The sequence below is a fragment of the Centropristis striata genome, chromosome 22 (genome assembly GCF_030273125.1).
Source record: "Centropristis striata isolate RG_2023a ecotype Rhode Island chromosome 22, C.striata_1.0, whole genome shotgun sequence".
Lineage (NCBI taxonomy): Eukaryota > Metazoa > Chordata > Actinopteri > Perciformes > Serranidae > Centropristis > Centropristis striata.
Genome location: NC_081538.1, coordinates 15,022,568 through 15,094,656, shown reverse-complemented (window position 1 = coordinate 15,094,656; position 72,089 = coordinate 15,022,568). Strand labels below are relative to the sequence as shown.

Below are 72,089 nucleotides of genomic sequence, written 5' to 3'. Positions count from 1 at the left end.
TCTCTTCCTTTGAAGCCAGCCTCTATAAATAACATCCCTGTGGTATTACATGGTGGGACTGCAGAGAAAACCGAGCTAAGAGTGCCCTCTACGTGCAGGCTGGAGCTCTGTGCTTGCAAATGTGGTACACAGTCATGCAAAACTGCTCGAGATACGCACTAAATGTACAGAAGCAGGCACAGTTATTGAGCTGCAGCTGCACAGGATGAGCAGATCGGTAAAACATTTTCCCTTTTACCTGCCTCTTAAGCATTTATTTTTCCTATATGGGCTCAATATTAGGAGCATCTAAGGTGAAAGACTGAGGGAAAGCTTCACGTTCATGGTGCCCTTTCTAAGTGCAGTGTCATCAGAAGTTAAGTGGGAAGGCAGGCCAGATCAAAGCAGCAAAGCAGATCTTCACTGTCTGACTTCATCTCGGCTAAAGCTCGAGAAACCCTGTCACAACCTCAGATGCTCAAAAAAAAAACCAGATTTTCCTTCCAGACTCATTATTCCCTCCAGTGCCGGATGATGCTACACACAGCAGTCACGCTTGTGTAACCCAAATCAAAGCGCTCCGTTTGAAGACTTGTTTGGTTAATAAGTCTATTACAGAGCTATAAAAAGTGCAATTAGATGGAAAATCTGGAGTCACTGTCAAAATCCCAGCTGATTTTCTCCAGTCAGATTAGCAAAGATGGGGTTCGTCACCTGCAGTGACTCATTCATACACTGAGTTAATTAATAGTCATAACATGCTACATTAAAGGGGTAGTTTGATTTATTGAAGTGGGGTTGTATGAGGTACTTACTACAAAGTTTTTGTGTTACCAACAGTAGATTAGTGACAACTTCATTCCAGTTTGGAGAAGCAGACAAGAGTACCAGCACAGAAGCTAAGCAATGTATTGCTGTGGATGGGGGCAGCAACATATTTTTCTAAAAAATAGGGCCGGGACTTTAATACGTTAATTAAGATTAATTAATTTCACAAAAATTAACGCATTAAAAAAATTGATGCATTTTAATATTTTAAAAGTATTATAGTTTTCAGAAGGTCTACCTAACTATAGGCTACCTGAATTTCTGAAATGTACTATATTTCTAAAAAATTGCACTGGTCTGTTGGAGTTGAACAAAAATAAACAATATTTTTGTTGCTTAAGCTTATGTATTCAGTCATTATTCAATGGTAGACTAAAAATCCATGTGAAAAAAATTACTTCTCACTGTTCTCAGGTCAAATATTTATATGCGATTAAAATGCGATTAATTTTGATTAATTAATTACAAAGCCTCAAATTAATTAGATACATTGTTTTTAATTGAGTCCCGGCCCAACTAAAAAAAAAAAAAAAGTTTGGTGGCTTTGACAAGAACTTTTAGGAAATATTTACAATATACAGTCATGGAAACATTTTTTGCTGCTGCTTTGCGTCGAAAGGAGCTAGCTGAGGGGGTTTGGGCATCTGGTAAGGATCCTCCCGGGTGCCTCCCGTTAGAGATGTTCCGGGCACGTCCAACTGGTAGGAGGCACCGGGGAAGACCCAGAACACGGTGGAGGGATTATATCTCTCTCCTGGCCTGGGAACGCCTCGGGGTCCCCCAGGAGGAGCTGGACGTTGTGGCTGGGGAGAGGGACGTCTGGAATGCCCTGCTTAGCCTGCTGCCCCCACGACCCGGCCCGGATAAGCGGACGAGAATGGATGGCTGGATGGAAAAATTTTTTGGACCACCCTTGTTTTCTTCAATTTTGTGTTCATTTTCATCCCTGGTACAACTAAAATGTAAATTTTTTTGACAAATATAATGATAACAACAAAAAAAGCTCATAAGATTTTAATTTAAGAGCCGATATCTAGACATCAGACATTAGACACTAGACATAGACAATCAAGAAAACCATGGAAAATGTCTAGATATCTGCTGTTAAATTAAACTCTTATCAAGCTTATAATAGTTTGGAATTTTTCATTTGTTTTAGTTTTACTATTGTGATTTTTTGGGTTTTCAAATTCACTTAGTTCTAATTCGTTTTGGGAGTGAGTTTGCTTGGGGGGGGGGGGGGGGGGGGGGGGGGCTTAGTTTTAGTTTAGTTTTTATTAGTTTTAGTGTTAGTTTTATTTTTTTTGTAGTGGGGTATTTGTTGGGTGCCAGATTAAAAAAGTCACAATAAATGTTGCCTTTATTTCCTTTGTCTGATCCATCTCAGCCCCAATAAGTTTATTAAATCATAAAACCAGATAGATTTCATATCAACCAAAAAGGTTTACATATGAAAAAAGTTGACAAAGACGAAAACGAAGGACATTTTCACTTTAATTTTAGTTAGTTTTGTAACCACAAAATACAGTTTTCAGTTAGTTATTAACTCTTGTTTTTATTTTTATTTCAGTTACCGGAAAAAAAAATGTAATTCTAGTTTTCGTTAAGTATAATAACCTTGACTCTTATGAGCTATTTTTGTTATCATTATATTTGTCCAAACAAATGTACCTTTAGTTTTAACAGGCATTAAAAGAACAAGAAATTGAAGAAAACAATGGTCTAATATTTTTTCCATGACTGTAGATTACACTTGAAGTGATATTTTAGTGCTGCTCCTCATTGCTTAGCTTCTGTGCTGGTACTCCTGCCTGATTCTTCCAACTGGGGGCGCGGCGACCTCCATCTGCTGTAGATAATCCATTCACTAAAGATAAGTACCTCATAACCACAACCCCACATCAAAAAATCCAAACTATCCCTTTAACATACACAGATGCATTAAAACTATTTGGTTCTGACAAAAGAGACACCCAGAAGTGCAGCACCTACAAAAGAGTGTGGAGAAGAAAAAAAAACACTTTAAGAATCTTTTAATAACATGGTGGAGCAAAGGAAGGACAAATGCTTTCAAAGCCATAAAAGAGGAATTATTCTGTCAAGATTTTTGGAAGGCCAGTGTGAATAGAAGTTGTAAGGGCATATCTAAAATTATCAATTTATGTGGCATGTGACTTTTTCTCAACCTGTCGTGTATATGGTGGCCTGTAGCTGGTGTAATTGTAGAAGTCATGCAGAAAAGTAAAAAAAAAACCCCAATGCCAGAATATATGTTAAAAAAAAAAAGTATTGTATATTTCCGGAAACCACATTTTTTAAACCAAAAACATGTTTAATATGGATGTTTGAAGCGCTGTAACCTGTTGTCACAGCTCATGGTTTTTCAGCCTTTCCTGCTTTGATTTAGTTTGGCTGATGCCAGAAAGCTTGAATTAACTCACAGTACTCTTACTGTCTAGCATTAAACAGCAGTACTACAAACGCGCCCGAAGCGGGATGTCTGATCAAGTGATTGTAGGAAATGGGACCACTATGAACGGGCCATCCTGGCAAACCGGGATATTTGACGTCTAACACACACCTCCCACTCAGTCCAACAGTCATCCAATCGCTGTTCACTGCGGCTGCCGTCACTAACTGTGCACAGCGTCCACAGCTTATTGTAAACAAACCAGCATGCTAAATGTACACGCAGTGTCTGCCGCTAATTGTAAACAAACCAGCATGCTAAATGTACATGTGGTGTCCGCCGCTTATTGTAAACAAACTAGCATGCTAAATATACACATCGTGTCCGCCGTTTATTGTAAACAAACCAGCATGCTATATTTACATAGTGTCAGCATCTTAATGTAAACAAACCAGCATGCTAAATATACACGTGGTGTCCGCCGCTTATTGTAAACAAACCAGCATGCTAAATTTACACGTAGTGTCCACCGCTGATTGTAAACAAACCAGCATGCTAAATTTACATGTAGTGTCCACCGCTTATTGTAAACAAACCAGCATGTTTAATATACACGTGGTGTCCGCCGCTTATTGTAAACAAACCAGCATGCTAAATGTACACGTGGTGTCTGCCGCTTATTGTAAACAAACCAGCATGCTAAATATACACGTGGTGTCCGCCGCTTATTGTAAACAAACCAGCATGCTAAATTAACATGTAGTGTCCACCGCTTATCGTAAACAAACCAGCATGTTAAATGTACACGTGGTGTCCGCCGCTTATTGTAAACAAACCACCATGCTAACTGTGCAGAGTGTCCGGTGCCTGTTTTAAAAAAATGAATATCACTTTGTGAACACATTGTGCTTCAGCACACACACACTGTACTGCTACAGAGCTAAAGCAAAAAGCATTTGCGGGACGGCACTAACCTGGGTATACCCATGCTGCCTTGCGAGCTCGATTTCGCTTCGAACTGCAAGGTGGCATGGTGTCCATGGCCGATTCTTAGCCCTGCTGTTGGTATCAAATCACAGAATGGGGAGGGACGGCAAGCTGGTATCACGTACTATTGGACAGACTGAAGCTTGTAGTTTGCTTACGGATCCAACATGGCTGCAGCAGATGCGAAGCTCTCTTTGGATTTAGCAGTAGACAGAGTTCTAGATAGTTTAGAGCCAAAGTTTATTTTAAAAGAAGAACAACATTTGGTTTTACACTCCTTTATCAACACCAAAAAGGATGTTTTAACCTTGCTTCCAACAGGATTTGGCAAAAGCCTAATCTAACAACTAGACCCATTAGTTAACCCCAGTCGTTGATACAATTGGCTAAGAGCTACGTACAGATGCTTATGATAGACATTCGTAGCGCTCAGTAAATGGCTCTGGACGACTCTAAACCACGCCTCCTCTACGGAAAAATGAATAGGTGGTCCCCAAGACGATATCTCATTTGTGATATAGTCTGGCGTTAGCCAGGCTAGGACAGCACTATTAAAGGGGCTAAAGTTATCTACTATTTGGTAAAAACTAGCAGAGAAATTTGTAGTCTGAGGAGACCAAAAAAGAGCAAAAAATAGAATGAATGTTGGATTTGGGTTCTCCAAATGGTTAGAAACATGACGTCATATGTACAGTATGTAGGGTTGCCAACCGTCCCTTGAAAAACGGAATCGTCCCGTATTTAGAAATAAAAGCACCCGTCCCGTATTGAGGTGAAAAGGGACGCACTTTGTCCCGTATTATTGTGACAGTCAAAAAATAGTCAGTAAATGCCAATGAAAATTTAATAACAGGGCGCTTTATATGTAAACTTACGGTAAACTTGTTCCAAGGCCCCGTCCTGCGCTGTGACCAATGAGCTGACAGCATATTCACACACGAGTATGACAATACAGAATACGCTCATCCCATTGGTCGAGGAGAAGATAGCAGAAGACAACAAAGCAGCATGCGTAGGTGACAGTGACACAGACGCCGACACTGCTTTACTGGGCGCTACACCTTCGAGCAGCGATGTGTCTAGTACCCCTCCGAGAAAAAAACAGAAAAGGATGCAAAAATACTGAAGAATGGGTAAAAGGAAGCACCTGGGTGGAAATAGTGCGTGATAACATCTATAAAGCACACTGCACGTTGTGCCGGCACTCTTTTTCCTTAGTCCATGGTGGACTGACTGATCTGAAACAACATGCTTCCAGTACTGCGGTCACGCCATCTGCACTTTAAATTTTAGTGCGCAATTACGTTGCACTTTACGGCCCGTTTGTCAGCTGCATGACTCCAAAATAGCCATTCAATTGTATTCATGCTGCTCCAATAAAATAAATACATCAATTTGTTATCAGCAAACTCCAGTGCATTCTTGAAGACCAGGTCCCCATGTGTTCATGACATGAATTTAATGCCTTTTTACTGAACCAATTTGGAACTATGGAATGCTATAATCTTCCAAAATGACCATTCAATTGCATACATGCTGCATTTTAAAAGCCAACAAAAGGAGTGAATCAAATTGTTATCAGCAAACTCCACTACATCTTTGAAGAACAGGGCCTAATTGTTATTTTGTGTTAAAGTGAATTGCTGGATAATCATTTGTTTTCCATGTATTCATGTCACACAAAAATATGCATCTAATTCAATTCAGGTTCGACCCAAATTGTTAAAAAAAATCATTTTACTTTCAAAAAAGGGGCTAAAAATTTCCCCACGCCAGGATCGGTGAAGGCAATCGGGTCGGCCAGCCCTGCCAATGAAGTGTCCCTTATTTATTTTTCGGGGAGTTGGCAACCCTAACAGTATGTTGCTCCCGAATGTGCAAATAGGCCACAAAAAACAATTAATTCAGTTTAAATTAAAAACCAACAACTTTAAAATGTGTCCATTTTGGTATAAAAATAAGAGGGAATGTCTACTATGGCTCATATTTTTTCCAAATTTTAACATTTTGTTGGGCTGCTGTTGGTATGTGAATACTTTCTAGTAAAAATCAGACATCTGGTCCTTCAAGATCAGGATAATGTTTTTTAAAGTGTCTTCCTGACACTGAGCTACAGCGAGATCCAGTGAGTAAGTGGCAGAACACTTGCAGTAGAACGAACAGCCAGTTCTTCACTCTACAACCTGGCTCCGGAGCAGACAGATGTGCTGATATGCCATCTATAGCCGCAGGCCTTTTCTGACTTCTAAAGGCTTCCGCTGTCAAAGTGGGGCGCCTGGGAGCGCATGACACAAAAGTTAAATGAAGGTTAAATGGAAGAACTTCAAAGTGGGAGATCTCCACAGAAAAATAACGCAGGAAAGGTTAATGTGTGTCTTGTTGAGACACCAGAGCAGCTTGTAGCTTTTGGGCATGACGGTTTGAGGTCCAGTTCGGGTCAGAACGCCTTGGGGCCGCCGTTTATTGGTTTCATTCACATAGTCGATGTGTGCAGCGCGATAAAAAGGTTTTAAACTGATTCTTGGCGAGCTGTTTTCTTCCAGGTCAGATTTTCCTCTGTTATAATTTCACTACATATTCTGTGATACTAGAGGCAGATATTATTGACTATGTAGCTGTTAGTTATCAGCAATTTGAAATCATCCAACATCTTCAATATGACGTAGTATATGACGCAATAAGTGATTGCTCATGCATGCTCATGCTGCAGCTTAATGTCTAAAATCTTTCATTGTTACACAAATCAAGTGCCAAAACCTTCCCTTTGCAACCAATTTAAGGCCAGGAAATGTTTGAAACTAGTTTGTTATGCGAAAAGTTGTCTGACTGGATAAAAGTGTATACTTCACAGACAGTCTCTCTCTGAAGGTGCTCATGGTGTTGCACTCATTGATAGATAAAAAAAAAAGTGAAAAGGTTAAAGAAGTTCTGATCCTGCTGATTTTATCACCTCCACACACCTGGCCAACTTGAGTGAATCGAGCATGCTTGTCAGATTGCACCTTGACAACTTACAGAACTGGACACAGCTCATCCACTTCCAAAACTGGAACGGTGGAAATAAAATAGACAGATAAATAGCATTCAGTGTATGCCAAGTATCTGTCATTTGCATACCACCATTTAAATAAAGAATACATAAAAATATGGCACAATTTCTAAAATCACCCCAATCATTGTTTTCTGCATTAAATGGTCTTTTCAAAAAAAATTTACATCAACGCATATTAGAAAAGGTCTAGGGAGATACCAATAAGGGCTGTTTCCACTACCGACCAATACCTGGAATGAGGCGGGTCTCACTCGCTGAAACGCCCCTAATTTGAATACGAGCAGTCCGGAGCTGACTTTTGTCTGGAGTTTTTTCGTCCCTGTGGAAGAGCAGGGCCTTTTTTCTCCCCTGAAAGAACCCTGGTTACTGATTGGATAGTTCGTTAAGCGGGATGCGAGTAGTACTCTACGCGACAACAACATGCGACTTTTCAGACCCCCTTAGCGACTATTTTTCAAGAAAGCGACTGGCGACAAATACAGCGACTTTTTCTAGTGTTACTGGAGACTCTTACTCTTGTTAACGAGCGGCGGAGGTCAGTAAGAACGAGTCGAAGTAGCACGGTCCTCCTGCAGCAGTCTCTCCCAGCTGCAGAGCTGGAGGGGATGTTAACCCCTTAGCGTCCAGTCTGCAAATTGCTAATAGGCTAACAGTTAGCTCTGTAGCAGTACAGTTTGTATGTGCTGTTGCTGTAGAAGGTGTTCACTTAGCGCCTTAAGTCTGTTTGTTTATAACAAGCACCGGACACTCTGTGCACAGTTAGCGATGCCATTAATTCACGATCACTATGTTTATGATCAGCAGAGACGCTGTGCATAATTAGCCATGCTGCTTTGTTTATGTTGTTTATGGCTACTTTGTGACTGACAATTGTTACCACAGTAACCTGACTATCAGGACATAGGCATAGTCATGTGTATCCATGGCACTGTGAAGACAGTATGTTGTACATGTTTTTTCTTCTTAGAACTTTGACCCTTTCAGTGTGTTTTCAGTTCATCAAACTTTATTTAACCAGGAAGTCCCATTGAGATTTAGAATCTCTTTTTCAAGAGAGACCTGGTCAAAATAGCAGCCAAAACTCAACACAAGTGTCAAAAAAATAACATTTACAATAAAACAAGTGCAATATATCACAATATTAAAACATAATGAGCCTTATTAAGAAAAACAAGCACATACCTCTATCACCACAGTCTTGATGGTAGCTTTAAATTCATTGATTTATATCAGACTTGCTAGTTTAAGCTTTTTCTGTAGATTGTTCCATTTCCAGGGTGCTGAGTAAGAGAATGCAGTTTTTCCCAGTTCAGTTGAAACATGGGGGACATTTAAGAGTAACCACTTAGAGGAGTGAAGCTGATAGGTCCCAGAGCTAACAGAGAGGAGGTTACAGAGGTACACAGGAAGTTTTCCAAGTAGATAGATAGATTACTTTATTCATCCCCGAAGGATGAAGGATCCCCCGAAGGGAAATTCGGTACAGTATTGCTTTGTAGATAAAGATAAACCAGTGCTGTTGTCTAGGGATTTGGAGTGATGTCCAACCAACTAGATCATAAAGAATGCAGTGATGAGTGAGGGACTTAGAATTTGTCATGAACCGTGGTGACGCATGGTTCACTGAGTCAACGCGGCGCAAGATGGAAGATGCCGCATGCATGTACAAAGTATCACCATAATCAATTACAGATTAAAAAGTGGCTTCAACAAGTTTCATTTTAGCACTGTAAGTAAAGCAAGATTTGTTTTGGAAATAAAACCCAAGCTTTAGTTTAAGCTTCTTGACTAAATCAGTGATGTGGACATTAAAGGAGAGCTTGTCATCTATCCACATCCCCAGGTATTTGTATGAGGACACTCTCTCAATGGATTTACCATCTGAAGATAAAATGCCACAGTTGACTGCTAGTAGCTGTGATCAAGAAACGTAACTCTAAATCTTTGGTCGCCTAAAAATGGCTTGCTCAGCGTTTACTTGCACTAAAAGACACTCTAAAGAGTCGGCTGTTCATTTTTTTCCATTAAGTAAATCTTGTTTTAAACCTATTTAAAAGGTTTAAAAAGGTCTATTTATCTTCAAGGCCATTACCAGAAAAGTACCTTCCTACTTAACAAGACTACTTGATTGGGATCATGGACGCCATTTGACAGGATCAAATAATTGGTTTACTCTCACAGTTCCCCATGTGCTGACTGAACTTGGGAAGTCAGCCTTTTGTTTTAATGTCCCGCCACCAGAATTTTTTTGCAACTGTCTGCAACTGTTTTAGCTTTGGTCATTCTAAATAGCATTTTTACTTATTTATTTATCTTGTCTGTTATCTGTATTTTGAATTTGTATTTCTATACTGTACTCATCGTCACTGTAAATGAGGGAAACCTCAGTGCCTTACAAGCTCAAATAAAGTGTTAACAATAATAACAATAAAACCTGTTGTTAACTAGCCAAACTAAGCATCACAATAAATTTCACAGTTAACATGGATGGAAGCACATTGCTAACCAAGCAAGCTAGCTAGCACTACCATTAGTTGGCAACATAGCACTTGCTATGCTAACAGTAACTGGCTCCACTGGGCTCATCACCTGTGTTACATCTCCAACTCCACCCTTTAGTTCAAATATGACCATTTCTGGTTAAAAAACCCCAATATGGAACTGTCCAAAATACAAAACTTGAGGCTTCAAAATGGTAGTGTCACACCGCGGTGAGGTGATGTTTTATTTTGTGTTCTGGTCTTGTTATTTCCTGTTTTATTTTGAAATAGTAACTCTCCTCTCGTTTCAGGTCACTTGCCCTTCCCCATGTGTCATCTGTCTGATTGTTTCCCCTAATTACGATTGTGTTCACCTGGTGCTCCCTTCCCTCCATGTGTTCCAATAGTCTGTGTTCACCTGGTGCTCCCTTCCCTCCATATGTTCCAATAGTCTGTGTTTTCCCTCGTCTTGGTCCAGTGTGTTTGACCCCGTCACCATACCAGCCACTTATGTCCTTCTTACCACAGCCACAGCTTGTCTTCTTTCTCAACCTTTTGGATTCCTCGCAAAAGTGATTTTTCTTTGTAATTTATTAGTTAAGCGCCGTTCTTAGTTTCATAGTTTTTTGAGTCAGTCGTTTTGTTTTTCCTCCTTTTGGAGTAATTTTGTGTTCCCTATTATTTTCCCCCCTTTAATCCTGATCCAGTTTTTCATAGTGTTTTAGTAGAATCTTTTATTTTTCCTATCAGGTTTTGTTCCTCCCTTTTGGAGCGCTTTTAGTTAAGTTAGTTTTTCCCCCTTATCTTAGATTAGGATTTTTATATTTAGTTTTTAGTGTGGATAGATTCAGTGCTTTTTCCTCCTTTGGAGCGACTTTTCTTTGTTTACTTTTTACTCAGAGTCAGGTGTTTCATAGCCCTTTTCTTTCACTCTGTGAGGATTTACCCTGCTGCATTATTTGAATAAAGAACCTTTTAAGTTCACCTGCTCTTCATCAGAGTCCTGACTTGAGCTGAGCTAGACAGGTAGTCCACCAACCAATGGGCGACGCCATGTTGGCCACACACACCATCCATCTTTTATATAGCATATGGTGCACACACATTACACATAATTATACCTTAGTATGGCTGCTGCTTACATCCAGATAGACTTAAAAGTCAGTGCAGAAGGGAAAAATCTCCAATGGCGAGACCTCCGATATTTACAGTTCTGTTTCATGTTAATGCAGCCCATGCACAGTAGAAAATCAGAGGAATAGGAGCTATTAGAGGCAGGTAGATGTAAGGTGATCAGCTCAACACCACATCAAACGAATGGTAACATCTCCACTGTGCCGCCTGCGTCCCTTCAGTATTTAACCTATTATCCCAACATTGTTAGTGCAGTGCAGTTGGTCTGGATGCCAATGTGACAGCTAATTGCAAACCGCCAGGACTCAAAGGCATCCAACCTGAGCATTACACAGAACAGAGTTTAACACTGTTTTGAAGGTCAACTTCTCCTGCATTCAAGCCCCAACAGGGGTGCCCAGTCCTGCTGAAACGCCTATCACAGGAAACTAGAGAGGCTCATTGTTCTCTCCTCTCCTGTTGACCCTTACCGCCCCATTAAAATCTAGCCTGAAACTCTGCCTGAGGGTCTCCAGCCATCATCGGCACGCGCAGCCTCACCAAAGCATTGCATACTAATGAGACAAATGGAGGGGGTTCAGAGTGGTGGTGAGGTCCGGGGTTGCATCTTTAAAGTGTGGGTTGGGATTGGTTACCAGGCAGAATTAATGACAGGCTCGTGTTTGGTTATTAGTAGGCTGGAAGCAAGGGAGAGCAGGAGGAGATTCACTTTGATTTGAATGAGAGCTGCTGATCCCATCCAGGTGTTTGTGTGTGCTGACTCTTAATGAAAAAACACACACAGATATTATTAGTAATAGTGCTGACATTCTGAATGATTATTACCTCTGCTGGGGAGGTTCTGTTATCACCCTGTGGTTTATTTGTTTGTCTCTCTGTCAGCAGGAATCTGAAAAATGTGTTGAAGCTTGGTGGGAAGCCACTTTTGTGCTCATGAAATTAACCTGGACACAGACTGTATCTTGACAAATATAGACTTCATTGTCTATTGTTGTATATACTAAATTAATTAGTATAATTATGTGCTTGAATTAAGATGTATCTATTATGATTTAGTTCTCTGGCTTTCTGTCCATAGGCATGTTTCGACTGAGTACTTTCTGAGTACTTTTTGGAAAGCGTTTTTTTGTTCCGCCCACTATTTAGTTCCCTTTAGCCTCTGTTTCCATACAGGTACTTTTGTAGCGGCTAACCAACGGAGTCCAAATGTGACGACACACCGACGCGGCAAGCAGTGTTGCCAACTTAGCGACATGGTCGATATATTTAGCGACTATTCAGACCCTTCTAGAAGAAGAAGATTACTTTATTAATCCCACAATAGGGAAATTCAACCTCTGCATTTAACCCATCCAAGTGAACACACCATGCAAGGAGCAGTGGGCAGCACATTACTGCACCCAGGGAGCTGTGCAGGGGGGGTTAGGTGCCTTGCTCAAGGGACTTCAGTCCTAGACCTGTCAGTACCGGGATTCGAACTGGCGACTCTCCAGTTACAAGCCCGATTACTAACCTTCAGGCCACAGACTGCTAGCGACTCTTAAAAAAAAACAAAAAAAAAACGACTAGCGACAAATCTAGCGACTTTTTCTGGTGTTATTTGAGACTCATTCCTACTCTTCTTAATGAGTAGTGTCGTCCCAAAGCACTCACAAGCGGCCCAGTCCTCCCAGCTGCAGTCAGTAGGGCAGGAGATGTTAAACCCTCAGCGTCCAATTTGCACCAGTATGCAAATGATATGTCAGTAGCGGCTCAGAAACTACCTACCTGAGGCAGGTACTTTCTGAGCTTCCTGAGCCGCTAACCGGTGAAGTTGGGCGGATCTTGGGCGTATCCTCTCTCCCAAGCAACACCCATAGCGTCTCATTAGAGGGAAAAGTACCTAATGGAAACGCGCCTTATGTGGCCATTCATTTCATTACTGGGATTTAAAGATCTTAACTTTTATCTTAATTAAAGTGTAGAATTTGAAAATGCCCATATCAGATACATTTTGACCTCAGGACTTGACTTTTGTTGCGATATTCATCAATGGAAAATTTATGTTATGTCTCTCTTACAAATATTAGTTGTACTACTTGTGGTTGACATTGGCAACAATGTCATGACTCACTCAAAAGGACAGGAAAATCTACTCACCCTGATGATTTCAAACGTAAACATTGAACAAAAAAGTGGAGAAGTTGGACACCAGCTACAATTCCGACCACATGGACAGGCAGGACCATCTCTGGTCCTGGATGGATAATGCATGTTAAGTTAAAGGAGCTGATGGAGTAGATCCTTCTCATGGCAGACATTTTGCAGGAAAAGCCCAGGTGCAGTAACAATGTATGTCATTATGCTCTATCACTGACTGGGACACTTCATGGAATGGAGCCATTGTTAATGTTATTATTTACACCTGTGCTTTTCCTGCTTTGACAAGTCAGAATATCTGGTCTATTGTATCACTGGAGCAGTACCTTGTACGACTTATGCTACCTATACATCAGAAGACTTTGAAAAGATTTGGAAAGACTCCTGGAAGAGGGTTAGGGTTAGGGTAAGGGTTAGGTCACAAACACATTAAGAAAGGCAAAAATTCCACAAATGAAGTCTTGACAAGGCACACCTGTTAACTGAAAAAAAATCTAAAATATACAACATATTCTGGTTTGTTTCACACTTTTTTAAACAACAATTTCCTTGTTCCTTCATAGCTCATTGGTACTATATATATATATACCAGATACAGTGTAGCTGATATGTAGAACCATGCCCATGTTATCCTTTACTTAAAAATAATGTATCGAACAAACATTTAGTCAATCTAACAGCTGTAATCCATAAACAAAAAATAAAGTAGAAAACAATCTATTTTCCTTGGGCATTTCCTTCTCCATTTATTTGTCATCTTGCCAATATCAGGCTGTTTGAATAATAGCAGCTTTCCCTTCTAACAGCTTGTTTGATAAAACACCAAACCATAAAAACATGACTCATGTGGCGAAGGCTTATTTGGATAGATACTTTATTTATTCAGCTACAGTGATTGGTGATCTATTAGAATTACAAAAACAGAAATCAGTTTTCATTACCCGTGTGGTTCTTTTCCTCACTCTGACATGACGGCTGCAGAGGTAGTGGAAAGACTGACACAATCTCAGAAACGCTTTAATGCCATACGTTATGATTGCCCTGATGAGAAAGCACACAGTACTCTGCTACTGGAAGGACGTCATGGACTGAGTTCACTGCTGAGACTAACTACAGCACTGAGGTCCAAACATGTGAACACAGCTGTCCTCTAATGTGTTCATACATAGAAATACTTGCATCCCAAAAACACAATATATAGCAAATATTGTCAAAGAAAGGTTTTAAAATATTTAGACTATATCTGGTGTTACAGCTTATTTGATTGTGTGTTAATATGATGTAAACACAAAAAGGAGTGTGTTTTGGGTGAGTGGCTTACACATGATTATGTATATAAAATGAATGACAGTAAACAATCAGTAGGAAGGACAGACTGAGACCTAAATGTCACAGTTCTAGCGACACAACACATTTTACTGTATTCACAAAAAGCTGTATATAATGGCCAGTATAGCACAATAAGGCACAGAGATGTTATCAGCAGTCCTTCAGCCTCCCAGTAGCAAACCACCTTGTATACAATCAACACCAACACATGCTGATCTTCTTACCACATTACCACAAATATATGCAAGTTTGTTCAAGACGTTGCAAGGTTTACTTCTGCAGATTGGAATTTTGTTAAGTTATAAAACACTTAGGAGGCAGAAATGATCCCATTGGTTTCGGGGGCAGAGATTTGCTTCTTTAAAAATTAAGGGTTTTCCAAATGGAGTTTTGAATGTGAAAATCCCAAATGAGAAAAATACATTCAGGTTCAGAAGACATAATACAGAGTCAAAACAACATAGACATTCAGAACACATAGTGAAAAGACACCACACATATTCCAATGGTTACAGAAACAAGTCGTCCAACTCATACAGCCACACAGGTCATTTGATCTAACCCGCATATATGGCCATATGCCCTTTTCTAGATTTTCCAAATGTTATCGGACCGAACTGATCAAATTTTAAGAGTGAAACAAGTCATTTTGCAGGGCTGTGACACTGAAATGAACCTACTGATTTATAGATATCTTTTCACAATGAAAGTCAATGTGAAAAAGTATTTTTGGGCCCCATGGCACAACATATTGTATGTGTGTTTTAAGTATACGTTTGGAGGGGTTGATGGCTAATTTCATTGTCCTAGTACTTGTTACTCGTGCAATGACAATAAAGGAAAATCTGACTGACTCTAATAATGGACCTGCAAGTTAGCCACTATGACAAATTGGGGGTTTGGTCCTGGTGTCCTCGTACCTAAAAGTAACATTTTGACACACATGGTTGAAGTTGTGAAACAGCTGCAGTGTGGTTAGGTTTAGGAACACATCATAGTTAGTATATTTGTTACATTACTCAACTTCCATACACAAGTACAGGTACATCTCAAAAAACTAGAATATCATGAAAAAGTTCAATATTTTTTGTCATTAATTTCAGAAAGTGAAACTCATACAGTATATGGATTCATTACGCGTAGAGAGAAATATTTCAAGCCTTGTTTTCCTTTTGTCGGGACTTTTTTAGTCCCTTTCCAAGAGGAAGGCCTTTTTTTTGGTTACTGATTGGATAGATCGCAAAGCAGGATGTGAGGTAGTACTCAACGCCACAACAACACACACCATTTGTAAAAGCCGGCAAAGCACTGTTGCCATCTTAGCGACCATTTTTCAAGAAAGCGACTGGCGACAAATCCAGCGACTTTTTCTAGTGTTACTGGAGACTCACTCTTATTCTTACCGACCTCCGCCGCTCGTTAAGAAGAGTGAGTCGAAGTAGCATGGTCCTCCTACAGCAGTCTCTCCCAGCTGCAGAGCCGGAGGGGATGTTAACCCCTTAGCGCCCAGTCTGCAAATTGCTAATAGGTTAACAGTTAGCTCTGTAGCAGTACAGTGTGTATGTGCTGCTGCTGCAGGAGGTGTTCACTTAGCGATCTGTTTGTTTAAAACAAGCACAGTTAGCAATGCCGGTTAATTCACGATCACTATGTTTATGATCAGTGGAGACACTGAGCATAATTAGCCATGCTGGTTTGTTTATGATCAGTTGCTGACGTTGTGCACAGTTAGCGATGGCGACGACAGTTGCATCTCCCGTGTTTAATCCGTGGCGTATGTGACGTCACGGTCGAAACGGTCGCTAAGCAACTACACAACGGTCGTAAACCATACGTCACCTCCAGAATCTCTAAATCCCTCTGGGGGCCTTTTTGTAATGGAGACCCACAGAGTGAGCGGACTTTTGAGAGGGCGTGGCCTGAGACTTTCCTGGTGGCCACTCTTCCCCCTAAAGGAAACACGGCTTAAGGGCTGTTGTCAAGAGGAAGGTGAGAGACACCAGACACAGATGACCTGAAGGACGATATCACAGCAACATGGTGCTGTAGGCTGATCACCTCCATGCCACGCCGTATTAATGCAGTAATTCATGCAAAAGGAGCCCACCCAAGAATTGAGTGTATAGAAATGAACATACTTTTCAGGAGCATGACATTTGTGTTTAAAATATCCCTATTCTTTATTGATCTTATGTAATATTCTAATTTTCTGAGACACTGAGTTTTGTGTTTTCATTATCTGTAAGCCAGAATCATCAAAATTACAAGAAATACAGGCTTGAAATATTTCACTCTATGTGTAAAGAATCTATATGACATACAAGTTTCACTTTCTGAAATAGACAAAAAATATTTAACTTTTTCACAATATTCTAATTTTTTTAGATGTACCTGTAAGTTATGTACTTACTTTAAATTCACGTTACACCAATAGGTCCCTATTTAACACCGTTTGTTTCACATGTCCATCTACCCAAACCTTCTCCCAACTTGGACTTTGTTGCTCTTTATACCACGTCACCTGAGTTCCTGCTTTGCTTGTGTCTTGCTACAGACACTAGAGGTTGTAATAATCCGCTTGTACAAATGACCTGTGTGAATGCTTTTGAGTGGAGGACAGATGTTTCTTTGAGGCTGCCCTGGAATTATAACATTTCTGCCTCATGATTGAAGCCACATGAATGTTCAAACTCCAATCTGCTGTCATTTCTATCAGATAAACAGACAACTTCATATAATCCAACAGGAAGTGAGATCTCTTCTAGTCTATACAATCTTTAAAGCCTTTACATTCTGCATATTGCTTCCACACATCAGGAGAAAAAAAAAACCCTATACAGTCATTAATAAAACAGTTTTCAGCCAGAGCATTTCCTAAAGTGAACACTTAAAGTTTCCTTTGTTAAACAACACTTATGTGTGCGTACAGAAATAATCTGGAGTGAAAGTATTTCACATCGATTTCTATTTAACCTCTTTACTAAATTTGGTCTTAAGCAAACCTCAAAATAAACCTCTGTTTCTACATATACATAAAAATATAGGAACACAAAATATACAAGATGCTATGCAATATAATTAATAAGGCTATTGGTGCATGTCAAATTCAATCAATCATCTCTATTTAAATTAAATCATAACTTATTTCCTTTTGTTCTTATAATAAACATGAACAAAAAAAAAAAAAACACCGAAATGTATTGCTTACATTTGAATAAAAAAGTACAGTAAAGAGAATACCATAAAACTTCAAGAATGCTGTTAAGAAAAAGCAATGTTAGACACTTTTCCCTTCACTTTTGGCTCATATATTCCTAAAATTAAACATAATCTTGTGAGCACTTTTTACTTGATTTTTCTTTTCTTTGATTTCATTTTTTTTAAATATACATTTTAAAGGTCTCAAGGGATTCAACTACTGTTACAAATATGTCACAAGAAAACAGCTGTTAAAGAAAAGTTTGAAAAAATGTAAAAAAAAAAATAATTGTATTGCGGATCATGATTCATGTTAAGGTAAGATATTACTGATTCAAGAGAAAAAAAATGGAAATATAATTCATAAACTCTAAATAGATAGGGAAAAAAATATTTAATTGAAATTTAATGGCATTCTCCTTAGTTCCATCAAGCCATAATTACACCGAGGTTGTGTTTTGTTCCATTTAGACACATTTTAACTCTGAAAGTATATTCACACATCAAATACCCCCACCAAAAAAGAAAATTAAAAAAAGTACAGATGCACTTCCATTATCCATGAAACTGAATCCTTGTTTGGACATTACAAAAATAAGTGTATGGAAATGTGTAAGGTGTTGTGTTAAAGGGAAGCTTGGCTTGCTTTACCTTTTGGTCTAGGTGGTTTGAAACCAGCAGGGGGCAGTGTTTTTTGCTAGAAAGTGATTGTACAGCAGTCTGTCTCCCTCATCGAGAGTCATCATGTACAATGAGCATAGTGACGTCTGATTTCAGTTAATGAATCCCTCTTTCCACTAATTAAGTGCAAGCAGGATAGGTTAACATTCAGAAGGGATTCATGTTATTCATTAACTAAAGCTAGAAGGAAGGTACAGATACAGAACTACAAAAATACTGTCTAACATCGGCATGAAATGCTGGTGAACTAAGTGGATTATGGGAGTCTGCTAGCTAAGCTAATAAACAAACTCTTCACGAATAAGGTGTGTGTTAAAGGGACAGTTCACCCCAAAATAAGATACATATTTTGTATCTATACTAGGAAAAAAAAAAGATTGAAGTGATTTTATTATATTTGAAAGAAGGCTCTCCAACTCATCCCAAAATAATTTAAATAAATAAATAGTGCTACAAGTGAGAGGAAAAATATGCTTTTTTAATTTGGGATTGAACTGTTCCTTTAAGAAATGACAAACTGGGTTTGTCCACATGTTGCTGGCGCTGCAGTCAAAACCAGGAGTATCTCATTTAAAAATAAATGGAAATATAAGTGAGACCACATCTGGCTACAAAAGCAAGCTCAAAGAAGTCAAGTGTTCTGTTAAACTGAGAACAGAAGTGTGCAAAATTATCTTATTTACAGTAAATATCATGGCAGATTTTCCCAACAACGTTCCTCTTATACCCTCAGAATTCACCCAACCAAACACAACAACAGCTGATTCCTCTAATTTCACCATAAACCGGAGAAATTCACATTAACGTAGCGTTTGGTTTTAAGGAGTCTCAGGTGAAGATGGTTGCCACACAGATGGACATCCATTTTCATGATCCTGAATACACATTCAACTATTCAAAGCATGAAAAAAACAACCTACAAGGACGTTGCTTCTTTGTTCATGATTGCTTTGAAAAATAACATTTGTTATTAAAATGTGTTTGGCTTTGTTAGGACATCTGAGACAGGACACCATTTGGTCGGCCATTGAGACCAAAGCTTTGATGATCGACAGCACAGCAGGATGACATTTACGAAACACATGGAATGGATAGAATATTGAACAATATTGACATTCATAGCAACAGTTAAAATGTTACATGATATGTTCATCAGTTTGCGCACAATACGATTGAAAATACTGCAATACTTCATTCATGAATTAGTAGCATCAGTAGTTTTCCTTCAAATGTTTTAACATACTGCTGTGGATGTTAGTGTATTAGTTATTATTATTATTTTCTTAACATTTATACAGACATGTTAGGAGACAAATGGAGCAGACGACACTTTTGTGTTAAAGTTAATAACAGCTAAAAAAAAGTGGGTCACATTTAAAACAAAGGTTTATCAGCTTTGTATAATACTTCCAAGTGTTCTCTGTACAACTCCCTGGCTTTCTTTACATTACATGTAAGGCAATGTATCACAGAATGGACTGTCACCCTGACCACAAGAAATACATTTCCCTGTATATCTGCATTTCAAAATGAGAAATTATATTGCTCATGGGCTCTATGTGTAGAAAAAACACTATTACGCGGATGGTTTTTGGTCATTAATACCGTGTTAAGGCCCACAGAGGAAATTACATTCAACCATAATTAAATTAATTGAATTGCAGCAGTTTTATAAAGATGTTTGGAGTGAAGTATGGCCATTTCTCTTTCAGTGCAGCATACTGTATATGAGTGCAATAAGGAACACTGGGCGACTCACAGGAAGCTTTTTATGACTTGATCGAAAGTATTAAAGTGGGACATTTGTGCAGGTTTTACTGCACGGCGTTACAGTGCTCACACGGGCGGCGTAATACACGGGCACCAGCGTCACCAGCTGTGAACACATCTGTTCTTTATTTATGGGAGTTGGAATGTTATGGCACCTGATTGCCATTTTAAACACAGTGCAATTAGGATTTGGAGTTTTGCTTGACACATTTGACGATGCTGATCAACCAATGGCATTGCTAGCGCTGCATTCACACTGCAAGGAACACAATCAACATTGTTGTCATTGGGAGGTGTTTTTTTCTGCCTACAGAGCTGACCAAACAAGGAAAATTAAACATTTTTTAGACTCAACAGCTGCCACCATAAAACCAGATTTCAGCTCGTCTTTTATTACCTACCGATATTAGCTTAAAATAGTACCGATATTAGCTTAAAATAGTAGTGTATTCTAGCCTTTCAAAGCAGTTGTCCACATTTGATGTGAACACTACTAGAAGAGGCAAGACTGATGCTTGAAATATATATAAATATATATATATATATATATAATTGTTATATTATATGTTATATATTTACTTTTCTATTCTAGCTCATTAGCGCTTTAGCCTGAAGCACATCTGATCTGACTGTACAGTTGGTACATTCAGAACCTCTAATCCTCCACAATTTGTCAAAATTGCACATAAACTGAGTTACTTGCGGCGTGAAGGCACCGTTAGGGAGCAGTGTTGCTCAAAACTTCATCACGAAGGGACACTGGGTGTTGTTAGCAATGGCCTCTAAGACCATTCAGTCCTTGAAACCACCAAGACATTTGTTTACTCCTTCCTCTTGTTGAGTTACCTTTTCCTTGTTTACCAAGACTTAAGTGTGTTATGAAGAAGACATTTCATTTTGAACATGAATTCAGTTTGCTGGTGCTTTTGGAACAGTGGCGACACGCTGATGCTGCATTCACATCATATCGGAAGACACAGTAAGGAAAGACTGACCCCTGGATTCCACTGGATGCGTAACGGCTGCAGATCCGTCGTCGGAGCCGTTACGCACCCATTATAATCAATGTGTGAGATTCCACCGACTGCAGATCCGCTGCGTAATGAGTCCGACGACGCATGGCCATCCGACAGCCCTCGCCAAACTTGCGCAGAGCTTCTATTTTTGTCGGACGAAGGAGCACGGCGCATAAATTCAGCACAGAACAGATCGTTCGGGACAGGAAGTCGTGCACAGACACAAAATAAAACATCCGGTATATTTTCAAAATAAAATACCTCGGGTTCACGGAGGATCGTACTTCATAACTTGAAGACCTGAAATCAACAGGTTAGGAGGTTTTCACTCGTCTTTTCACTCCGGTGCTTGTTGTAAACAAACAGAGATCGCTAAGGCTTGTTAACAAGAGGCTCTTGTTAACAAGCCGGCCGACCTCGTTAATGCTTGTTAAGACGGAGTCGCTGGATTTATCTCCAGTCATTACGGAGGAGATGTTGATTATCTTCCAGTTATATCAATTGAATAGGCGTGAATTCGCGAGATCTCGTGCGTCCATGGGACTATGCTGTCCGCAACAGCTCCGACACAGACGGATCCGGTGTGTGTTGACGGACTGCGGAGATACGCAGCCGTTGCGGACGGACCCCTTTCGGAGTCGTTACGCATCCAGTGGAATCCCGGGGTTAATGATGCTTGTTGCTACAGCTAGTAATATTTGAACTTCTTGGGACAAATAACTGAAATCATCCATTAAACTGTAGCGGATAATACTTTTCTCAAGCAGAGTTGATTGTCTGACTGTTACTGTAACTATTTTGTCCAATTATCTACCAACATCTGTGTTTTTTCAACATGTGTGTTTTGTTAGCTCTCAGTTTACCCAACTTTAGAGTTCTTACGGACACTGCAATTCTACATCATGATTGTAACTGCCACTAGGTGTCTCCTATGACTGTGTACTGTGACTGTGAATGTACTTTCCCCCCTGGTTGCAGTCTTGTATTAACAGTAAATCCGATATGAGGTGAACGTTGCACAAAAAGAAAATACATTTAGTACGACACTGTTTTCCACTCCATTTTCTGACTTTTAGTCACCTCACATGCATATTAGTATCTTTTCTTTTTGACACTTTTCTCTGTGGTTAATATTTCTGTTATAGTCACAGCTGATGCTCTTTGACAAACAGATATTACACCTCATAGCCTCCTACAACACAGCTGTTGCTTTGGCAGTTAGTTTTAAACAAGTGTAGAGGACCCCAAATACAGCCTTGTGGACCGGGAGGCACCTCTTGGATTGACGGTCTGTTTGATCGTGGTGGAGGGTGAGTTGTTGACAGAACATAAGGTTCTATATGTTGGTTTCCCGCTGCATAGCCTCTTCACCCTTTTCACCTTTTTCACCCTTGTCACCCTGCTCCTCTGATGCCCGAGCTTCACCATCAGCCTCCTTCTGATTCTGAACTTGGTCTGGATCTTCTGTCTCAGTCCGTTTGTACATCTCTGCCTTCTTGCGCTCACGCTCCAAGAGTCGGTAGTTGATGAAGTTTCCAATGAAGAGCCAAATACTGGCCAAAATCACAACAGCTCCACAGCAAAAATACATGTACTTGTAGCTTTTTGTGACATCGACCAGTTTACCTGCAAAAAAGCAGAAGGTTTTCAAATGTTCAAGTATCTGCACTGGTAAAGTATGAAGTATTCCCAATTAAAATTGAGATGCAATTTACAGAACACATTTCTAAATATAACCCATTAGTATTGTACCCATTTAAGTAAAGGCCTGGCCATATCCATATACCAGTGGAGTCGACCCCTGCTGGCAGTTACAAAGAATGCATGTTTAAGGCACTTCTGCATTGGCTTCACTTTTCAGTCCCAAAGGCTGCAGCTGGGTTAGAGTAGTTTGCCAACTAGATACTGTGAATAGTCACTACCAAGCCTCTTAAATCAATGTCCGCTTCTGGTGTGACCAGGCCTAAATAATATTGTGAACTGACTTTAAAAACTGGAAAAGGTAAAACATGTAAAATGGCATGTGAAGGAATGGCAGTAACGGCAATGAATGAAATATGCTGTCGGACAGATAGATCGTACCTGCTAGGGGTGGACCAATGAGAACTGGGCAGCACTCCACAATGGTGGTGAGTCCAACAGCACTGGAGAACCTTTGCGGCCCAACCAGGTCCATCAGTGTTTCAAAGAGCACTGAGCTGACCATGCCAAAGGCAAAGCCGAAGAACATGGCATACACGACCAAACCGGTGTAGTCTTCCACCAGTGGGCAGAGGATGTGGCAGACCCCATTGTAGAGGACTGCAAAACTGAAGAAATATTGTATCCTGGGCCGGACCCAGCGCGAGTTGGCCAGCAGCCCCATGGAGGGCCTGGCAAACATGTCAACAAAAGCCAGAATTGAGAGCAGGAAGGCAGCTGAATACTCATCCACACCCATGTCCTTAGCGTAGGCCGCAAGGAAGACAATCGGCGCAAAGAAGCCAAGGAACATGATGACGTTGCCCGACAGGTAAATGAGGAAGCCACGATGCTTGAATAGGGACAGGTCCAGGTACTTATTGAATGTTTGCCAGCAAGTGAGCTTCTCCTTTGTTGTGGTAGCAATGGCAGCTAATTCTTCGTCCTTCTTGATCTTGCCAGGTGGCGGCCCCAGAGGCCTCATGAGGGAACCGGCCACACAGCAGTTCAGTAGCAGGCCGCCAAGGATGAGGAAGCTGCCTCTCCAGCCGAACTGGTTGAAGAGGTACTGGTTGAGGGGAGCCAACGTGCTGAGGAACACTGGACTGCCTGCCATCGCCAGCCCGTTAGCAATGGGACGTTTCTTTTCGAAGTATTTGCCGATCATGGTCAGCGCTGGCTGCAGGTTGAAGGCTAGTCCAAGTCCTGTTAGAAGATGTAATAGAAGGACATTAGACTTACAACAACGAACTGATAATGTACCAATGCAAAATAAAACAAGGATCTATCTATTATTACTACTATGACTTAATTACACTTTTGTTAAAACTAGAATAAGAATTGGAGCTTATAATGCTCAGAGCTAGTACAATAATAAATGGAGAACATTTCCCATTAAATATAATAGGTTTCACCCAAAGGCTTTTTGCACACATTTTATATTTCAAACAGATCCCACAAAAGACCCTTCAAGCAATACTGTTAATAATATTATTGAATTAATTGTGTCCCTGTAACTTTAAATCACTGAGAGCTGCTTTATTTAAGAGCCTCGGCACAGAACAAGACACAGTTATCGATTTGCTCTCTATATGTGGATATTGATTAATAAATGGTCTATTCATGGCATTTCATTTGGAGTTAAATGAGCTATGGATCAAAAGTTGGGCTGTATTTACAGCAAATATCTAAAAACATATGCCTAAAAGATGTGGAAGATAAAGCCCAATAAGGAAACATTTCAGATTTCATGAGAGAACAAAATTATTTTGGTGGAGGTACAATTTAAATGCAGCATAATACAATTAAGGGAGGAACGAAATTATGAAACAATGCACAGAAATGCAAAAAGGCCCAGCCACTTCTCAAGACACACAGACTATTATGTATGTATCTTTTGTGGTTTTGTGTCATTTTTTGTCTTTTTTTGGTCACTTTGTGTCTCTTCATGTAGTCATGTTTTATCTTTGTGGTTCTTTGGTGTCTCTTTGTAGTCTGCATGCATCTCTTGTGGTTTTGTGTCACTTTGTGTCTCTCCGTAGTCATGTTTTGCCTTTTTTGGGTCATTTTGTATCTTTTCGTAGTCATGTTTTGTCTTTTTTGGGTCATTTTGTGTTTCTTCATAGTCATATTTTGTCTTTTTTAGGTAATTTTGTGTCTCCTCGTAGTCATAGTCATATTTTGACGTATTTGGGTCACTTTGTGTCTCTTCGTAGTCATGTTTTGTCTTTTTGGGGCCTTTTTGTGTCTTTGTAGTCATGTTTTTTTCTTTTTGTGTCTCGTGGTAGTCATGTTTTGGGTCATTTTGTGTCTCTTCATGGTCATGTTTTGTCTTTTTTGGGTCACGTTGTGTCTCTTCATAGTCATGTTTTGTCTTTTTTGGGTCACTTTGCATCTCTTCGTAGTCATGTTTTATCTTTTTTGGGTCATTTTGTTTCTCTTTTTAGTCATGTTTTGTCTTTTTTGGGTCATTTTGTGTGTGTTCATGGTCATGTTTTGTCTTTTTTGGGTCACTTTGTGACTCTTCGTAGTCATGTTTTATCTTTTTTGGGTCATTTTGTGTCTCTTTTTAATCATGTTTTGTCTTTTTTAGGTCATTTTGTGTCTCTTCGTAGTCATGTTTTGTCTTTTTTGGGTCATTTTGTGTCTGTTCATGGTCATGTTTTGTCTTTTTTGGGTCACTTTGTGACTCTTCGTAGTCATGTTTTATCTTTTTTGGGTCATTTTGTGTCTCTTTTTAATCATGTTTTGTCTTTTTTAGGTCATTTTGTGTCTCTTCGTAGTCATGTTTGGTCTTTTTTGGGTCATTTTGTGTCTCTTCTTAGTCATGTTTTGTCTTTTTTGGGTCACTTTGTGTCTCTTCGTAGTCATGTTTTGTCTTTTTTGGGTAATTTTGTGTCTCTCTGTAGTCCTGTTTTTTTGTCTTTTTTAGGTCATTTCGTGTCTCATTGTAGTCATGTTTTGTCTTTTTTGGGTCATTTTGTGTCCCTCTGTAGTCATGTTTTTTTGTCTTTTTTAGATCATTTTGTGTCTCTTTGTAGTCATGTTTTGTCTTTTTTGGGTCATTTTGTGTCTCTTCGTAGTCCTTTTTTTTGGGGGGGGGGGGGGGGGGGTCATTTTGTGTCTCTGTAGTCATGTTTTTTTTTGTCTTTTTTAGGTCATTTTGTGTCTCTTTGTAGTCATGTTTTGTCTTTTTTGGGTCATTTTGTGTCTCTTCATAGTCATGTTTTGTCTTTTTTGGGTCACTTTGCATCTCTTCGTAGTCATGTTTTATCTTTTTTGGGTCATTTTGTTTCTCTTTTTAATCATGTTTTGTCTTTTTTAGGTCATTTTGTGTCTCTTCGTAGTCATGTTTTGTCTTTTTTGGGTCATTTTGTGTCTGTTCATGGTCATGTTTTGTCTTTTTTGGGTCACTTTGTGACTCTTCGTAGTCATGTTTTATCTTTTTTGGGTCATTTTGTGTCTCTTTTTAATCATGTTTTGTCTTTTTTAGGTCATTTTGTGTCTCTTCGTAGTCATGTTTGGTCTTTTTTGGGTCATTTTGTGTCTCTTCTTAGTCATGTTTTGTCTTTTTTGGGTCACTTTGTGTCTCTTCGTAGTCATGTTTTGTCTTTTTTGGGTAATTTTGTGTCTCTCTGTAGTCCTGTTTTTTTGTCTTTTTTAGGTCATTTCGTGTCTCATTGTAGTCATGTTTTGTCTTTTTTGGGTCATTTTGTGTCCCTCTGTAGTCATGTTTTTTTGTCTTTTTTAGATCATTTTGTGTCTCTTTGTAGTCATGTTTTGTCTTTTTTGGGTCATTTTGTGTCTCTTCGTAGTCCTTTTTTTTGGGGGGGGGGGGGGGTCATTTTGTGTCTCTGTAGTCATGTTTTTTTTTGTCTTTTTTAGGTCATTTTGTGTCTCTTTGTAGTCATGTTTTGTCTTTTTGGGTCATTTTGTGTCTCTTCATAGTCATGTTTTGTCTTTTTTGGGTCACTTTGCATCTCTTCGTAGTCATGTTTTATCTTTTTTGGGTCATTTTGTTTCTCTTTTTAGTCATGTTTTGTCTTTTTTGGGTCATTTTGTGTGTGTTCATGGTCATGTTTTGTCTTTTTTGGGTCACTTTGTGACTCTTCGTAGTCATGTTTTACCTTTTTGGGGTCATATGGTCTCTTTTTAATCATGTTTTGTCTTTTTTGGGTCACTTTGTGTCTCTTCGTAGTCATGTTTTGTCTTTTTTGGGTAATTTTGTGTCTCTCTGTAGTCCTGTTTTTTTGTCTTTTTTAGGTCATTTCGTGTCTCATTGTAGTCATGTTTTGTCTTTTTTGGGTCATTTTGTGTCCCTCTGTAGTCATGTTTTTTTGTCTTTTTTAGATCATTTTGTGTCTCTTTGTAGTCATGTTTTGTCTTTTTTGGGTCATTTTGTGTCTCTTCGTAGTCCTTTTTTTGGGGGGGGGGGTGTCATTTTGTGTCTCTGTAGTCATGTTTTTTTTTGTCTTTTTTAGGTCATTTTGTGTCTCTTTGTAGTCATGTTTTGTCTTTTTTGGGTCATTTTGTGTCTCTTCATAGTCATGTTTTGTCTTTTTTGGGTCACTTTGCATCTCTTCGTAGTCATGTTTTATCTTTTTTGGGTCATTTTGTTTCTCTTTTTAATCATGTTTTGTCTTTTTTAGGTCATTTTGTGTCTCTTCGTAGTCATGTTTTGTCTTTTTTGGGTCATTTTGTGTCTGTTCATGGTCATGTTTTGTCTTTTTTGGGTCACTTTGTGACTCTTCGTAGTCATGTTTTATCTTTTTTGGGTCATTTTGTGTCTCTTTTTAATCATGTTTTGTCTTTTTTAGGTCATTTTGTGTCTCTTCGTAGTCATGTTTGGTCTTTTTTGGGTCATTTTGTGTCTCTTCTTAGTCATGTTTTGTCTTTTTTGGGTCACTTTGTGTCTCTTCGTAGTCATGTTTTGTCTTTTTTGGGTAATTTTGTGTCTCTCTGTAGTCCTGTTTTTCTGTCTTTTTTAGGTCATTTCGTGTCTCATTGTAGTCATGTTTTGTCTTTTTTGGGTCATTTTGTGTCCCTCTGTAGTCATGTTTTTTTGTCTTTTTTAGATCATTTTGTGTCTCTTTGTAGTCATGTTTTGTCTTTTTTGGGTCATTTTGTGTCTCTTCGTAGTCCTTTTTTTTGGGGGGGGGGGGGGGGGGTCATTTTGTGTCTCTGTAGTCATGTTTTTTTTTGTCTTTTTTAGGTCATTTTGTGTCTCTTTGTAGTCATGTTTTGTCTTTTTTGGGTCATTTTGTGTCTCTTCATAGTCATGTTTTGTCTTTTTTGGGTCACTTTGCATCTCTTCGTAGTCATGTTTTATCTTTTTTGGGTCATTTTGTTTCTCTTTTTAGTCATGTTTTGTCTTTTTTGGGTCATTTTGTGTGTGTTCATGGTCATGTTTTGTCTTTTTTGGGTCACTTTGTGACTCTTCGTAGTCATGTTTTACCTTTTTGGGGTCATATGGTCTCTTTTTAATCATGTTTTGTCTTTTTTAGGTCATTTTGTGTCTCTTCGTAGTCATGTTTTGTCTTTTTTGGGTCATTTTGTGTCTGTTCATGGTCATGTTTTGTCTTTTTTGGGTCACTTTGTGACTCTTCGTAGTCATGTTTTATCTTTTTTGGGTCATTTTGTGTCTCTTTTTAATCATGTTTTGTCTTTTTTAGGTCATTTTGTGTCTCTTCGTAGTCATGTTTGGTCTTTTTTGGGTCATTTTGTGTCTCTTCTTAGTCATGTTTTGTCTTTTTTGGGTCACTTTGTGTCTCTTCGTAGTCATGTTTTGTCTTTTTTGGGTAATTTTGTGTCTCTCTGTAGTCATGTTTTTTTTGTCTTTTTTAGGTCATTTCGTGTCTCATTGTAGTCATGTTTTGTCTTTTTTGGGTCATTTTGTGTCCCTCTGTAGTCATGTTTTTTTGTCTTTTTTAGATCATTTTGTGTCTCTTTGTAGTCATGTTTTGTCTTTTTCGGGTCACTCTGGGCCCCTGGGTGGTTCAGTAACCCATCCGTTTCTACAACAGATATATTTTTAACTTGCTTCTTAGTAATAGGGGCTCATCAAATTAGCTCAAAATAGACTTAAGTGGATTCAGATGGACTTACCACCGATAAGTCCTATGCAGATGTAAAGCTGCACGACGCTGGTACAGAAGGAAGCTAAGATCATGCCCGTGCAACAGAGGCAGCCTCCCATCATGACAATGGGCCTGCATCCGTATGTATTCACCAAAATGCTGCTGATGGGACCTAGAACAAAGAGAAAATAATAATTGAACCCACATAAATTGGATGTTAACAGTAGTCAGGATCACTGAACGTAAGTGCATAATGATTTAATCTGGTTAGTGCTGCACGCCAGCGGGAGCCCTGCTTCTATTTATAGCAGCGACAGAGCTGTTCAATTCTTAAACACGGCACTCCCATCGTCTCGTGCCAAAACAGCTGACAGTGTGAGTGAGAAAAGACTTCCTTATGAGAGTTCCGCATTTTATTCTATAATGTTTTTTTACACACAGTGTTGGAGAAAATAATTCAGGTAGTTCAGGTAGTATTTTACTGCTGTAGCTATGTGAAGAAACATCACACTGAAATTCACTTACAAGTTAAAAAAAGCACAAAGCACTTTCTTATTTGAGTCACTTGCTGTAATGTTTTATATTCAGGCAACTTCAACAGTGTTGCTGAGATCTCTTCATCACACAGAGCCGGCAGAAAAAGGCTTGAATGAGGTTAATTAGGTTGTGACCGAATCCCCAGTTTAACCATATTATCTTAATGACTTAATTAGAAGTGAAAACAAAGGTCAGATTGAATATTATGACCCAAACAGCACAGTAAGTGTTCATTTTTGCACAGCAGCTTCCAGGTTCAGCATTTACAGTTGCACACATTTTGTTGAGCTGCGTGATATGAATTGCAATGGACATCGAACTTTAAAAAAAAAAAAAAAAAACAATTGCAGAAAATACAGTTTTGATAATTTAGTGAAGTGAAGGGTTTGTTTAAAGCATATTTGATCACGAAATTCCTGAATCACACTGCTAATAAGGGGTATCTAAAAACAAGATAAAAACACTAAATCCTAAAGAGTTAATTTCTTATTTTAAGCGTTCAACATGCTTATTTCTAGATTTAACAATCTTGATTTAAGAAATCTGTCAAGTGAAATTGTCTCTCCATGCAGCAAGATAATTTTTTTTGTTTTTTTAAGCTTATCCAAGTTTTTTTTTACCCTTCATGTATGTTTTTTTGCCTTTATTTAAATCTCTGACAAAAGATTTTTCTCCAGGATGAATAAAATCCAACAACAAACGCAAACATGGGTCATTAAAAGCTGCGTCTCCTGGCTTACAATTTTGTGGGTTATCTATGAATGATAGGTTATGTTCTGTAGGTAAAATAGAACAATCTAAAAATTATTTATGTTAGCATGACCGGTAGGCATGGCAAAAATCCAGTGCTCCCATCAGTCTCTCCTTGAATTTATCCAAAGTGTGGTTTGTGACCACAGTCTGAGTGGCGACAGCTCTGCCCATCGCATCAATCATCTTGGGCAGCCTTATGGGGCTTTGGACAGCTGTCACCGTTGTCCGTGTATCTTGATAAACCAGAGCAATGCATAATCATAATGCATAATAGAGATCTTCAATATCCTCCACGGAAAGAGCTACGCGGCACACGACAATGACAATGTTGACATGGGTCAAAGTCTGTAGTCTGTATTTCCTCCCATCATAATTACTATGGCTACTAGAGGTCATTGCTTTTTAGGCTTTTTACACTTATCTGAGTTTTTTTAACCTTCATGTATGTTTTTTATGCCTTTCTTTAAATCTCTGACATAAGATATTTCTCAGGGATGAATAAAATTCAACAACAAGCGTAAATATGGTCACTAAAAGCTGCGTCTCCTGGCTTACAATTCCGTGGGTTATCTATGAATGATAGGTTATGTTCTGTAGGTAAAATAGAACAATCTAAAAATTATTTATGTTAGCATGACCGGTAGGCATGGCAAAAATCCAGTGCTCCCCACATAATTAAAAAAAACAACAGAATACATGATGAGGCAAGTTTCCTTTCCACTAATGAGTCAGCATCTGTATTCTTAGTAACAGGAAATGTTGTTCAGTCTTCTAATAAGCTGAATCATAACTATAACTTAAGAAAAGCCAATATGTTTCTGGGGTGATAAAGGCTGTTATTATTCCTGGGATGCTGAACATGTTTTGAATTTTTAAATAGCGGCTCGGTTCACTGAATCTTTGAGACAAGAGATAGACTCTAAATTGCATATTATAATTTACACTATGACTTTTTTATTGTTTACCTTTTTCCTACTTGAGGTATATGAGAACATTTGATCAGTTTTATATAACTTGGTACATTACATCCTATGAATAATGTGGCTGCTTAGAGCACTTTTTAGGAATCTGCATCTTATAATTGACAGCGTCCTCCCATCCCTTTGCTGAATTTTAAGCACAGTAGGTGTAAATCGAATAGGGAGAGAGAAAAGTAATGAAAGATGTATTTTTTTCTTCTTTTTTTTGAAATAATACTCTCATTACCAGCCAGAAGATGTATCATATTTCTGCCAGGCCCAGTGCAATTTAAAAAGTCACAACGGGCGAGGAGTCATCTGACTTAATTTGCTCTGCATGAATCTTTTTTCGACCTTGAGGAAAGTTCCCCTCATTTGCATCCACAGCAGTGATCAGTATTCTCGGGGGCTCGGCGGGACCCGAATCGGCCAAGATGAGGGAGCCCCTGAGCCTACACATTACCTCCCTTGAAAAGGCTTATCTCCTGGCCAGACGCGGCGTGGACTTCATTACACAGTGGACAAAACCCCAAACTAAATATAACCACCTACATCCCAAAAGGGACTGACACATATAGAAATGTGTCTAACTGCTTTTTCCACGACCCTTTAATGTGAGCTGCAGCAGAGAGGCTGGCACAGCTCGCCTGATGTGAGGATGCTTGCTCTCCATTACACTTCAAATAGGATAAAGTCAACAGAAATGGAAGCAAACAACTTTTAAAAGCTGTTTCTAGTGCAAGAGGACACAGACATGGTTTTCTGTGTCTGGCTGTCGACGCATAACAGATATTTAGGGACATAATGCAGGCTAAACCAGACAACCTAATTTTTATTCTTTTTTTTCAGGTTGACTAGAGGCTTTGATGTGAAGTTTAGAGCTGTGTAACATTAAGCAGCATCACACTGCGACACCCTAGTGGGGCTCATAACTGGAGGTGATGAGTCGGCCTACAGGGACGAGGTGCAACATCTAGCAGAGTGGGGTGCGAAGAACAACCTGAGCCTCAACAAAAAAACCAAGGAGGTAGTCCTGGACTTCAGGAGGCATAAAACTGACACAGCTTCTCTCTTGATCAATGGAGGCTATGTGGAGAGCAGTGGCGGTTCTACACAGGGGCCTACAGGGGCCACTGCCCCTGTGAAGAAGCCCTTGGCCCCTGCTGTGGCCCCTGTGTCAAATTAATAATAAAATGATCAATTTATAACGAACGACGGAACAATTTTTACCTATTTTTTGTTCAAACAATATCTCATTGTAGACAAAAGGAACCCAGCATGTGTACATTGTATAATAGTTTAATTGTGCAATAAAAGCTTGTGTAAATATATATAAAAAAGATCATTCTCACTGTACTGCACTTTCAAAATAAAAAAAAGTAATTGTGAGGAAAAAATGAGAAATGTCATTGTCATACAGTTATAATAGTTATTATTGTTGGTAAGTCTCATTGTCTCAATCAATGTATTTGTATCTTCCAAATAAACTTAAATGAGATTTTTTGAATAAGCTAAAATAAAGGGTTTGAATACTTAAATATCATCTTTGGCGTTTTTTAATGTGCCCCTCTGATTAAACACTGGCCCCTGCTTGGCCCCCACAGTAAAACTGGTCTAGAACCGCCACTGGTGGACAGGGTCCCCAATTTCAGTAGTCATTTATTTATTTTTATACTTATTTATTACATCACCTCCTTGTTCTTGTTTCTGTCCTTGTTTTAGCTCGGTATTTTTAAATGTTTTACTCATGTTCGTTTTGTGTTATGATTGTCATAACTATGCACCTTATGCAGTGGCACTTTCAATCTCGTTGTATAGTTGGCTATATAATGACAATAAAGGCTATTTGATTTGATTTGACTGCATGATGTTAACATGGTTACAGGAAGTTAATGGTCTAAAGCAGCGGTACCACCTGTTTGTGGCCCCTGAACTGTTATTTCATCACTATGGGTTTTGGTTGGGTTAGTACGTGTACATCGTCTCATACATTGTCATTGTCAGACATACATTGTCTCCATGCCAACCATACACAGACAGCCTGTTACTGGGTCGTGCTGCAACCACAACTTTCACTTTTGTTTTTGGAGACACTTTACCAGCTGTAGGAGCCTCAATTGCACGAAGAAAAAAAAGATTGCACGAAAATGCCGTGTTCCAAGTTATCTATTAAAAGAAAGGTATACAGTGAAAATCGGCAATTCAAAGAAGAATGGATTAAAATTTGCATTAATTCAAGAAAGTATATTTGGAAAGAAAAGAGATTTTATGAAGGTGAGCGTAATGACTTCATCAAGGTGGGAATAAAAGCAAACTAATAGTTATATTCTCTATAGACAAGCATTCTTTCTTATATAGAAATATAAAATGAACCACCTTAATGCTTTCCTGAAACAAACTTTTCCATTTCTTTTTTTTAAATTCTTGTCACTTAACAGATCACGATTATTGTAGTGTTTATTTAGCATGCTGGCATCTACTTGTGCGTTTAGGACAGTGACTGTGTGCATTGTTTCCATGCTGCCTCGCCCAAGGTCAAGTCTCTCTCTCTCCCTCTCTCTCTCTCTCTCTCTCTCTGCGTGTGTGTGTGTGTGTGTGGATTAGTGACACTGATCCAACACTGCGTGGGACAGGGCCGGCAGCTTAACCACGTCATCACAGAGCGACGCTGGCTGTGCTGAGAGAATGACGGATGGCTGCTTCACAGCTGTCTGATGTAATGACATGCAGGATTGCAGTGTGGAGCTGAAACATGCCCAGCCCTGTTGTTCCTCAAGACACTGACACTAAATTACTGCTGTCATGTGGAGCTTTGAGGCACACCTGCTCCCACTTAACTGATAAGCTTTTACCTAATGCAGAACAGAGGGCTCTTCTTTTCCCCTCTTCAGTCTCTATTGTATTAAAGTAATTAACTTATTACCGAACTTCTTTATATCATTAAAGAAGATGTCTTTTCTGAAAAACTGCCAACATCTCTTATTAGTGAGAACATGGTCCGGTTTGCAGGTAATATTGCATTCCATTATGTAAGTCAGGAACAAAAAGTATTGACATGAGGGCGAGTCATGATGAGTCTTTGCACTAACATGTTATAACGTTATTTCACTAAAACGCTGAAGCAACAGTTCAAAATCTGGGGCAGGAGGTGGGGTGGGGGGGTGGGGGGGGGGGATAGAGAGAAGACTTTTCCACTTGTATGACACAGCTCTGATCGCTTGGAACCACTCATTGTGTTTTAATTTACCATGAACAAAAGATGTGGACTTTTTTGGCAGCTCACAAAGCAACGCCCTTGTCAATTGATGAAGTATGGGCATTACATGTTTGTTTGCCAATAAAAAGGATGCAGGAGAGGATAGACAGTTCTTAGATTTGTGTCACATAGAAGCTGATGATGTCACATTGAATCACTATAAGGGTGTTTCCATTACAGCCCAATACCCGGAATGAAGCAGGTCTCACTCACTGAAAGGCCCCTAATTTGAATATGAGCCGTCCTGAGCGATTTTTTGACGGGACTTTTTCCATCCCTGTAGAAGAGCAGGGCCATTTTTCTCCCCTGAAAAAAGCCTGGTTGCTGACTGGAAAGAACACTTAGCAGGATGTGACATAGTACTCTATGTCACAACAACCAACACGCCATTTGTAAAAGCCGGTGAAGCAGTGTTGCCATCTTAGTGACTTTGTTGCTATATTTAGCGACTTTTCAGACCCCCTTAGCGACTATTTTTCAAAAAAGCGACTGGCGACAAATCCAGTGACTTTTTCTGGTGTTATTTGAGACTTTTGGAGACTCCTTCTTAACGAGTTGAAGCGGCACAGTCCCCCTGCAGCAGTCTCTCCCAGCTGCAGAGCCGGAAGGGATGTTAACCACTGCTGCAGGAGGTGTTTACTTAGCGATCTCTTTGTTTACAACAAGCACCGGACACTCTGTGCACAGTTACCGATGCCGTTAATTCACAATCACTATGTTTATGATCAACGGAGACACTGTGCGTAATTAGCCATGCTGCTTTGTTTATGATCAGCTGCTGACGTTGTGCACAGTTAGCAAGTGCGGCCACAGTTATGTCTACCATGTTTAATCCGCCGTGTATGTGATCATGGTCAAAACCTTCGCAAAGCGATTACGTGACGATCAATAACCATACGTCACCTCCAGAGTCTCATAAATCCCTCTGGGGGCCTTTTTGTAATGGAGACACGCAGAGTGAGTGGCCACTCTTCCCCCTAAGGAAAACACGGCTTATGACACTCACAGAAGAATCCCTCCTACATTGATTGGGTACTTTCTGCAGTGGAAATAAAGAAAAGTACTTGCTACTGAAAGCCATTGAGCTGAGACATTCCATGCAGTGGAAATTTGCATAACTTCCTGTTGTCCTGTAGAGGCAGGTGTGTCACAGTATTGTAGAGCTGTGACTAATTATTTCATTACTACTATAATCATTTACAGTAAATATTGCAAAGTACACAAACCATTCAACCAATTGTTTTTGTTGGTAGTTTACTTTGTTTGATTATTTATCTATCTATCCATCCATCTATCCATTTTACTCTTCAGACCATTATGTCACTCTCTTTTTAATACACATTTTTTATAATATTTTTCCCAATTTAGGGCTATGCAATGCTCGAGGTCAATGGGTTGGTTTGGGATGGAATGGGAAGGGTGTTAATTACGGGAAAGGAGTATGGTGTTAAGAAGTCCCTTTCAGACTGCGTTTCAAGCCATGATCTTTATGCCGCTGTCATGTTTTGCCTTCAAACTGAACGTCCCAGAGGCATAATGGGGGGACCAAGTGATCCCGGCTCTATACCACCTTCAGAGGTAGTAACAGATGTGTTCAATTCGAGGCAGGATCAATGTGAACCGGTAGAGATAGAAAATACATTATGTACGTTATTTGTGTGACCAACACACATAAGAAAGGAAGTGGAGCCTATCATCAGAAACACGCCTCTCACTTGAGTCTGACAGTAATCAAATCATGTTCAGCAAAATACAGAACAATTTTGCTTGAGTCTGTAGAATCTCTACAGTGAGAAACAGCACAAACTGCAGTTCTTCCACCATCATGGTTTTGAATGATGCTGTTGCTTATTGTACATGAACTGCTGCTGCTCTGTTACATGGCAACCCCCGCTTCATTCCACAATGAAAGATTGCATGTAAATGAATGCCGCGGAGTCAGTATGAATATCCTAAGGCGAAATGACAGCAGAGCTCGTTACGGCACTGTTTGCAGAAACAGGGCTATTGACTGTCAACAATTGTTATGTATTCCATGGGCTCACTTCAATAAAAAAAATGTCATGCTGGCAGCTCTATGAGACTGTAGTAAAAGCACAAGTATGCTTTGAGCTAAATGCCATTATACTTCCAGTGATGATGCCACCATGCTGCTGTTTGGCAGGTATTAACTTTCCCATGTTCATCATCTTCCTTTAGCATGTTAGCATGTTAGCAAGGTGATCTAATAAAGCTTCTGATGGGACAAAATGTTCAAAAGTCAGGGCTCACTTTACCAGGAACTGTTTAATTATTTCGCATACTATCATCTTTCATGAGAGCAGTATCAATAATTTGCATCCCCCGTGTTTAATCCGCCGCGTATGTGATCACGGATCGCAGTCGAAACTGTCGCTAAGCGATTACACGACAATCAAAAACCATACGTCACCTCCGGAGTCTCTAAATCCCTCTGGGGGCTAATTTGTAATGGAGATACGCAGAGTGAGCGGACATTAGAGAGGGTGTGGCCTGAGACTTTCCCTGCAGCCACTCTTCCCCTCTAAAGGAAAACATGGCTAATATACTTCTAGTGATGATGCCACCATGCTGCTGTTTGGCAGGTATGAACTTTCCCATGTTAGCCAATCTAATAAAGCTGCTGACAGGACAAATTCTTCAAAAGTGTCTCTCTTTACCAGGAACTGTTGATTTCTTTCACATACTTTCATGTTTCATGAGAGCAGTATCAATAATTCGTAAAAAGATCCATGCAGGTATTTGCTAATTACTAAATTGCACACATTGATTGTTCAGTGTGTAACTTGATTACTCAGCCAACTGACAGAAAACAATTAATCAGCTTGTTGTTGACTGGCAGAAACTGTATTGTGCCTTGTGTAAACGATTTAAACTTTGGCATATCATTTGTTTTAAACTTTCAGTTGACTGTTGTGTAAAAACCTAAATTTTTCATGATCATTATGTCATCATTTAAATCAGTGATTCCCAACCTTTTTCTTGAGGGACCCACATGTTAACCACTGTAAACTTTGGTGACCCAAAGGTCGTACTCAGTGAATATCAAAATGTGGTCCCCATGTCTCTCTGTGAGGTCGTAGCACCACATCGATTTTTCTTCCATCTAATCAGCAAAGATCAGGCTTCGTCACAGACGGTGACACCAAGACATTTGACCAATCAGTTTGATAATAATATAATAATATTAACTTTATTGATCTTGACCTCCAATGTAAAAATGAAAAATTTAGAAAAATCTCCAAGAAACAGTCGAGGAGAACTTGACTATGAAGGCATATTAAGGCCAAGTAAGAATAAAAATAGTTATTTTTCTAGAAAAAAGTTGCAAATTTACTAGATTAAAGTGGCAAATCTACAAGAAAAAAAGTTGCAGATTTAAGAGATTTAAAGTAGCAAATCTGCGCAAAAAAGTCGCAGATTTACGAGAAAAAAAGTAGGGAAAAGGCAGATTCACCACTTTAAATCTCATAAATCTGCAATTTTTTTCTTGTAGATTTGCCACTTCAATCTTGTAAACTTTTTTCTCAAAATATTATCCCACTCCCCCGGGTCCGTATATATATATTTTTTTTTTACACATTCTGGCTGTATGTGATATCCTCCAATAGGGTTGAAATTTGGAATTTGCAAGTATTTCAATGAGTGCCCTATTAACCCATTGACGCCGGGAAAGCATTATCGCATTTCTACCATTAAAGCCGGGAGCGCTGTTGCGTCACCTTACCATTAAGGCCGGGACAGCGGATATGTCATTTTGTAGTATTTGTATTTTTTTCCACCTATTTTCGGTCCCCTGGCCAATGAAATGCATCAGAACATGATCAGAATACATGCGGGAGTGTCGCAATGCAACATCGGACTTTTCCAGAACTTATAAATCATGGAGGAAGACGACTATAGCGGAGGAGCTCAGCAGTAAGTGACGGATGAAAACAGTGCCGATCATTTAATTACTGATCCGGACTTTGAACCCTCAAACCAATCGACCGGCATTTATGGATGAGGAATATGTTTTTAGACGACATATTTTCACCAAAGAACAGACAGATTTGTGGCCATCTGGAGATAATAATATTATTAATAATATATTAATATTAATAATAATAATAATAATAGGCTAATTGATTGTGATGATGATATAAGAAATCATGACTGTTTATGTCTTATATTACTTTATGCGTCGTTGAGTACCCTGAAAAGTGCAATATATAAAATGTATTATTATTATTTATTATTATTATTATTATGATATATATATTTTTTTATTAGAGTAGGCTAATGAGAACTATGTCTTGTTCTTCCAGTGGTCATATCATGTTTGCATCTTGCTAATGGGCATGTATTAGTATTATGCATAGGATTTTTTATTCAGACAAATGTAACATTTGCTGAGTTTGTTGATTTTTTTAAAAAATGTATTGAAGGTTTGGACAAATAAACTCAACTTCGTATGAAAGCCACGGGTATAAGCTCTCAATTACTTTTTGAATTTCATTTTTATCTGCTACAGAGGCTGAAAAATCTATTATTTAGTAGGTGTTGAATTTCCAGAAAAACTTCAGGTTTTAGGGGGTCATTTGAAAATCGGCCATAGGTTTTCCAGGCATTTTTTCCAGGCACTTTAGGCCTTAATGGGTTAAGGGTTAAGAGGTAAAATTTACACTTATATGCTAAATTACTTTTGCAAAAAAAGCAGAAAAAAGCAGACATTCAAACTTGCATGAAGCCTTGCCATGTGTTGTGAGCTTGTATTGCACCCTGAAAAAATGCATGTACATAAAGTGGCTGTAGTTTTTCGTTTGTTTTGCTGTGGCACCGTTCCTTTAATTGATGATCTTTGCAGAAAATGTTAGAGTGGACTGTTACACCTAAGTAGATGGTCTTTGAAAAAATGTCTAAAGAAAACACTAGAGTGCGCTGTCTTGTGTATCGTAGAAGATCTTCGTACCTGTTGTCCGCAACATCTATGTCCGCAACATGCTCCAGTAAAAGAACCAAGCTTTTAAGTAAATAAAGTTGCCAAGAGAGAAGACTTTGAGTCACCATTGCATGGGTGCAACACTTGGAGATTGACTTTTTTCAAATGAATAGGTATAGATGTATATATTTAACCCATTAGATTTATTACATTCCTTAAAATCAAGAGGGCTTTGCGACCCCCCGTGGATCTTTGGCACTAATCTATCCCCCCCCCCCTTGGGAATCACTGATTTAAATGAAAGGGGGACATTCCCCTTCATGGATTTGTCCTCCTTGGCTTATGAAACTGTCTGTCAAGCTAAAAAAAGATTGAGTTTTATATATTTTTTAAATAGTCAGGATGTAGAGGTCATGAGTGGTCATGAGTGAGAAGTAAAAGGTCCTTTCAGATAGTTGGATTGGATTAATACTTCTGGGTGTCTGAGGGTGTTAGTCATTATCAGGAAGCTTCACGGTAATGACTGAGCTGTGTAAACACCAATATGTACGTACACACACACACACACACACACACACACAGAGCGGTGGGGAATTAGGGAGGTGTTAAACATTCAAACAGTGATTGCTTCATCAGCATAAGAGGCAGAACAAGAGAGCAGATGTTTAATGAATAGCTGATGAGAGCAATCAATATGAATGAATGAGTAACAAGAGCCGTTCGCTTAGTAACGGCACATATTGACGGCGTCAGCACATGATAATGACATACAGTCATTGTAGAGCTACAGCAGCAGTTGCTGATCGGTAAAACCGTGACATGATCCGACACACACTTTAAGTGGTGCTCCATGGTTGAGGTCAAAGGTCGGCCAATATACTTTTTGTCTCCAAAAACTAAATATTTTATCACAGTAATATTACTTTGTTGGAACAGTATCCAGAGAAATGTTTCCCTTTACATTTTCAATACACAAGTTAAGCTGGGTTTACAACAAACAATTTCCACAGTCCCAGACTACAATCTGAAAGTCTTTAGTAAATCTAGGAGTTTTACTGTCATTTTGTCATATTGTCACGGCGCTCCCCTCATCTCCATGGTTAAGTTTAAGGTAGTAATCTGCTTTGTTTCATATCAGTCTTTTCCTAGTCTTGGGTTTGGATCATATCAAACATGTTTGATATTATCTCAAGTCTCAGTGACGTAACACAATCACCAACCAATAGATGAGCAGGAAAAGGTCCCCGGTTCCAGACCGGCCAGTAAAACCACTTCCACAGGAAAAAGGAACATAACAATAATGCTAGTAAGCTCAGTCCGAAATAAAAATATAGAGATGTCATATATTTAGATTTTTGGGGCACTGTTTCTTAGTAAAGAGAACAGTAAGGAGAGCCAGTTAAAATGTATAAATAAATGTATACATAAATAAGTAATAAATAATGGATGATTAATAATGTATGATTAACTAAATGAAAGTTGATAGAGCTGATAAAATAATTATTCAATTAAATAAATTATAATTAAATAGGACATAAATGTATATCATGAATTCATTTCTAAATGTTCCTTTCCTTTATTTTTCTTTATATCTATTTTTACTGTAAAATAGTCAACTTTTCATGTCAAAAAAACAGAAACCCTTTTTCAGCTTTGTGAGGGGGCATTTTGTGGCGTCTTCTTTCTTTCTTTCCTCTTCTTTTTGTAGTTGTTTTTTTTTTTCAACACAAACCACTGCACACACTAGAGCAGCTGGAGCCAAAAGCTGCTTCTCCTCCATTTCTAAGTTTTTACTAAGAGCATGGGAAAAAAATTGCATGGTAGGAAAAAACTGCTAAAAGAATCTAGTTGTAGTCTTGTAAATAGTGACCCTGCAAGATTCACAGTCCGTCTAAAATCTCAGTGTGAGACTAAAAACTCTAAACACTTGTCTTTAGATGTGAGCAGGTGTGAGCCGATAGTTTTCCTGGAGTCTTTTCCAAATCTTTTCTGATGTATCGGTAGCATTAGTCGTGTTCCCTAAACATAACCAAGTAGTGAGGAAGATGTTAAACGCTCTCTAACTGTCTCACAAGGAATATGTGGCCTGTTCGGTGTTCTTAGAGTAGGGCATTGTATACTATATATGTAATATTTTACTTGGTACTTTGGACCTTATCTCTTGACCAAGTAGTTTTGTTGTGTAAACCTAACCAAGTAGTCCTGTTTTACAACATTAATCACAGTCATGTGATGGTGACGGTCATGTCAACCCATTCATTATGTTTTAAAGGCCATAAAACGGGGTGTTCAATGTCATGCGAAAAAAGCTGAAAATGGGTAAACATGCCGCAAAAAACGTCCTTAAAAGTGGCGTGCTATTTATACCTTCCCAGGGGATGTTGCAAAAACATCTTGCTGAAGCAGAGTGCCTAGACTAAAATGGGATGCAGTCACAGAGACGAGGAGAGAACATAATCCATTACAGACGATGTACCAGTGTCCGGTGCAACAGAGGATGTTCACTCCATTAAAAAATAGAAGAAAACTTTTGAATGATACATATCTTACTGAAAATCACTAAACATGCTACGTAAACACAAATCTGTTCATGCAAGTGGTCCTTGTCTGTAAAGCAGTAGTTCTCAACCTTTTTGAGTCGCGACCCCCAATTTAACATGCATGTTGTCCACGACCCCCGCTCACTGAACACAATCTCACACGCACAGTTCAGATCATACAAACTCAGTTGATACAAGCTATACATGCTAGATTTTATTGCCCCACTAAAAAAGAAAATAATAAAACAGAAAAAGTTAACTCCATAGTACAATTCTAAAACCCGTGAACTGAAGCAAATTTCACGAAAGCTCGAAAGGAAATGGCGTTCAATTAAGCTGGATGAATTTCTTTTAACCTGGCAGGACAGTCTTAAAACATATAAGAAAATCCTCCGTAAAGCCAGATCAGCCTATTATTCGTCATTAATTGAGAAAAATAAGAACAACCCAAGATTTCTTTTCAGCACTGTAGCCAGGCTGACAGAGAGTCACAGCTCTATTGAACCATGTATTCCTATTGCCCTCACTAGTAATGATTTTATGAGCTTTTTCAATGAGAAAATTATTAGAAATAAAATTCACTACCTCCTGCCATTAACTGGTACTGAGGCATCCTTAAACCCTGGAGCCTTAGAAACGGGTACAAACCCTGATAAATATTTAGATCGCTTCGCTCCCATCACTTTCCAACAACTAACCTCAATGATTTCCTCATCTAAACCTTCAACCTGTCTCCTAGACCCCATACCAACAAGGCTGCTTAAAGAGGTTCTACCTTTAACGGGCACTTCTTTCTTAGATGCAATCAACTTGTCATTATTAACAGGCTATGTGCCACAATCATTTAAAGTAGCTGTAATTAAACCTCTTCTCAAAAAGGTTAATTTAGATCCTGGCGTTTTAGCAAACTATAGACCAATATCTAACCTCCCCTTCCTCTCTAAGATCCTGGAGAAAGCAGTCGCAAATCAGCTTTGTGATTTTCTTCAACACAATAGTCTATATGAGGACTTCCGGTCAGGATTTAGAACTCATCATAGCACAGAAACACCATTGGTAAAAATTACAAATGACCTTTTAATTTCTTCTGACAATGGACTTGTCTCTGTCCTTGTCTTACTAGATCTGAGTGCTGCATTTGATACAATTGACCATCGTATCCTATTACAGAGACTGGAACATGTAATTGGCATTAGAGGAACGGCACTGGGCTGGTTTAAATCGTACTTATTAGACCGTTTCCAGTTTGTTCATGTGAACAATGAATCCTCCGTGCGCACTGATGTTAACCACGGTGTTCCACAGGGTTCTGTGCTTGGACCAATTTTATTCACCCTTTATATGCTCCCTCTAGGTAATATAATTAGAAAACATTCAATTAACTTTCATTGATATGCTGATGACACTCAGTTATATATATCAATCAAGCCAGGTGAAACTGATCAGCTAGCCAAACTTAATGCATGCCTTAAAGACATAAAAACTTGGATGGTCCACAACTTCCTAATGTTAAACTCGGAAAAAACTGTTGACCTACCCTGTACAACGACATCTATTGCACGTCTGTCCGTCCTGGGAGATGGATCCCTCCTCTGTCGCTCTCCCTGAGGTTTCTTCTTCTTTTTCCCCTGCTAAAAGGGTTTTTTAAGGAGTTTTTCCCTGGCCGATGTGAGGGTCTAAGGACAGAGGATGTCGTACCATGTACAGTCTGTGAAGCCCTTTGAGGCAAATCTGTGATTTGTGATTTTGGGCTATATAAATGAAATTGATTTGATTTTGATTTACAAGAAGGTAGTCTGAATGAGGTATAAATTATTTTCCTGCTCTTGGTGGACGCTGCACTATACAACATAGGAAATGAGCTTTCCAGGCGTGCTGTTGACCGGTACAGATGGTGACAACAGCAGTGGATGCAGTGACAGGAGGATTACAGCGTGGACAGATGGCAGGCGTGGCACTGCCAAGCAGAAGGCTGCAGGGCTGAAGCCAAAGTGGGAAATATAGCAGGTGATCAGAGCAATATGGTGGAGAAAATGACCTGCAGAAACACATTCTGAGCCTTAAAAAGGTTACTTATTGTAGAAGAATGCAAGACCAGCTGTACAAATGTAATTAGCAAAGTCCCTTGAAATTCCATTTCCTTTTTATCTCAAACTTTCCCTTATTCTGGTTCCCAAAATCAACATGTTATAAATCTGTAACTGACACCCAAATTAAATCAGATTTGTTGCTTTAGCGTGGTGGTTTTCCTGCTTGTCCGGAGGCTCAGCATGTGACGCTGTGCCTGCATCCTGTGATGCCGTGGCTTCAAATCCAGGCCACGATCTGATGACACAACCTACTACTATCTCTGTGCCGTTAATTCCTGCTCTTGAGTCTTGAGGCAGAAAAAACACACAGTGTGAAGTGTGTAAGTAAATCACAACAAGATGAATCCAATGTGCTTCCATCTTTTTATGTTATACTTTTTGTTCTTCTGCTCAGCCAAGAAGGCTCCACCTCCTCACAACAACAATAATCCCCAGCAGTGACTTGTGTAACAAAATGAAATCTTAAAGAGATTTCCCTGGAAGCAGGTTAAGATTGCGACTTTCTTCCTGTTTGTTAATATGTTTACCAAATACAACTGAAATGAGGGTTAATCTTTGCTAAGAAATCAATAAGCATCCTTAATGTTTGCTTTTACTTGTGTGCTACTTTTTAGTCCAAATTGAAATTACCAGTGAGACATATTTCAATTGTTTTTTTCTCCAATAGGACTGCCCTTTCCATAAGTGTTCTTTGGGTCACTTTAATGTGGCATTATCTGTGTAAGGGCACTAAAACTTTTAATATAATCAATTAAATTGCAACAGACACACCAGGGAGTTAACCAGCTTGGGGAGCAATGTTGTTATCAGTGCTGAACACACTGTGTTACTAATAAAATAACATACACCAATTTGAGTGCTCCAATATGCTAAACCCTACTGTGTACAATGTGGGACAAACCCTGAGTGAACAGGACCTGCTGGTGACTCAGCAGGTGTTGAAATAACTGCTAGCAGGAGTCTGTGCTAGGTTCGGGAACGTGTGTATATTCCCCGGGTCCTATGTTCCCAGGTCCGATGTTTCCCTATGTACACCGGGTCCTATGTTCCCTGGGTCCTATGTTTCCCTATGTTCCCCAGGTCCTATGTTACCGGGTCCTATGTTTCCCTATGTACCCCGGGTCCTATGTTCCCTGGGTCCTATGTTTCCCTATGTTCCCCAGGTCCTATGTTACCCAGGTCCTATGTTTCCCTATGTACCCCGGGTCCTATGTTCCCCGGGTCCTATGTTTTCCTATGTTCCCCGGGTCCTATGTTTCCCTATGTACCCCGGGTCCTATGTTCATCGGGTCCTATGTTCCCAAGGGTCCTATGTTTCCCTATGTTCCCCAGGTCCTATGTTCCCAGGGTCCTATGTTTCCCGGGTCCTATGTTCCCAAGGGTCCTATGTTTCCCTATGTACCCCAGGACCTATGTTCCCCGGGTCCTATGTTCCCTGGGTCCTATGTTTCCCGGGTCCTATGTTTCCCGGGTCCTATGTTCCCTGGGTCCTATGTTTCCCGGGTCCTATGTTCCCTGGGTCCTATGTTTCCCGGTCCTATGTTCCCTGGGTCCTATGATTCCCAAATCCTCTGTTCCCTGGGTCCTATGTGCCCCGGGGGACATATGTGTTCCCCTCTTTGTATGAGACTGGGGAACATAGGACGCTTTTATGATTAGGGGTGGGAATATACAAACATGAGTAATCCTATGTTGCCCCGGTCCTATGTTTCCCTATGTTCCCCAGGGTCCTATGTTTCCCTATGTTCCCCGGGTCCTATGTTCCCCGGGTCCTATGTTCCCAGGGTCCTAGGTTTCCCGGGTCCTATGTTCCCTGGGTCCTATGTTTCCCGGGTCCTATGTTCCCTGGGTCCTATGTTTCCCGGTCCTATGTTCCCTGGGTCCTATGATTCCCAAATCCTCTGTTCCCTGGGTCCTATGTGCCCCGGGGGACATATGTGTTCCCCTCTTTGTATGAGACTGGGGAACATAGGACCCTTTTATGATTAGGGGTGGGAATATACAAACATGAGTAATCCTAGATTTAAAAAGCAAAAAAATGAACTGCAAAGTAACCAGAAAGTAGCTGCTGTGCAAATTTGAGTTTTGGGCTGCTTGAGTTAAGGTCGGCCATGCTACCGTAAAGATTGATAGATTGCGGGAAAAATGGGACCCGGGGAACATAGGGATGACCCCCTAGGTTCCATTTGTTAAAGAGTGGAAGCTAGTTAGCCTAGCTAGCTCAGTGGTTCCCCAAAAACGTTGAATTCTGGGACTGATAGAGACAGTCAGTTAAAAGTTGTTGACAGAAAAAGCTACATGAACTTTTTGTTCAAGGGAAAAAGATTCATGTTCTTATGCTACGCAGCAGGCAATTCAATAAAAGGCTTTCCTTTAAACTGTATATAATACTAGTGTGTTTTCTTCTCAGATTTGCTTGTAGCTCAGATGACCAGAGGCTGAAATATTGCTGCAAACTGCAACCCGGCTACAGACCTCCATGCAGCAGCACGTCCAATTGGTTATTATGGGCGGTAAAAGAAAGTAGGCAGCTTTCGGGGCCCCTCCACCTCCTGTCTGTACTTATCGACAGTTCAAGGGTCTTGCCTAATCTCAAACAATTTTTCGACAGTCAACGAACCAGCTCTCAGCTTGGAAAACTGGTTCCAGAACGGCACCAACTCTTTGCTGGTCACAAACTATGAACTGCTTACGTCAGGGGCTGGGGGCGGGATTATCGTTACAAGACCAGAGAAAACATAATTCATTTTATCTTATTTGTTTAACTGCAATGTGATCGATGCAGACTAGAGTTAGGGGGATCTTAGCTTACAACAAAGGCTAACATCAACATTGTACATTCAGTGATGATAAGAACGTAATCGCCATCCATAGAGTCCAAGACGAGCAGCAGAAATGTGTTGTATCAGTTGTGTTTGGATGCCAATGTTGGCTCTCAAAGCCAGGAGCAACATTTGTAAAGAGACGATGTAGTCTGCCATCGTTATTATGCTTGTGGACTCTGACAGCAGAGACGGACGGAGTGATGTAATTACGTGGCTCTGAGAAGGTTCACAAGTTGAACCAACTGCGAACCAGCACCAGCACCAGCACTAGATCTCAATCAAATCAAATCAAAATTACTTAATTTATCCCCAAGGGGAAATTCAGTTAGTCTGGTAGAATCTCTGGAAGAATGAGAGTGAAGGATCTTTTGTATTTCTCCGTCCTGCAAAGGAGAGATACAAAAGATCAAGGTTCACATTGGGTGACTATCCACTATATTAATGAATATTAGTCTACAATAATTGCCGTTTGTTCTGAGACAACTGATAAATATGTGGAATAATCACCAGGAGCGAGACAGGAAGACACCCACAAAGGTTTTAAATAAGCTGCTGAAATGTCTCAATGTTTGAAATCTGCATATTGTTGATTTAAATCTGGACCTGTTTTACAGACATTGGCACACTATGGAAGTTACCAGCAGGTCTTCCAGCATCACCGGCTAACAGATATGTTTCCTCAAGCAATTTGGTGCATTTAAACAACTGCAGTATGATTCTAGTTTAGAAGTTCCTATCTAAAAAATATGGGGAATTAAAATGTGATAGCAACCAGTGACTCACCTGCGGCGTACATGACCGCGAGCATGATGGAGGAGATCCATGCGATCTGACTGTAGGAAGCATCAAAGATGATCTGGATGTCTTTGAAGAAGACTGTGATGGCTTTGGGGAAGGCGTACGAAAAGCCAATGGAGATGAACGATGCCAAAACCACAGCCCACCCCCAACCGCCGTCTGGTGGGGGCACGACGGCGGCGGGACTTGTGGCCGGGGGCGCCATCACTGGCCCACCTCAACACTGACTATTCACTGCAACGACAGAAAGGAAGAAAGAGGGAATTAAACCTCACCACCAGCATTCTGCATCTTGTGCTTTTCCCCTCCTTTTCCCTTGGATTTATTTCTTAAATAATGTGTGATTGATTATTGATTCCTCTTTTTAAAAAATTACCAGAATCCGAGCAGTTTTTAATAGAAAAATGTCACAGATCTTGACTGACACTGACCAGCTGCTGCTCATATTGACAGTACACACAAGGCTGTGAGATTATGACGGAGGTGAAAACTTTTTCTTTCCTCCTTGCCAGCAGTAATATGACACGAGAAGGACATAGCAGCGCTCTGTATCCTGGAGATATGTACACACACACACACACACACACACACACAATACTCATTATCCATTCAAGAGGGCAGGCACCATGACGTGCCCCGCCCACTCACCTTGAAATCCCCCACCACCCTGTACAAAGCAAACACGCCCTAATTACGCATAGAAAGCAACACGTCACTACTTCTACTCACGCTAAGTGATGTGGAAACACACACACACACACACACACAAGTAATAGTAAAACCAGGCAGCTGTTCACTTCACTTGTCTATCAGCCAGGTGTAACTTACAGCTGTTTCCTTAGCTTTTAGTTTAGTTTACCATTTAGTTTGAGATGATAGCCAGTTTAGTTTCACATAAATGAATGTCAGTGGAAGAATCAACATGTTTTCTCATGCTTGCATTTGTTTTCAAAAGAGCAAGATGTGGTTAACCAAATATGGCTGCAAATGATCGTCACCAGTTCTGTCCAGTCAGGTGTATGAGCAAGAACCGGTTTGTTTTTATGCCAACCCGCTGAGTATTTCCACATATATGTAACTTTAAACTGCTACTTCACTACAATTTAGATGCATATTGTACTTTTTACTCCACTACATTAAGCTGGTATTTAGTTCCTTTTCAGGTCAAGGTGTAACATGAAAAACATGATCAATTTAAAATGATTATGCATGTTTATAAATCAAAACACATAAAATGATATTTAGTAGTTAAAATGAGCCCAACCTGGACAATAGTAAAAAGCTGCTTACATAAAAGCATCAAAAATGATAATCCAATAATATATTTGGAATATATAGAACAATCTGAGTGGGGCCATTCTGCAAAACGAGTATTTTGAAAAAATACATTTTGATGCCTTTTGATACTTTTGTTCTTTTGCTTCACTAAATATGGAATACAGGACTTTTAATTGTGGTGGAGTAATGTCACAGTGTATTCAAGGTCCCCTATTGTGAAAAAAATGTTTTTCTTCTGGCCTATACGTATGTTTTTTAGTCATCCTTCAGCCAACCAGACCTGTGCATGTGGAAAGCTGAAGCCCCTGTATTGTTTTTTTGGAAGCATGTCTATGTTCCCCGGGTCCTATGTTCCCCTCTTTGTATGAGACTCTGAAACATAGGACCCTTTTTCCTCCTATGTTCCCCAGCCAGTTACTTTTTCCACCATTACTGCCAAATTCCATGGCAAATAGGCTTATGTAAGCATATGCAAATAGGCCTAGACGAGGAAAGATTAGGTCAGGGGTGGCAGACCTGCAGGTCTCGAGCTAACCCTAACCCTAACCCCGCAAATGTCCCCCGGTATGTATTGCTACAGGGGAACATAGGACCCTTTTTGGGAATAACGGGGAACATAGGACCCGGTGAACATAGGTCCCGGGGAACATAGGGATGACCCCCTTGGGGGAAAAACACCTGTTAGGTTGTGGGTCCCTCAAGAGAGATTTCTAGTGCAAAAGTGGTTGGAGAATCTTTAGCTAATACACCTGGATAGTGAATATCATTGTGATGGAAGATAAAGGACAGATGGACAAAATAGATAGTAACCCAAATTAATCCTAGTTTAATGGCAACTAAAAGATTTAACTCAGACGATGACATAGCTCTGCTAGCTATAACGTCCCTATATAACGTCCTATTACATCAACTTCTGTAGAGACATAGTCATACCCACTAGGACTGTACGCTGTTTCCACAATAACAAACCTTGGATTACTAGTGATTTAAAGGTAATCCTCAATGACAAGAAGGCAGCCTTTAGAGATGGTGACAAAGCACGGCTCAAAAAAGTACAATATAAGTTGAAGGTAGAGACTAAAGATGGCAAAGGTGGAATACAATTTCGAATTTGAATGAATTCACCCAGGAGTATCTGTTGAGGCCATGGGGCAAGTTGAATCCTTCTGTTGCTGACAAATTGGATCCAACACCGGTTTATGTCGGTGGAAGTAGACTATTTATTCTGCAACTTCAAAGCCTTAAAAAAGAAATGGAGACTTGGGCCTTCAGAGTATCTGTAAATGACCCGTGAACATCAGCTACCAACATCAATAAATGATGTCACCAGATTAGGTTGCAATGTTGTTGAGACTCACACATACTGAGAGTGTCAACAGGAAGCCATTAGTGAGATGACTCACTGCTGTGCGAACAGATTCATTTGGCAAGTTTTTATAAATATAAATAAATATTTCTCTAGTGTTTTATAGGGGCTGAAGCTGCTGGCAGTACACAGGCCGGAGATTGCCGTCGAAATAATTACAAACACTTAAATCAATGACTTTGTTAATACATTTCTAAAAGGAAACAAATTAGCATTAATGTCCAGTGTTACATGGTGAAACCAACGAAGCACGCACTGTACATGCCTGTGTTCAATTAGTCCACACCCAGACTTTCCAAAGAACATCTAAACGCTTTACTGAACATTCTACATTTTTTTATTTGGTCTTGTATTTATTGCTGGGTAGATATTTCTTATTTAAATGTGCACTTTAAGGAGCTTTGCTTTTTTTAAAAAGCTAATCCTGCAGTAATACAGTATTTATGTTCACTTAAATAAACGGTTTCAATAAAACAAATTTGACAGGTAATTTTGGCTTTGACTTTAACTGAACATTTACTCTCATTTTGCGATAAAATATCAGGATATATATCATATATCGATATTCAGCTTAAATATATCAGGATATGACTTTTGGTCCATATCGCCCAGCCCTACAAGTGATACACATATTTAAAAATCATCACAATGATGAATACAATTTGACAGAGACTATGTATTTTACCGGAATTAAATCAATTAGTGTAAGATTTATTCCTTTGCAAACAATCAAACTTTGGGGGCTTTTATTTTGTAATTATGGTTGCCTACACATTATACCTCACAGTGATTATACCTGGATTTAACAGAATACTAGAAAAAATGTAGTATAATATACTACACACTTCTCTCATGTAGTTAAGAGGACAATGTATTGGATCATTAAAAATAATCATCAACATGATCCATCTGCCTTCATCAGGGTGTAAGTTTAGGAAACAAAACTAATTTAACGTACACAGAGATAAGTGTGCAGTATTTTCAACTGATTTTTTTTTTTATATAAGCCGATCTGCACCTTTTTGGATGTGTGTTCTTTCTATAATTCTCATTCGGACGACTGAACACTAGGAAAGCCTCTCTAATTTATGCTATAACGGAGCAGCTGAAGACATATAATCCTCTGTATATATTCGTTGTATTGCCCCTTTAATCAAAGTTAGAGATTATACCTTCCCATACAGTGGGTCTAATCCATGCTAATCAGATTACAGGCTGTCCGCAGCAGCACTCAGTGTAGATATTAGTTTTGATTGATTGAACGTGACGACAATGTACGGACAAACCTCAGAACTCATAAGCAGCTTAAGTTGATGGGTTGGAATATGAAGCTCGGAAACAGATTGAGCGGAAAAGAGCAGCTAAGGAGAAGGGACGAGGCACACTTCTAGACAAGTTTGACGAATTTGGTTTGCGATCAACCACATAAGTACGAAAGAAGTCAAACAAAGCAAAGTCACCGTTAAGTCACTACAATGTCAACACTTCCGCTTTGCTTTAGAAGCTCAGATCATCATCATCATCATGTGCCATCTCCTCTGTGTCCTTCACTGACTAAAGAGCAGCTGACAGAGGAGTGAGTGACGGGCTGCCGTGTTCTGAAAGGTGGATTAAAAACGCAGGTGAGGCGAGGCAAATCGAACTCTGGTGACACCAAGGTGCCTGAAAATATCCATCATCTGCAGTTTGGTTTGTTGGGCACCACACTTCAGTCCAAACTAACTGGGAAGTAGGGCTGACAAGAATGCCAATAAGATTTGAAGATTGCCATGGAGAGGAGTGAGACAGGGAGCTCTACCTGTCTAGGGCTGGGCGATATATCAATATATATTTTTAAATGTGATATGGAATTGGACCATATCGCATATATCGATATAGTTCAAATTTGCACTGTGATCCTTGCTCCAGGCAAACTGCAGCTTATCGACAAACATACACTGATATATCAGTATAGCTGTGCTTCTTATATGCTCTCTATAATTCAAAATTCTCCAAAATGTACATATTAAAGTTATAGATGACCTTCGTTTCACCTCATTTTGATATATCGATATAGTTTAAAATTTGCTCTGCAAGCAGCTTCATACATAAATGTTGCCCTTTCTAGGGTTTGTCATATTTTCAGTTCTTTTGTATTGTTTGTTATTCTTTTCTCATATAAATATACATATTTTAGAAAAAGATTGGCCTATTTTATATCATAGGCTATTTTTATGTCTTTTTTATTTTTTATTTGAATGTGCACTTTATGGAGCTTTGATTTTTTTGAAACACATGAACCACGGACACACACACACACACAGTGTGCAAACTGTGTCGCTGGGCCGAACACACGGTTTGTTCTGGTCCAGCGTCTCCTGCATGTACTTGGAATGACCTGCTGTCTTTACTTTAGTGGGACTGTTAGAACAACAGAACATCAAGGAGACGGCAGGAGTCCAGGTACAAAAATAGTGTTTCAATAATCAAATCATCCAACTGGCAAAACCTCATCAGGCTGGGTTACACAGTCCTACACTATAAGAGTGCAACTCCATGAGTGTGTGTGTCTGTTTGTCCTCCAAGAACATCACTTAGTATCTTGGCAGGAAGCCTAAAAGACCGCATTCTTTGTAGCATAGACAGAAACGGGATCTCAGGTTTAATTCACAACAAGGGCCAGGCTAAGACCCCAGTGTTGTATTACAGGTGAGTTTCAGTGAAGGAGGTGCATGTGGGTGTGGCTACCATGGTGAGAGGCCAGAAGCAACCACAGCTCATGCATCAAGAGACATTAAGTCCCTGGTAGGTTTCTGAAACTTGGATTCTAGTGTTTGTCATCATCGCGGTCATTTCTGAACCTACAAATTGAAATCTGGTAAAATGGGGAAGCAAACTGCATGCCAACACTGCACAGCTGCTAAATGCTACACAATAGGCGCGTTCGCATTAGGTACTTTTCCTGCTAGTAAGCTGCTATGGGTGTGACTTGGGAGAAAGGATTCGCCCAAAATCCACCCAACTTCACCAGTAAGCGGCTCAGGTAGCGGCTCAGAAAGTACCTGCCTCGGCTAGGTACTCTGTGAGCCGCTACTGAGCGTCGATTTCGCGATTCATTTGCAGACTGGTGCAATCTGGACGCTGAGGGGTTAACAGCTCCTGTTCTGCTGACTGCATCTGGGAGAGACTGCTGTGGGAGGACTGGGCCAATTGTGAGTGCTTTGGGATGGCGCTACTCGTTAAGAAGAGTAGGAACGAGTCTCCTAAAGTCTCCAATAACACCAGAAAAAGTCACTAGATTTGTCGCTAGTCGCTTTTTTGAAATAGAGTCGCTAAAGGGGTCTGAATAGTCGCTAAATACAGTGACAAAGTCGTTAAGTTGGCAACACTGCTTGCTGCGTCAGTCTGTTGTCACATTCGGACTCTGTTGGTTAGCCGCTACAAAAGTACCTGTATGGGAACAGAGACCGAGGGGAACTCTTTCCAAAAAGTACTCAGCCGAAACACACCTTATGTTCACCAGGTAGTTGCTAACTTTTTCTATCATTTGGTCGAATAGTATATAATGGGTTTAACAGAGATTTTTTGCTGAAAACCGCTGCTAACGTTTTGAAACAGCACCAATGGGAGACGCGACACTGAACCAGTACCGTTAAAGTTGCAGGGTTCAACATTAACCAGGGCGCAATGGCCCCTGGTCCTTTGTAGTCACTCTGTGGCGACCAATTATTCCCTGTACATGACACTGTGGCCACTAGGTTTTATCAGGTCCCTCTTAAGAATGGGACTGGAGGACATAGCGTCCCGCTAGCATTAATGGTGCTATCGGGAACGTCACCGCTGAACCATGTTTTGGTGAAAATCATGATGTTGCAGTACAAAATCCATTTCTAAGTGGTCATCCACAACCACAGTTCATCCCTATACGATATGAGGGCTGTTTCCACTACCGGGCAATACCCAGAATGAGGCAGGTCGCACTCGCCAAACGCCCCTAATTTGAATACGAGCCGTCCGGAGCGGGCTTTTCACACAACTTTTTTTGTCCCTGTTGAAGAGCAGGGTCTTTTTTCTCCTCTGAAAAAACCCCGGTCACCGATTGGATAGATCGCTAAGCAGGATGTGACGTAGTGCTCGCCGCCACAACAACACACGCCATTTGTAAAAGCCAGCGAAGCAGTGTTGCCAACTTAGCGACTTTTCAGCTCTTCTTAACGAGCTGCGGGGGCCGGCGGCTCGTTAAGAGGAGTAAGAACAAGTCGAAGTGGCACAGTCATCCTGCAGCAGTCTCTCCCAGCTGCAGTCACAGAGCCGGCTAACAGTTAGCTCTGTAGCAGTACAGTGTGTATGTGCTGCTGCTGCATGAGGTGTTCACTTAGCGATCTCTGTTTGTTTACAATAAGCACCGGACACTCTGTGCACAGTTACCGATGCCGGTTAATTCACGTTCACTATGTTTATGATCAGCGGAGACGATGTGCATAATTAGCCATGCTTCTTTGTTTATGATCAGCTACTGATGTTGTGCACAGTTAGCGATGGCGGCCACAGTTGCGTCTCCTGTGTTTAATCCGTCGCATCTCCTAAATCCCTCTGGGGGTTTTTTTGTAGTGGAGACACGTAAAGTGAGCCAACTTTTGAGAGGGTGTGGCCTGAGACTTTCCCGGTGGCCACTCTTCCCCCTTAATGGCTGTAATGCTGGGTAGTGACAGCTGATTAGGAGTTAGCTTTAGCCTAGCCGTCTGCCTTCTTTCTTTGTTTATGGTCTCTACACCTTCTCCAAGCACTTCCAGTCAGCCACCACTACTGTTGTATTAATCAAGATCAGATCTCCACTTCCACCAGATCTGTCTCAAAATCAACTGTCAACTCCGACATGAACGCTTCACACCGTACTGCTCCCTCACTGGGTGAGAGAGCTGGAGTGGAGTCTGAGAAATACACCTCAGCTTTTATGAAAATACGTAAGCCACTTTACCTGGCCATAATCACACAGTATGCTACTCTTACAAGGTTAACTTTATGTTTCAATACACAGTTGCAGATCAAATATTGCACTTTTTACTGAGTAGAACCCAACAGTGCTTGTCTGTTTTGAGTGTCATGAACTCTCTCTGGCTCACTCTCTGACTCAATCTTTCCTACACTGGACGTTAGAAAAATACACATCCACCCGCTTTCCGTGGAAATTTAATTACCCTTAAGGGAATGAGGGAGAATATGTATTAGAGAGACAGAGTCTGTGAGAGATGAGTTTAAAATAGGCCAATCGTTTTCTGAAATAAATATATTTCTATGATAAGAATAACAAACATTACAAAATAACTAAATATGACAAAACCTAGTAAGGGCAGCATTTACATATAAAAAGAGAAAAAAATTAACTATATCGATATGGTCTTATTCCATATCACATTTAAAAATATATCGATATATGTTTTATAATCGATACATCGCCCAGCCCTATGTGGGCTGCAAACTATAAGTCACCCTTTACATTACACAGGCAACTGATGCTAATATTTAAAAAAAATTGCCTGCTGCAGCTTTAAGCCTGAATATCTCTAAATGAAGCAATAACTCAAACAGCACCAAGATTAGATAATTTGTATATGAAGTTCAACTCAAACTTCATGTAGTGGAAGGATAACCAACTTTCTATTTTGAGAGAAAATTGGACTATTATACAGAATTAAAAACAGACTTTTTGGAGCCAGCCTTTAATGGCAATTAAAACAGGAAGAAAAGAACTGCAAAGGTACCATTCAGAAGAAAAGGAATTCCTTTCTTTCATTCTTCCCACTCATTAAAGCTTTCTTTTGACTTCTTGGTTGTTAAGTGGACTTGTTCTTTTCTACTTTCACTGATAGTTAAAGGTCGACCAGTGATTGCTTTATAATAATTTCTTAATGTGGGCTTTTGTGAAGGTCTGCAGGACATGAACTGCAAAGAAGGGCAACAGAAGGTTAGCTGATTGACAGGTGCCGGGGTGGAAACATGGCTATATCAGAGTCAGGGGCAAGAAGACATTCCTATTTAACCTGTATACGTTTTTCTTTACGGTATATATGGGTCAGTAACAAATAAGGGTTGGCAAGATGTCAAATGGCTGTAACTATAAAAGAATGATAAATATTAAATACTTGATCCACCTACAGTGTATCTCAGTGGACTTATACACATAATAACTTCACTTAAAAAAAACAAACATCAAATGGCATTTTTTTGCGTATTTCTTCATTTACACATTTTGTCAATATTGACGATATATACAATATTTTCTAAAGTTTTGACAAATTATGTAAAATTTGTTATATACCATATTAGGGTATCGTATTGTTCACAATAATATCGCTATATTTTTTTTATGGTTAAAAAAAATGCATATGATATTGGCAACATTCCTACTTCTTGATGTAGTGGCGTAAGGCTAACAATTAAAGTTGTTTTAGTCACAAAAAGCTACTTACTCTCTGTCGCTAAACACATGCAGCTTTCAAAATAAGAGCACGGTGTGTTAACAGAATCCACCACAGAACTTACAAGAAGACTGTCAAAATAAGATGCCTTAAATAAAACATACAAGAACCTTTATTCTCCTTTACAAAATGTCATTAAAATATGCCCCCGAAACCCCTAAATGGTTATTTTTATTATTTGCTCATACTCAAGAGTCAAGAGTACATTTTTTTGTATTTGGCAACTGTTGAGATTTGCACTTCACACTACATTTTAGATTTTTATTAATTTATACAGACTAAAAAAATAATATTTTCCAAATCTTTTTAAGTATTTCGTAATATCATGAAGAATAATCGTTATCGCAAAAATTGCCTGAAATATCATGATATTATTTTAGGGCCATATCGCCCAACCCTATATCATAGTGTTGCAATGTACACGTGGATTGTATTTTTTTCCCTCATTTTAGTTTACATTTATTTTCCTGTATATAATAAGATTTTTATGGGAAAAAAGTACCTGGTTTCACCAACTGACACTGGGTTAGATCATGTCATTGACCCATATATATATATATATATATATATATATATATATATATATATCTGCCTCTAAAGTGTAATATTTGTTGAGACCTTGCAGCAGAAGTATTACACAGTTCAAGTTTAATGCTGAGATAAACAGGTGCTGTAAGCCCTGTCAGACTACAAAAAGAAACCTGACCTCTACAGTCAGCGGCTGCCAGCATGACCCTCGCTACACCTGCCCACCCCCACCAGTCACATGCCACTTTAAGTTATGGCAATGCAAGATTAGCTCTAAGGTAACCTTCGAGTAACATTGCTCACTTTGTTTTAGGAATAGTTCATCATTAACCCCATCAGAATCACTCCTCTAATCGGCATCTAATCTCACTTTGGAGACTCCGTAAACACACTTGCCCTTGATCTTGAGCACCAACAAACAGGAGAAACCCCACAGAAACAATGGCCGCCTCTGAAAGCTGCTTTAAGATCCAGAAAGGCCACCAGGCAGGGGGTCTTCCCATAAAATATACTAAGACTATAATACCCTTTCTACTCAATTGTCAGCCTCTGAACTTTGAAGCCCATGAGCTTATTCTTGGAGACGAAACCTGATTAAAAAACTTTCAAGTGGAGCGATACATTTCCGTCAACACACCTCCGAACACTAAAACCAGAACACAAAACAGAGTCTCACAGACTGGTATTTACTGAAAGAAACGGCACATTTACGCAGAGCTTCTTGGCAATTTGACATCAAGACCGGCATTTTACCAACTACACCTTTGTGGACACAATAGCATGCTGGGAACGCCATGCATTCTACTTTTCCATGTGAGCTGCCAACACACACATCCAACATCCAATCACAAGCTCCTGTTTCGCTCCACACCTCCGAACACATCATGAAGGTCACAGGCACAGATGTCCGTTACATATATGTGTTTATACCTTCAGATTTTATGACTTGACATGATTTAACAGAACATATGTAAAGTAGGGTTAGGAATTTGCATCGACCATGACTGAAATGAATTGGGCAATATGTTATATACACATGACACTAAGGGTGCCTGAGGGCAAAGTTCTAAACATATAGGTACATCTTCTGTTACATAATGAGAATCAAGTCTATAATAGTTTTGGATTTTTCATTAGTTTAGTTTAATTTATGTTGTGAATTTTTGTTTTCTAATTCAGTTAGCTTGAATTTGGTTTTAGAGTGAGTTTGGTAGTTTTATTTTAGTTTTAGTTTAGTTTTTATTTTCATAAAATGCTAGTTTTAGTTTAGTTTTTATTTTCATAAAATGCTAGTTTTAGTTTAGTTTTTATTAGTTTTAGTTTAGTTTTTATTTTTAGAAAATGCAAGTTTTAGTTTATTTTTATTAGTTTTAGTGTTATGTTATGTTTTAGTGCCAGATTCAAAGAGGTCATAATACATTTTGCCTTTATTTCCTTTGGTTTATCTACTGTATCTTAGCACTAATAAGGTTATTAAGTCTTACAGTTCTGGGTGTTTTGAATTTTGGTTCTAGTGTAGACATCCCAGTCTCAGTAAACATATTTACCATGTGTTCCTGCATGTTCACTAACCAGCAGATATTTAGTTGGAACTAAATAAATACGTTTCATATCAACCAAAAAGGATTATACAGTGTGATTTGAAATGTGATTTGTGATTTTCTGCTGTACCTGAGAGAAATGTGATTAGTAATATCAACGTTGAATTGAAGACTTTCACTTGCACACAGTGAAAGCACAACATCAGTGTTGCGGTGGCGACACTTTTACCATAATAACTAAACGGTTTGCACTAACAGGAAAATTCCAATGTTGAAAGTTGACAAGTTGCTCTTTACAGCCAATATGGTGTCATTACGGTAATTTCACTCACGCTTCTCTCGGAAGCCCACAAAGCAGGAATACACACACTCAGTGGTGGAGGAATAGAAAACACTGGATTATGTATGAAACAAGTTGACAAAGATGAAAACAAAGGACATTTTCACTATAATTTTAGTTAGTTTTGTAACCACACAATACAGTTTCAGTTAGTTATCGTTTTTTTTAAAACTCTCATTTTTATTTTATTTCAGTTAACGAAAATGTGTTTTCAATTCAAGTTTTCATTATTTTGTTAGTTTTCGTTAACTATAATAACCTTGGTGAGAACACTACAATATAATAACGCTCATATCTTTTTACTTATCGACCAAAATATTCACGGATATATCAGTGTAGCTGTGCTTCTAATATGCTCTCTATACTTCAGAATTCTCCATAATATACAAATTAGATTTATAGATGACCTTCGTTTAATGCCAGACCGCTATTTCTTCTTGTTTCCCAACCGCAAATTGTCAAAAAAATGTCCAAAAATGGAAAAGATACATCTCAGATTCCAAATAAATTGGGACGCTAGGGCTGGGCAACACATCGGTATAAAAAATATATCGATATAATTTTAAATGTGATATGGAATTTGACCATATCGCATATATCGATATAGTTAAAGCTGCTTTATAAATAAATTCTGCTCTTACTAGGGTGTGTCATATTTAGTTATTTTGTAATTTGTTATTCTTTTCTCATATAAATATATTTATTTTAGAAAAAGATTGGCCTATTTTATTTCATAGGCTATTTTTATGGATTTTTTTTTTTATTTAAATGTGCACTTTATGGCGCTTTGATTAAAAAAAAAAAGGTACTCCTGTTGCTATACAATATTTATGTTCACTTAAATAAACGGTTTTAATAAAACTACTTGTGACATGTCATATTTGACTCTGACTGAACATTTGCTCTCACTTTGTGATCAAAATATCAAGATATATATCGTATATCAATATTCAGCCTCAATATATCGGGATATGACTTTTGATCCATATCGCCCAGCCCCAGCCACACCGCTACTTCTTCTTGTTTCCCAACTGCAAATTGTCAAATAATTGTCCAAAAATGGAAAAGATACATCTCAAAATTTCAAATAAGTTGGGATGCTACATAAAAACTGAAATTTGGAATTCAGAAAAAGTGTATGTTGCCAAAACAAAAGTGTTTCAGTTGAAACATAAAACACACCGTCTTTGTATAGTTTTCAATTAAATATGTCCAAAAGGGTTTGCAAAGCATCCCATTCAGCTTTAGAAAACTTTCCAACTTTTTTATAAGTCAGGGTTGTAATATAGAAAAGATGACAGATGACATAATTGTTTCTTGAACAAAAATACAAATGGAAGTGAAAGTATTTTCTATCAGATATTTCCAGATTTTGTTTTAACCTTGTTAGACATGAAGGGAAATCTATTGAACAGAACAGAACAGAACTGTATCATGCGGTCTTGTTTGCACAAAGCATCTTTGTGTCCACAATAAACTTTCCTCAGGGGTCATGGAACCAGGTCTTGATCCAGAAATCTGATCCAAACAAAATAAAACACACAGAAAAGTATTCATTTCTCTAAGATACACAGGAGCACAACTCTGTACATCAAAGCTGTCAACGGCATAAACACACAATACGAACTCATCAACAAAATGTAATCATGGCAAAGGTTGACCTTTGAAGCCTGAGTAATTAACTGCCCACATGGTTAGAGAGGCCACTGCTTAGGGAAACAAAATCTGTGTAAAATGACAACTACACATGTTTAGATCACCTGCACATTGAAACTACATGCAACTGACTACATGGCTGAACAAACCAGAAAATGCTAAGTATGGCAGCTTTAGCCAAGGGCCAGGAACCAGTAAAACTGGGAGGTCAACAGGAGCAACGTTTACATAAAAACATTGGGTGAAACCCCCATCAATCAACAGCCTTTATTTAAACAGCCACTCGAGAATGTTAATTCTGTAGTCCCAAATGAGCCTCTCAACACAAACAGTATCAGGTAAAAATATATATATACTGTAAAAAAATGTCTGTAGATTTTACGATGAAAAACTGCTAAACCATGACCGTGTTTCAGTAACAATGAAACACTGTAAATGTATATATCAGCCAAAACAGTATTTTTTACATTTTTTCTTTTTGGAAAAATACATTACTCCACTGTAAAATACACTGGCACCACGTGTGTAACAAAAATATACTGTAATATATATACAATCCATCACTGTCATTTTTTCATTTATTTTTTGTAAAAATACTTTTTCTCACTGTTAAATGTACTAAACACCATATCTAACAAAAATATACTGTAATATTTAATTGTAAAACCTTGAAATGTATGCTGCATTTATAAAGTATTTTCTGGTCAATTATATGGCAGAACAGCATTTCTTTTGATGGAAAAACTTCTAATTTTTTATGGTAAAATATGGAATAAGATAACAATCTTAAAAGTGAAATCAAAAGTGCTAATATCATTTTACCGTAATATTAGAAAAAGTTGCACCATATTTATTACGGTAAAGTTCTGGCAACCACAGCTGCCGTTTTTTTACCGTAAAAACAACAGGGTTTTTTTTTTTACAGTGTATATATATCTTCCTAAATGTCCTCAACAAGTAAACTTTGTTTGAGGACACTGTTTTCACTTTGATAGAGAACTGATTGCTACCATGGTACATATAAGCTGGACCCATCAGGAAATGACTGCACCTGGCCACACATACACCCATAAAACCACAAAGTGTTGTTTATATGGTTTTTGTACAGATTAATAAAAGTAAAAAAGATATAACATGTTAATTAGTAAGCTTGGGTGTTGGGGAGTGGATTTTTTTAAAGCTTTGGACAAAGCCAAGCTAGCTTTTTGTGCAGTCGAGTTCATGTGCTAAGCTAAGCTAACCAGCTTCTGGCTGTTATAGTATACAGACAAAATAATGGCATGTCTTTTTATGTTTTTGTCTTAATATATATTTAAAATAAAAATACTGTCCCTCTTCCTGAAGAAAAAAAATGAGTAATTGCAATTTACTAAAGTGTTTTAATTGATATAGCAATATTGGCTAGTGTTAGCAAAGTTGAGTTAGATGATGCTGCATTTAAGTGATGTCGGAATAAGTGGGTAAATAAATGACCAACTGTGAAAATTCACATGGATGCCCACGCAAATTGGCACAACGACTTGGCATAAGTTGGCAAAAATGGTGCATGAGCTGAAACGTAAACGTAGTTAATTCACATATAGAATTTACATTTTTTGCTCACATGTAATATGAATATGAATAATATAACTCTTTGTAAAGTTAGGGCTGGGCGATATGGACCAAAAGTCATATCCCGATATATTTATCGCAAAGTGAGAGCAAATGTTCAGCCAAAGCCAGCCATGTCACAAGTAGTTTTATTGAAACCATTTATTTAAGTGAACATAAATACTGTAGAACAACAATAGTACCTTTTTTTTTTTTTTTTTTTTTTTTTTTTTTTTTTTTTAAATCAGAGCTCCACAAAGCTCACATTTAAATAAAAAATATCTTAAATAAAAATTGCCTATGAAATAAAATAGGCAAATCTTTTTCTGAAATAAATATATTTATATGAGAAAAGAATAACGGACATTACAAATGAACTAAATATGACAAACCCCAATGAGGGCAGCATTTATATATAAAGAAATAAAAAATTGAACAATATCAATACATGTGATATGGTCCAATTCCATATCACATTTAAAAATATATCGAAAATGAAATGTTTTTTTATATCGATACATCGCCCAGCCCTACGTAAAGTGACCTTGTTAGAAAAGTTTTATATTAGCATCACTGAGAGAGCCAAGTAAAGCAATATTTTAGTGGTTAACTGCTATCAATGCATTGTTTAAATACTCTACACTATGGCATATTGTTACATTTGGTCACAGTGGCTGCTGTTCACTAAATATGGCACAAACTTGCTTTAAAATGTTTGTGATGCTCTTTTGCAGCAATCTAGCTGCAAGAGAGGAAAATAAAAAACTGATTTCATTTTTCTATTTCTTTTTTTTTTCAACTTTATTGGGGATTTTTTTCTTTCGTTCGCATACAAAAATTAAGAAGATACGTGTTAAAACCTAGGGGGAGGCAAATCATATATCAAAACAATAATAATCATGTTTACAAATAAAATAAATATTTAAATAGTAATAATAAAACTTGGAGGACATGTTCTAAAATTTACAGTTGTTAATTTTTCATTTCATTTTTCTATTTCTATTGTTATCCTGCTCAGTGTATATTAATAGGCAGCAGTAGTGCTTTCCAGGGGAAACCAATGACATGTGAAGTTATTTTTACAGCTCACCAGCTGACCTGGAGTGAAACATCCTCATCTTGTGCCAAACTTAAGCAAGGAAAAACTCCTGATCCCATCCTGAGATTAAAATAGATCTAGTGTCAGTCAATCAAGGAAAACCTGTAAAAGTTGGACCCCCATTGGGGGGAAAAACCAGGTCTGCCAAGATGTAAGAGCAGGGAGATTCTCCAGCACTGCAGAGTAATCATCTGATGCTGCTGATGTAAGGATAGGACCGGATGAAGCCAGTCCAAATGCCCAGGGCCTACAGGCTAAACCGAGCGCTCATTCAAAGTAGCAGGAAAAACCACAAGATTTTATTTAAATCATTTCCTCAATGAATGGGCCGCATGGCAACACGGAGAGGGATTTACACCCTTCCAAATACTCCTGAACGCATCACAAAATGTATCAAACACACACTAACGCAGCCTAAGCCTTTCTCTCGATATATTTCTCATTCATCGCAGCACATGTATGCTCATCTCTGCATACCGCGGCGTCCCGGGAACGCCGAAAGCCGCTTAATCCTCCGATACCGGGAGCGGAGGCTCGTCTCAGCGCTGTCAGATAGAAAGAGGCGTTAAATGGTACTTTACCTTAGAGGGGAATGGAGGTGTGTGTGTGTGTGTGTCCTGTTCGGGCTGCCGGCTCGGTGACCTTGGAGCAGAGAGATGCGTGTGTCTGTGTGCTGTGGAGGATCTGGGTTTGAATTTCCTGAGTGAGCGGCTGGCTGCCTGACGTGAGGCTGCTGCGGGCTACAGAGGGGCGGCGCTGCTTCGAACCATTCAGTCAGTTCACAACACCGCATCAGCCTGCTCCTGGCCACCGTGCTGTTTCTGTGGTCTGAGGGTCGCATGCAAGGAGATGAAAACGCTGGCGGTTATCTGTTAAGTGCTGATAAAGCGTTCTGAAACCTAAGGGCTGCAACCAACACTTTCACTTTGGCCTACAAAACGTCAAAAGCGATGAAAATTTTCATATTTTTATTTGGGGAGAGATCCAGGGAGGGAGGTTCATCGGGAGCCGCTTTGGGGTGGGGTTGTGGTGGGGTGGTACAGGGGTGGTACAGGGGTTCTAATATTGTTGTCTTCCTGAGAATGTACAAGAGACTTTGTCTCTGTTTACATTGCTATGTGGGGGGAAATAGTGCATATGATGTGAATGTTTATATATTGTACATTTTTCAATAAAAAAAAAATTGATCACAAAAAAAGCAATGAAAATTTTCCCAGAACACAAAGATATTTTGAATTAAAATTCTATCTATCTATCTATCTATCTATCTATCTATCTATCTATCTATCTATCTATCTAGGCCTATCGAAATAAATAAATAACAGTTATGATGCTAAAACAGTGTAATTTTTACATTTTGCTTGAAAAGTTAAAGGGAAACTACACCCATTTTCAAAATCCATAGCTGTCCAAAAATATTTGCCTGTACATAAAAAAAACATGTAATCCTGGAACTTAAATATTATGATGTACTGATAAAAGCGAGTGTGGAAGTGCGAAAAAAAACTTAAGGAGTCAGAAAGGAAAGACTTATATTACCTGATTCTAAGAATATAATTGTGTAATCAACACAAAAAAATGTTTCTTATTAGTGTTTGAGCACAAACACATGGTTAACACAGAGGGACAACTTCCAGGGCTGAAGTACCACTAAGTGCAGTTCCTTTAAATGGCCACTTGAGGCTGGCTCCAAAAGCAAGTCCCCATCATAGACTGTAAATAATCGGAATCAGAATTGCCTTCATTGTCATTGCACAGAGTAACAAGTACTAGGACAACGAAATTAGCCATCAACCGGTCCAAACATATACTTAACATACATACAATATGACAAAGGGGTGGACAGGACAGGGAGACAGGGATGAAAGAAAAGAAATACAGCATAACGTGAGGAGAGGGGAGGGGGAAAAGAAGAAAAACGAACAAATAATGGATGTAGTGACAGTGAAGTCACCCATCGATTTGTGGACTGCCTGTTTGAAGCATAGAGTTCAGCATTACACTCGTCACCATCTTTCTTTACAAACGTAGCCATCTTATTTTCGTAAACTGGGAGCAGACCATATTTGGACTGGGGAGGAATGAAAGGATCTGACTGACTGACGACACGGCACTACACGCCCATCCATAACCTGACTGAGCGAAGCCGCTGCTAATTCATGTTAGCATTAACTGGGATGTTCATTTTGGCTACCAAAAACAAAAACAAAATGTATGTTACTTACCTGAAAAAATGAACTGCCGATTTCTAATAGTCCAACCAAATGCTGAACAAGACATTTTTAATGAACAAAATGTTCAGATAAACTGTGGAAACACAGTGCGAAAGGGTTAAAGTTGTGAGACCAAACAGCTAAACGTCTCGCCTTGTTAGTGACCTGTCAATCAAAGGTAGCCACGCCCCAAATCCTAAGATTCTTTATCATCTATTTACTTCCACATGGGGACATTATTTACACTATTAATTAAGATTAAGATCGTAGTGTTGTCCTAAAAAAAATTCTGAGGTAATAAATCAAGTGAGAGGTTTTCTCATTTTGTATTGAAATGAATGGACCAAAATGCTTTTGTGCCGTCAGCACCCCCTGCTGGAATTTTTGGTAGAATGCAGCTTAAGGCACTTCCTGGTTTGCCTCACTGCTCAGAGGTTGGAGCCTGGTCCCCATAGACCCTCATGTTAAAATGCCCAACTTAACAGCAGAAATAAACTTATAAAATTGTAATACTGAAAGAAAAGCTCCTCCTCCTTTCAAGACAACTGTGAATTTGTTGAATACTAATATAACTCGCACTCACGGGTCTCTTGCCAATGCATTAGACCCACCTCACGTCACCAATCAAGATTATTATCAAATTTTTTTTGAATAAAATTTTCATAGAAAAAAATCCTCTAAAATAAAGACATACTTACCAATTTTTTGGGAACTAATAAGATGATTTTCTTTATTTTTTTTCCTCAGAATTCTGGAGTAACCATCTCATTAGTTCAGAAAAATAGGGCAAATATTTTTTCTTAAGTAAATCCATTATACTAGAGTAACACTGAATGAAGCTGAAGTGTCAATTCAAGCGATGATCGCTGATTGAGTGAACATGCAGAAACAAGTCAAACAGTCAGTTGACCTTTCAGGCACTGAAAGCAGTTGAAATGCTGGTCAGAAAGGTTGCAGATTGATTTCCTGTACATTGACTTTTACTCTTTCAACATCAGATGTAGTCTTCCCCCTAAATGTTTGCGTGCATAAAGCTGCTGGCATCACCAGCGGAAAACTCAATCTGGGTCATTTGAGCTCAATCCGTTGGATTAATGTGAAAGGGTCACAGTGAAGCCTGTACATATGGTCAGAGCGACTTGCCAAATGTGAAGAAGACATTTAAGAACATAAATACAATGGCGGTCAGATGAAGTAACCAACATAGAAACCATCTGACAAACTGCTACCAATTCAAACGTCATGAATTCCAGCTTTGATCCTGGTATTTCTAATGACTCACTCAATTCATTTTCAGAAGTATTTCCTACCTAATCGAAACAGTTGCCGAGTCATTTCTTCATTTCGCTGTGAGTCATTTTCCACTTTATGTTTTTGTCTACTGTTTGTGTAAGCCTGGACCAAGAACAAAAACTGACATACAGCAGGATAAGACCTATATTAACTCATTTAAAGGTTATAATAGTTTTGGATTTTTCATTAGTTTTAGTTTTAATTTTTGTTGTCAATTTTTTTTTTTTGATTCAGTTAGTTTTAGTGGGTTTTTAGTAGTGATTTGCCAATAAAGCCTCGTGAACCTTTAGTTTCTGAGTCCACTAGATGGCGCTCTTGATATAAGGAAAGAGGCTCAAGCTATGGTGATTGAGTGTGATTTCAGCTCTTTCTTGAACAGAGAGCGCCATCTAGTTGGTTCAGAAAATAAAGAAAATGGTTCATGAAGCCTCATTGGGACATCACTAGTTTTTAGAGTGTGTTTGCTAGTTTTAATTTTTTTTTGTTTTTGGGGAGAAAAATATTTAGTTTTAGATTAGTTTTTATTAGTTTTAGTGTTAGTTTTAGTTTTTTTGTAATGGGGAATTTGTTGGGTGCCAGATTCAATAAGTTTACTATAAATGTTGCCTTTATTTCCTTTGTCTGATCCATCTCAGCCCCAATAAGTTTACTAAGTCATAAAACAACAACAACAATAGGTTTCATATCTACCAAAAGGTTTACGTATGAAAAAAGTTGACAAAGACGAAAACTAAGGACATTTTCATAATCATTTTAGTTAGCTTTAGTTAGTTTTGTAACCAAAAACCAAAAAGTTTCAGTTAGTCAGTTAACAAAATGTTTTTTTAATTCTAGTTTTCGTTATTAAGTGAGTTTTCGTTAACTATAATAACCTTGCTTCAGGGTGGTTTGTTTAGGTCCAGTTGCTTACACACAAATTACCCATGATTCTCCTTCCTGTAACTTCAGCGTTAACTAGCCTCTACTCTTCCTCTGTGGTGTTTATTGCCAATTAAGGACACATGAATAAGAAATTGCTCAATTTGAGCATTAAATGTGTTTGCATGTATCTCAATTTTCCCCATAATGCCTTGTGTTTTTGGTTCCTTTTCAGGCATCTCCGTGCTGTTATTTGGTGAAATGCATAATTTTCCTGTGGACCAAACTAAAAGAGGAAACTGCCCTTTTCTGAGCTCAGATGATGCTGCCCGAGGAGTTGGTCATTAAATTTTCATTCCTTAAATGCATCAGTTGCAAAGTTGCTGAATATAACTTTGAGAGATGCTCTCTATTCTTACCTCCTGTCAGGGAGTGTTTGCTTTACATTTTGTCAAGCCTATCTGAAGCACAGTCAAGGAAAAAAATATTAGACCATCGTTTTCTTCAAATTATTGTTCATTTTAATGCCTTGTACAAAAGTTACATTTGTTTGGACAAATATAATGATAACAACAAAAATACCTGATAAGGGTTTCATGTAAGAGCTGATATCTAGACATTTCCATGGTTTTCTTGATAAAAAACAAAATCATTATCAATAAAATGGAAAATGGCTAGATATAAAATAATATTTTTTTTCCATGACTGTACACTGTACAAGTCTGTAGATCTTACTGTGAAAAACTGCTAAACCATGACAATAAACAATCGTAAAATAATAAATGGGTTAATTCAGTTTCAGTTATAATATATCAGCCAAAACAGTGTTTTGCAGTTTTTTTTAAAAATACAAAAAAAATGCAAAAATATACTGTTATATATATATATCTGTAAAAATACATATATATATATATTTGTAAAAATACTTTTTCTCCCTGTAAACACCATATCTAAATATACTGTAATATTTAATGGTAAAATCTTTAATCTATGCAGCATTTATAAAGTATTTTCTTGTCAATTATATGGCAGAACAGCATTTCTTTTGATGGAAAAACTTTTTATATCAGATGGTAAAATATGGAATAAAATGGCAATCTTAAATATGAAACAACAGTTTTTTTAACAGTGTATGTTCAGGAAATCATGGTGTGTGTCCAAATGACACAATAGATTATATATTCCATGAAACACATCCTGGTCCAATCAAATATGTATTTTTCAAAAATTATTTTGATTTTAGGATACTCAATTGTCACATTTGTCCAAAATTGAGTACAAATGACCCTCAGATCCCCAGTTTTATCATAAATCAGCAAAGAGTGGGCTGAAAAAGTGACGAGTTTGAGTTTTAGGCAACACCTCATAACTAAAAGATATCCTGCTGTTGCAATAAACATTTTTTTTTTAATTTGTTTGATTAAAATGACTGAAGTGTTGTTGTGGCCTGTTCTTTGTCTTTCATTTGAACTGTGCCATCTTGAACAGGGCTCTGCTTGACTCACATGTTCGAAATAGAATCATAGAAACCAAATCATTACGCAGCAGTTGCCAAACAGTTGGCTCATTCATTCTTATGAATGACAAAAGTAACAAAAACATTCTACTCCTAACTGCACGTCTCCTCCATGTCTTGTGAAACATAAGAACTGCCACTCAGTGTAGCCCTTCCCACTGTCACAGCTGGCAATCATCTCCTCATCATCTGATCTATCACAGCTAAGAAAAAATACTCAGAATATTCCTTTCATATTATTTCAGGAGTCAGAAAGAAAAGACTTTTATTACCTAATTCCATCCATCCATCCATTTCACTCCGCTTATCCAGGGCTGGGTCGCGGGGGCAGCAGGCTTAGCAGGGAATTCCAGGTGCCCCTCTCCGAAGCCACAACGTCCAGCTCCTCCTGGGACCCCGAGGCGTTCCCAGGCCAGGAGAGAGATATAATCCCTCCACCGTGTTCTGGGTCTTCCCCGGGGCCTCCTACCAGAATTACCTAATTCTAAGAATATAATTGTGTAATCAACACAAAAATGTTTCTAACTAGTGTTTGAGCACAAACACATAGTTAATACAGAGGCACAACTTCCAGGGCTGAAAAGTTAAGCCAAGGTAGAAGTACCAATAAGTGCGGTTTCTTGAATGGCCACTTGAGTCTGGCTCCATTAGCGAGTCAATCCCCATAGAGCCCCATGTGAAAATGGCCAAGTTTACATTAGAAATAAACATGTTTAGAGTCTGGTCGAAAAATTAAAAAAATGGTTTTGCTCTGTCTATAAGTTATGTCTACCAAAAAAGATTAGGACCAGGTAGGAAAAAAATAATGAGAGGAGGGGCAAAATCATTCTGCACTTCGAGAAAAAAGTTGACATACAATGTGGGGAAAAAAGTTAAAATTTCGAGAAATAAGTCAACTTTTTGAGTTTTTTCTCAAAATTGTATTTCAACTTTTTTCCTACCTGGGCCAAATCCTCCTTCGTATATTTCCCTGTTCATGCCAGGGTACATTTATATACATCATCCATTTTTATATTAAGGCGTAAAGTATTGCATAATTAAGGACATGGCCACTTTGAGTGACAGGTGGCTGCCGTTGCAGGTTGTTCTCACTACACTGGGCTTCACAGTGGCCTTCAGAAACTTCTAGGTGAGGTAACACAGACGATAGGCATGTTTCCACTAAGTACTTTATGAGTACTTTTTGGAAAGAATGTTTTGGTTATGCCCACTAGTTAGTTCCCCTTGGCCTCTGTTCCCATATAGTTACTTTTGTAGCGGCTAACCAATGGAGTCTGCTGCTGTCTGGGGCCTAGCAAGGTTGTCTCGATAGCAACCACTATGTTGTCGCTTTTTGTCATTCCAGCAAGCTGAGACTGGGACTGATTAGGCACTGGGCAAAGGCGGGTCTCAGGTTTACACACTCTAACTATGCATACATTCCCCCTACCCACCCCTCCAACCCACGCCTTTGACGATTCATACCCCCAGCGAGTCAAGTGGGTCTGTGTCCCTCCCCTGTGGCATGTCATAAGTCTGTTTCCTCCTTTCCTCTCCTCACGTTGTGCTGTATTTCTTTTCTTTCATCTCTGTCTCCCTGTCCTGTCCACCTCTCTTATATTGTATGTGTGTTTTATACGTTTCAGACTGGTTGATGGTAAATCTCGTTGTACTAGTACTTGTTACTCTGTGCAATGACAATAAAAGCTTCTGATTCTGATTCTGAGTACGAATGTGACAACAGACTGACGCGGCAAGCAGTTTTGCCAAGTGAGCTAAGCAAGTAAGCAAGTAAGTTTAGTGACTATTTAGACCCCTCTAGCGACTCTTTTTTTTAAAAGCGACAAACGAAAAATCTAGTGACTTTTTCTGGTGTTATTGGAGACTTTTGGGGACTCGTTCCTACTCTTCTTAACGAGTAGCAGGCACTGTCCCAAAGCACTCACAAGCGGCCCAGCCCTCCCGCAGCAGTCTCTCCTAGCTGCAGGAGATGTTAACCCCTCAGCGTCCAGTTTGCACCAGTCTGCAAATGAATCACACATGTGCGTAATCTCCGCCTCAACCGTATCCAATCAGCGTCGACTAGTTAGTAGCGGCTCAGAAAGTACCTACCCGAGGCAGGTACTTCTGAGCCGCTAACTGGTTAAGTTGGGTGAATTTGGGCAGATCCTCTCTCCCAAGCCACACCCAAAGCTCACTAGAGGGAAAAGTACCTAATGGAAATGCACCTATTATCCGTTTTTATACAGCCTATGAATTAATTGTCTGATGTATTTTATTTTAGACTTACACTATGTCTATGTCTCTTCACTTAATTTTCTTTGAAAACGGATTCAATACATCGTAAAAACTCTTAAGTACCAAATGTAACCACTAGATCTGATCTATACAGTAATTAGTCTGCACAGTTCATATTTCATCTCAACAAAACCATGCACTGGAGTCTGGAAGAATTCACATGATCCTCACTGTTTGAAAGTGTAAACAATAAGCTTTCAGGTCGTAGATAAGAACACAAACATAAGAGCTCAGATTATGGAAGCATGGCGCTGCCAAAGTCCAAACAGAAATTTCAGACGAGCTCTCACTGTTGAGGTAGAGGTGCTGCTCACAGGGGAGGCCAAGAGAAATATGTTTTTTGTCTCACAACAGAGTATAACTGAGACTGAAGGTATTTAGAGAGAATCTGATCCATGAGATACAATGAAAAAGATTCAAACATTGTGATTGTTTTAAAACAATTTGTGTTAATATTAAAGCTGCTGAATAATTTAACGTCTCTTTTGATGTAGCATTTTGATGCAACTTCGATTATATTTAAAGCTCTTTAAGCATTTTGTTTTAATTGTTTTTGAAATCTAAACAACACAGCAGCAGCTTGTTGGAGAATTTAGTCCCTTATGTGATAAAAACAAGA

At 38.9% G+C, this 72,089-nt stretch overlaps 1 protein-coding gene across 1 annotated transcript; it reads right to left on the bottom strand.

Moving 5' to 3' along the window:
• Window positions 1–13,866: 13,866 nt before the first annotated feature.
• On the bottom strand, window positions 13,867–64,237 carry LOC131960578 (monocarboxylate transporter 2-like). Its single transcript, XM_059325827.1, has 5 exons — window positions 63,895–64,237; window positions 47,443–47,691; window positions 28,789–28,932; window positions 23,086–23,889; window positions 13,867–22,629 (listed from the first exon to the last, which is right to left on the bottom strand). Exons 2-5 carry the CDS (start codon window positions 47,660–47,662, stop codon window positions 22,340–22,342), a joined length of 1,458 nt encoding a protein of 485 aa, XP_059181810.1. The 5' UTR covers window positions 47,663–47,691; window positions 63,895–64,237; the 3' UTR covers window positions 13,867–22,339.
• Between the last annotated feature and the right edge of the window lie 7,852 nt (window positions 64,238–72,089).

What these genes read in the sequence shown, in the direction of transcription:
- LOC131960578 (XM_059325827.1), bottom strand. Translation starts at nt 47,662, where the DNA reads ATGGCGCCCCCGGCCACAAGTCCCGCCGCCGTCGTGCCCCCACCAGAC. An exon ending in CGCGGTCATGTACGCCGCAG is followed by an intron (nt 28,933 to 47,442) that starts GTGAGTCACTGG and finishes TCTTTGTTCTAG; the next exon opens with GTCCCATCAGCAGCATTTTG. An exon ending in CTGCATAGGACTTATCGGTG is followed by an intron (nt 23,890 to 28,788) that starts GTAAGTCCATCT and finishes ATCTTCTAACAG; the next exon opens with GACTTGGACTAGCCTTCAAC.